The sequence below is a fragment of the Meles meles genome, chromosome 5 (assembly GCF_922984935.1).
Source record: "Meles meles chromosome 5, mMelMel3.1 paternal haplotype, whole genome shotgun sequence".
Classification (NCBI taxonomy): Eukaryota; Metazoa; Chordata; class Mammalia; order Carnivora; family Mustelidae; genus Meles; species Meles meles.
Genome location: NC_060070.1, coordinates 156,184,728 through 156,255,097, shown reverse-complemented (window position 1 = coordinate 156,255,097; position 70,370 = coordinate 156,184,728).

Below are 70,370 nucleotides of genomic sequence, written 5' to 3'. Positions count from 1 at the left end.
GCTTTCTCGCTCGGGGCATGACGCGGGCACCCGGAAAACGAGCCGTGACGATGGGCGGCGGCCGGCGGCCCCGGCGCCAGGGTGGTTTCCCCAAGCAGAGTGGATGGAGGTGCCGTGGCCGGGCGTCCGCCTCCGCCGTGGCGGGCGTCCGGGGCGCCCATGGAGGGGGCTGGCCTCCGTGGGGGAACGGATGGATCTCTCACTCCACGGGTGGGACGAAGCCGCGAAAGGTTCCGTTGTCGCCGGGACGCTCGGGGGACTCGTGGCGCGGGACGCAGGGTTCCCCGTGGGGAGGCCCCCAGGCTCAGGCCCCTGGCAACGGAAGGCTGAGCAAGCAGGCCTGGGCCCGGGCCCGGCTTTCGGGGCTGGCCCGGCCCCGGCTGCCGGCGCCGGGGAGAGGACCCCCAGAGGCTGAGGAGCGGGAGGCGTCGGCCTCCCCGGGGCCTGCCTCCCGGAGCTCCTCCTGGTGGTGCCGGAACGCGACGACACGCGATCCCGGACAGGGCCCCGGGGGGGCGGCCCGGCGGCCCTGTGGTGCCCGAAGCGTGTTCGCCGGGCGTTTTCCGGCCAATTCTCACGAGCGTTCTGCCCAAATCGGGATCGATTTGGGCAGAACGCTGGTGAGAATTGGCCAGCGTTGGGCAGCTCTGGTCAGCGCCCAGTTCCGCGTGGAGCAGGGCCCTTTCTCGCTCGGGGAATGTCACGGGCACGCGGAAAACGAGCCGTGACAATGGGGCGCGGCCGGCGGCCCCGGCGCAGGGGTGGTTTCCCCGAGCAGAGTGGATGGAGGGTCCGTGGCCGGGCGTCCGCCTCCGCCGTGGCGGGCGTCCGGGGCGCCCATGGAGGGGGCTGGCCTCCGTGGGGGAACGGATGGATCTCTCACTCCACGGGTGGGACGAAGCCGCGAAAGGTGCCGTTGTCGCCGGGACGCTCGGGGGACTCGTGGCGCGGGACGCAGGGTTCCCCGTGGGGAGGCCCCCAGGCTCAGGCCCCTGGCAACGGAAGGCTGAGCAAGCAGGCCCGGGCCCGGGCCCGGCTTTCGGGGCTGGCCCGGCCCTGGCTGCCAGCGCCGGGGAGGGGACCCCCGGAGGCTGAGGAGCGGGAGGCGTCGGCCTCCCCGGGGCCTGCCTCCCGGAGCTCCTCCTGGTGGTGCCGGAACGCGACGACACGCGATCCCGGACAGGGCCCCGGGGGGGCGGCCCGGCGGCCCTGTGGTGCTCGAAGCGTGTTCGCCGGGCGTTTTCCGGCCAATTCTCACGAGCTTTCTGCCCAAATCGGGATCGATTTGGGCAGAACGCTCGTGAGAATTGGCCGGCGTTGGGCAGCCCTGGTCAGCGCCCAGTTCCGCGTGGAGCAGGGCCCTTTCTCGCTCGGGGCATGTCGCGGGCACCCGGAAAACGAGCCGTGACGATGGGGCGCGGCCGGCGGCCCCGGCGCCGGGGTGGTTTCCCCGAGCAGAGTGGATGGAGGCGCCGTGGCCGGGCGTCCACCTCCGCCGTGGCGGGCGTCCGGGGCGCCCATGGAGGGGGCTGGCCTCCGTGGGGGAACGGATGGATCTCTCACTCCACGGCTGGGACGAAGCCGCGAAAGGTGCCATTGTCGCCGGGACGCTCGGGGGACTCGTGGCGCGGGACGCAGGGTTCCCCTTGGGGAGGCCCCCAGGCTCAGGCACCTGGCAACGGAAGGCTGAGCAAGCAGGACTGGGCCCGGGCCCGGCTTTCGGGGCTGGCCCGGCCCCGGCTGCCGGCGCCGGGGAGAGGACCCCCAGAGGCTGAGGAGCGGGAGGCGTCGGCCTCCCCGGGGCCTGCCTCCCGGAGCTCCTCCTGGTGGTGCCGGAACGCGACGACACGCGATCCCGGACAGGGCCCCGGGGGGGCGGCCCGGCGGCCCTGTGGTGCCCGAAGCGTGTTCGCCGGGCGTTTTCCGGCCAATTCTCACGAGCGTTCTGCCCAAATCGGGATCGATTTGGGCAGAACGCTCGTGAGAATTGGCCGGCGTTGGGCAGCCCTGGTCAGCGCCCAGTTCCGCGTGGAGCAGGGCCCTTTCTCGCTCGGGGCATGTCGCGGGCACCCGGAAAACGAGCCGTGACGATGGGGCGCGGCCGGCGGCCCCGGCGCCGGGGTGGTTTCCCCGAGCAGAGTGGATGGAGGCGCCGTGGCCGGGCGTCCGCCTCCGCCGTGGCGTGCGTCCGGGGCGCCCATGGAGGGGGCTGGCCTCCGTGGGGGAACGGATGGATCTCTCACTCCACGGCTGGGACGAAGCCGCGAAAGGTGCCGTTGTCGCCGGGACGCTCGGGGGACTCGTGGCGCGGGACGCAGGGTTCCCCGTGGGGAGGCCCCCAGGCTCAGGCCCCTGGCAACGGAAGGCTGAGCAAGCAGGCCTGGGCCCGGGCCCGGCTTTCGGGGCTGGCCCGGCCCCGGCTGCCGGCGCCGTGGAGAGGACCCCCGGAGGCTGAGGAGCGGGAGGCGTCGGCCTCCCCGGGGCCTGCCTCCCGGAGCTCCTCCTGGCGGTGCCGTAACGCGACGATACGCGATCCCGGACAGGGCCCCGGGGGGGCGGCCCGGCGGCCCTGTGGTGCCCGAAGCGTGTTCGCCGGGCGTTTTCCGGCCAATTCTCACGAGCGTTCTGCCCAAATCGGGATCGATTTGGGCAGAACGCTGGTGAGAATTGGCCAGCGTTGGGCAGATCTCGTCAGCGCCCAGTTCCGCGTGGAGCAGGGCCCTTTCTCGCTCGGGGAATGTCACGGGCACGCGGAAAACGAGCCGTGACGATGGGGCGCGGCCGGCGGCCCCGGCGCAGGGGTGGTTTCCCCTGGCAGAGTGGATGGAGGCGCCGTGGCCGGGCGTCCGCCTCCGCCGTGGCGGGCGTCCGGGGCGCCCATGGAGGGGGCTGGCCTCCGTGGGGGAACGGATGGATCTCTCACTCCACGGGTGGGACGAAGCCGCGAATGGTGCCGTTGTCGCTGGGACGCTCGGGGGACTCGTGGCGCGGGACGCAGAGTTCCCCGTGGGGAGGCCCCCAGGCTCAGGCCCTTGGCAACGGAAGGCTGAGCAAGCAGGCCTGGGCCCGGGCCCGGCTTTCGGGGCTGGCCCGGCCCTGGCTGCCGGCGCCGGGGAGGGGACCCCCGGAGGCTGAGGAGCGGGAGGCGTCGGCCTCCCCGGGGCCTGCCTCCCGGAGCTCCTCCTGGCGGTGCCGGAACGCGACGACACGCGATCCCGGACAGGGCCCCGGGGGGGCGGCCCGGCGGCCCTGTGGTGCCCGAAGCGTGTTCGCCGTGCGTTTTCCGGCCAATTCTCACGAGCGTTCTGCCCAAATCGGGATCGATTTGGGCAGAACGCTCGTGAGAATTGGCCGGCGTTGAGCAGCCCTGGTCAGCGCCCAGTTCCGCGTGGAGCAGGGCGCTTTCTCGCTCGGGGCATGTCACGGGCACCCGGAAAACGAGCCGTGACGATGGGGCGCGGCCGGCGGCCCCGGCGCCGGGGTGGTTTCCCCGAGCAGAGTGGATGGAGGCGCCGTGGCCGGGCGTCCGCCTCCGCCGTGGCGGGCGTCCGGGGCGCCCATGGAGGGGGCTGGCGTCCGTGGGGGAACGGATGGATCTCTCACTCCACGGCTGGGACGAAGCCGCGAAAGGTGCCGTTGTCGCCGGGACGCTCGGGGGACTCGTGGCGCGGGACGCAGGGTTCCCCGTGGGGAGGCCCCCAGGCTCAGGCCCCTGGCAACGGAAGGCTGAGCAAGCAGGCCTGGGCCCGGGCCCGGCTTTCGGGGCTGGCCCGTCCCCGGCTGCCGGCGCCGGGGAGAGGACCCCCAGAGGTTGAGGAGCGGGAGGCGTCGGCCTCCCCGGGGCCTGCCTCCCGGAGCTCCTCCTGGCGGTGCCGGAACGCGACGACACGCGATCCCGGATAGGGCCCCGGGGGGGCGGCCCGGCGGCCCTGTGGTGCCCGAAGCGTGTTCGCCGGGCGTTTTCCGGCCAATTCTCACGAGCGTTCTGCCCAAATCGGGATCGATTTGGGCAGAACGCTGGTGAGAATTGGCCAGCGTTGGGCAGCTCTGGTCAGCGCCCAGTTCCGCGTGGAGCAGGGCCCTTTCTCGCTCGGGGAATGTCACGGGCACGCGGAAAACGAGCCGTGACGATGGGGCGCGGCCGGCGGCCCCGGCGCAGGGGTGGTTTCCCCGAGCAGAGTGGATGGAGGGTCCGTGGCCGGGCGTCCGCCTCCGCCGTGGCGGGCGTCCGGGGCGCCCATGGAGGGGGCTGGCCTCCGTGGGGGAACGGATGGATCTCTCACTCCACGGGTGGGACGAAGCCGCGAAAGGTGCCGTTGTCGCTGGGACGCTCGGGGGACTCGTGGCGCGGGACGCAGGGTTCCCCGTGGGGAGGCCCCCAGGCTCAGGCCCCTGGCAACGGAAGGCTGAGCAAGCAGGCCTGGGCCCGGGCCCGGCTTTCGGGGCTGGCCCGGCCCTGGCTGCCGGCGCCGGGGAGGGGACCCCCGGAGGCTGAGGAGCGGGAGGCGTCGGCCTCCCCGGGGCCTGCCTCCCGGAGCTCCTCCTGGTGGTGCCGGAACGCGACGACACGCGATCCCGGACAGGGCCCCGGGGGGGCGGCCCGGCGGCCCTGTGGTGCTCGAAGCGTGTTCGCCGGGCGTTTTCCGGCCAATTCTCACGAGCGTTCTGCCCAAATCGGGATCGATTTGGGCAGAACGCTCGTGAGAATTGGCCGGCGTTGGGCAGCCCTGGTCAGCGCCCAGTTCCGCGTGGAGCAGGGCCCTTTCTCGCTCGGGGCATGTCGCGGGCACCCGGAAAACGAGCCGTGACGATGGGGCGCGGCCGGCGGCCCCGGCGCCGGGGTGGTTTCCCCGAGCAGAGTGGATGGAGGCGCCGTGGCCGGGCGTCCGCCTCCGCCGTGGAGGGCGTCCGGGGCGCCCATGGAGGGGGCTGGCCTCCGTGGGGGAACGGATGGATCTCTCACTCCACGGCTGGGACGAAGCCGCGAAAGGTGCCGTTGTCGCCGGGACGCTCGGGGGACTCGTGGCGCGGGACGCAGGGTTCCCCGTGGGGAGGCCCCCAGGCTCAGGCCCCTGGCAACGGAAGGCTGAGCAAGCAGGCCTGGGCCCCGGCCCGGCTTTCGGGGCTGGCCCGGCCCCGGCTGCCGGCGCTGTGGAGAGGACCCCCGGAGGCTGAGGAGCGGGAGGCGTCGGCCTCCCCGGGGCCTGCCTCCCGGAGCTCCTCCTGGCGGTGCCGGAACGCGACGACACGCGATCCCGGACAGGGCCCCGGGGGGGCGGCCCGGCGGCCCTGTGGTGCCCGAAGCGTGTTCGCCGGGCGTTTTCCGGCCAATTCTCACGAGCGTTCTGCCCAAATCGGGATCGATTTGGGCAGAACGCTGGTGAGAATTGGCCAGCGTTGGGCAGATCTCGTCAGCGCCCAGTTCCGCGTGGAGCAGGGCCCTTTCTCGCTCGGGGAATGTCACGGGCACGCGGAAAACGAGCCGTGACGATGGGGCGCGGCCGGCGGCCCCGGCGCAGGGGTGGTTTCCCCGAGCAGAGTGGATGGAGGCGCCGTGGCCGGGCGTCGGCCTCCGCCGTGGCGGGCGTCCGGGGCGCCCATGGAGGGGGCTGGCCTCCGTGGGGGAACGGATGGATCTCTCACTCCACGGGTGGGACGAAGCCGCGAATGGTGCCGTTGTCGCTGGGACGCTCGGGGGACTCGTGGCGCGGGACGCAGAGTTCCCCGTGGGGAGGCCCCCAGGCTCAGGCCCCTGGCAACGGAAGGCTGAGCAAGCAGGCCTGGGCCCGGGCCCGGCTTTCGGGGCTGGCCCGGCCATGGCTGCCGGCGCCGGGGAGGGGACCCCCGGAGGCTGAGGAGCGGGAGGCGTCGGCCTCCCCGGGGCCCGCCTCCCGGAGCTCCTCCTATCGGTGCCGGAACGCGCCGACACGCGATCCCGGACGGGGCCCTGTGGGGGCGGCCCTGCGGCCCTCTGGTGCCCGAAGCGTGTTCGTCGGGCGTTTTCCGGCCAATTCTCACGAGCGTTCTGCCCAATCGGGATCGATTTGGGCAGAACGCTCGTGAGAATTGGCTGGCGTTGAGCAGCCCTGGTCAGGGCCCAGTTCCGCGTGGAGCAGGGCGCTTTCTCGCTCGGGGCATGACGCGGGCACCCGGAAAACGAGCCGTGACGATGGGCGGCGGCCGGCGGCCCCGGCGCCAGGGTGGTTTCCCCAAGCAGAGTGGATGGAGGTGCCGTGGCCGGGCGTCCGCCTCCGCCGTGGCGGGCGTCCGGGGCGCCCATGGAGGGGGCTGGCCTCCGTGGGGGAACGGATGGATCTCTCACTCCACGGGTGGGACGAAGCCGCGAAAGGTTCCGTTGTCGCCGGGACGCTCGGGGGACTCGTGGCGCGGGACGCAGGGTTCCCCGTGGGGAGGCCCCCAGGCTCAGGCCCCTGGCAACGGAAGGCTGAGCAAGCAGGCCTGGGCCCGGGCCCGGCTTTCGGGGCTGGCCCGGCCCCGGCTGCCGGCGCCGGGGAGAGGACCCCCAGAGGCTGAGGAGCGGGAGGCGTCGGCCTCCCCGGGGCCTGCCTCCCGGAGCTCCTCCTGGTGGTGCCGGAACGCGACGACACGCGATCCCGGACAGGGCCCCGGGGGGGCGGCCCGGCGGCCCTGTGGTGCCCGAAGCGTGTTCGCCGGGCGTTTTCCGGCCAATTCTCACGAGCGTTCTGCCCAAATCGGGATCGATTTGGGCAGAACGCTGGTGAGAATTGGCCAGCGTTGGGCAGCTCTGGTCAGCGCCCAGTTCCGCGTGGAGCAGGGCCCTTTCTCGCTCGGGGAATGTCACGGGCACGCGGAAAACGAGCCGTGACAATGGGGCGCGGCCGGCGGCCCCGGCGCAGGGGTGGTTTCCCCGAGCAGAGTGGATGGAGGGTCCGTGGCCGGGCGTCCGCCTCCGCCGTGGCGGGCGTCCGGGGCGCCCATGGAGGGGGCTGGCCTCCGTGGGGGAACGGATGGATCTCTCACTCCACGGGTGGGACGAAGCCGCGAAAGGTGCCGTTGTCGCCGGGACGCTCGGGGGACTCGTGGCGCGGGACGCAGGGTTCCCCGTGGGGAGGCCCCCAGGCTCAGGCCCCTGGCAACGGAAGGCTGAGCAAGCAGGCCCGGGCCCGGGCCCGGCTTTCGGGGCTGGCCCGGCCCTGGCTGCCAGCGCCGGGGAGGGGACCCCCGGAGGCTGAGGAGCGGGAGGCGTCGGCCTCCCCGGGGCCTGCCTCCCGGAGCTCCTCCTGGTGGTGCCGGAACGCGACGACACGCGATCCCGGACAGGGCCCCGGGGGGGCGGCCCGGCGGCCCTGTGGTGCTCGAAGCGTGTTCGCCGGGCGTTTTCCGGCCAATTCTCACGAGCTTTCTGCCCAAATCGGGATCGATTTGGGCAGAACGCTCGTGAGAATTGGCCGGCGTTGGGCAGCCCTGGTCAGCGCCCAGTTCCGCGTGGAGCAGGGCCCTTTCTCGCTCGGGGCATGTCGCGGGCACCCGGAAAACGAGCCGTGACGATGGGGCGCGGCCGGCGGCCCCGGCGCCGGGGTGGTTTCCCCGAGCAGAGTGGATGGAGGCGCCGTGGCCGGGCGTCCACCTCCGCCGTGGCGGGCGTCCGGGGCGCCCATGGAGGGGGCTGGCCTCCGTGGGGGAACGGATGGATCTCTCACTCCACGGCTGGGACGAAGCCGCGAAAGGTGCCATTGTCGCCGGGACGCTCGGGGGACTCGTGGCGCGGGACGCAGGGTTCCCCTTGGGGAGGCCCCCAGGCTCAGGCACCTGGCAACGGAAGGCTGAGCAAGCAGGACTGGGCCCGGGCCCGGCTTTCGGGGCTGGCCCGGCCCCGGCTGCCGGCGCCGGGGAGAGGACCCCCAGAGGCTGAGGAGCGGGAGGCGTCGGCCTCCCCGGGGCCTGCCTCCCGGAGCTCCTCCTGGTGGTGCCGGAACGCGACGACACGCGATCCCGGACAGGGCCCCGGGGGGGCGGCCCGGCGGCCCTGTGGTGCCCGAAGCGTGTTCGCCGGGCGTTTTCCGGCCAATTCTCACGAGCGTTCTGCCCAAATCGGGATCGATTTGGGCAGAACGCTCGTGAGAATTGGCCGGCGTTGGGCAGCCCTGGTCAGCGCCCAGTTCCGCGTGGAGCAGGGCCCTTTCTCGCTCGGGGCATGTCGCGGGCACCCGGAAAACGAGCCGTGACGATGGGGCGCGGCCGGCGGCCCCGGCGCCGGGGTGGTTTCCCCGAGCAGAGTGGATGGAGGCGCCGTGGCCGGGCGTCCGCCTCCGCCGTGGCGTGCGTCCGGGGCGCCCATGGAGGGGGCTGGCCTCCGTGGGGGAACGGATGGATCTCTCACTCCACGGCTGGGACGAAGCCGCGAAAGGTGCCGTTGTCGCCGGGACGCTCGGGGGACTCGTGGCGCGGGACGCAGGGTTCCCCGTGGGGAGGCCCCCAGGCTCAGGCCCCTGGCAACGGAAGGCTGAGCAAGCAGGCCTGGGCCCGGGCCCGGCTTTCGGGGCTGGCCCGGCCCCGGCTGCCGGCGCCGTGGAGAGGACCCCCGGAGGCTGAGGAGCGGGAGGCGTCGGCCTCCCCGGGGCCTGCCTCCCGGAGCTCCTCCTGGCGGTGCCGTAACGCGACGATACGCGATCCCGGACAGGGCCCCGGGGGGGCGGCCCGGCGGCCCTGTGGTGCCCGAAGCGTGTTCGCCGGGCGTTTTCCGGCCAATTCTCACGAGCGTTCTGCCCAAATCGGGATCGATTTGGGCAGAACGCTGGTGAGAATTGGCCAGCGTTGGGCAGATCTCGTCAGCGCCCAGTTCCGCGTGGAGCAGGGCCCTTTCTCGCTCGGGGAATGTCACGGGCACGCGGAAAACGAGCCGTGACGATGGGGCGCGGCCGGCGGCCCCGGCGCAGGGGTGGTTTCCCCTGGCAGAGTGGATGGAGGCGCCGTGGCCGGGCGTCCGCCTCCGCCGTGGCGGGCGTCCGGGGCGCCCATGGAGGGGGCTGGCCTCCGTGGGGGAACGGATGGATCTCTCACTCCACGGGTGGGACGAAGCCGCGAATGGTGCCGTTGTCGCTGGGACGCTCGGGGGACTCGTGGCGCGGGACGCAGAGTTCCCCGTGGGGAGGCCCCCAGGCTCAGGCCCTTGGCAACGGAAGGCTGAGCAAGCAGGCCTGGGCCCGGGCCCGGCTTTCGGGGCTGGCCCGGCCCTGGCTGCCGGCGCCGGGGAGGGGACCCCCGGAGGCTGAGGAGCGGGAGGCGTCGGCCTCCCCGGGGCCTGCCTCCCGGAGCTCCTCCTGGCGGTGCCGGAACGCGACGACACGCGATCCCGGACAGGGCCCCGGGGGGGCGGCCCGGCGGCCCTGTGGTGCCCGAAGCGTGTTCGCCGTGCGTTTTCCGGCCAATTCTCACGAGCGTTCTGCCCAAATCGGGATCGATTTGGGCAGAACGCTCGTGAGAATTGGCCGGCGTTGAGCAGCCCTGGTCAGCGCCCAGTTCCGCGTGGAGCAGGGCGCTTTCTCGCTCGGGGCATGTCACGGGCACCCGGAAAACGAGCCGTGACGATGGGGCGCGGCCGGCGGCCCCGGCGCCGGGGTGGTTTCCCCGAGCAGAGTGGATGGAGGCGCCGTGGCCGGGCGTCCGCCTCCGCCGTGGCGGGCGTCCGGGGCGCCCATGGAGGGGGCTGGCGTCCGTGGGGGAACGGATGGATCTCTCACTCCACGGCTGGGACGAAGCCGCGAAAGGTGCCGTTGTCGCCGGGACGCTCGGGGGACTCGTGGCGCGGGACGCAGGGTTCCCCGTGGGGAGGCCCCCAGGCTCAGGCCCCTGGCAACGGAAGGCTGAGCAAGCAGGCCTGGGCCCGGGCCCGGCTTTCGGGGCTGGCCCGTCCCCGGCTGCCGGCGCCGGGGAGAGGACCCCCAGAGGTTGAGGAGCGGGAGGCGTCGGCCTCCCCGGGGCCTGCCTCCCGGAGCTCCTCCTGGCGGTGCCGGAACGCGACGACACGCGATCCCGGATAGGGCCCCGGGGGGGCGGCCCGGCGGCCCTGTGGTGCCCGAAGCGTGTTCGCCGGGCGTTTTCCGGCCAATTCTCACGAGCGTTCTGCCCAAATCGGGATCGATTTGGGCAGAACGCTGGTGAGAATTGGCCAGCGTTGGGCAGCTCTGGTCAGCGCCCAGTTCCGCGTGGAGCAGGGCCCTTTCTCGCTCGGGGAATGTCACGGGCACGCGGAAAACGAGCCGTGACGATGGGGCGCGGCCGGCGGCCCCGGCGCAGGGGTGGTTTCCCCGAGCAGAGTGGATGGAGGGTCCGTGGCCGGGCGTCCGCCTCCGCCGTGGCGGGCGTCCGGGGCGCCCATGGAGGGGGCTGGCCTCCGTGGGGGAACGGATGGATCTCTCACTCCACGGGTGGGACGAAGCCGCGAAAGGTGCCGTTGTCGCTGGGACGCTCGGGGGACTCGTGGCGCGGGACGCAGGGTTCCCCGTGGGGAGGCCCCCAGGCTCAGGCCCCTGGCAACGGAAGGCTGAGCAAGCAGGCCTGGGCCCGGGCCCGGCTTTCGGGGCTGGCCCGGCCCTGGCTGCCGGCGCCGGGGAGGGGACCCCCGGAGGCTGAGGAGCGGGAGGCGTCGGCCTCCCCGGGGCCTGCCTCCCGGAGCTCCTCCTGGTGGTGCCGGAACGCGACGACACGCGATCCCGGACAGGGCCCCGGGGGGGCGGCCCGGCGGCCCTGTGGTGCTCGAAGCGTGTTCGCCGGGCGTTTTCCGGCCAATTCTCACGAGCGTTCTGCCCAAATCGGGATCGATTTGGGCAGAACGCTCGTGAGAATTGGCCGGCGTTGGGCAGCCCTGGTCAGCGCCCAGTTCCGCGTGGAGCAGGGCCCTTTCTCGCTCGGGGCATGTCGCGGGCACCCGGAAAACGAGCCGTGACGATGGGGCGCGGCCGGCGGCCCCGGCGCCGGGGTGGTTTCCCCGAGCAGAGTGGATGGAGGCGCCGTGGCCGGGCGTCCGCCTCCGCCGTGGAGGGCGTCCGGGGCGCCCATGGAGGGGGCTGGCCTCCGTGGGGGAACGGATGGATCTCTCACTCCACGGCTGGGACGAAGCCGCGAAAGGTGCCGTTGTCGCCGGGACGCTCGGGGGACTCGTGGCGCGGGACGCAGGGTTCCCCGTGGGGAGGCCCCCAGGCTCAGGCCCCTGGCAACGGAAGGCTGAGCAAGCAGGCCTGGGCCCCGGCCCGGCTTTCGGGGCTGGCCCGGCCCCGGCTGCCGGCGCTGTGGAGAGGACCCCCGGAGGCTGAGGAGCGGGAGGCGTCGGCCTCCCCGGGGCCTGCCTCCCAGAGCTCCTCCTGGCGGTGCCGGAACGCGACGACACGCGATCCCGGACAGGGCCCCGGGGGGGCGGCCCGGCGGCCCTGTGGTGCCCGAAGCGTGTTCGCCGGGCGTTTTCCGGCCAATTCTCACGAGCGTTCTGCCCAAATCGGGATCGATTTGGGCAGAACGCTGGTGAGAATTGGCCAGCGTTGGGCAGATCTCGTCAGCGCCCAGTTCCGCGTGGAGCAGGGCCCTTTCTCGCTCGGGGAATGTCACGGGCACGCGGAAAACGAGCCGTGACGATGGGGCGCGGCCGGCGGCCCCGGCGCAGGGGTGGTTTCCCCGAGCAGAGTGGATGGAGGCGCCGTGGCCGGGCGTCGGCCTCCGCCGTGGCGGGCGTCCGGGGCGCCCATGGAGGGGGCTGGCCTCCGTGGGGGAACGGATGGATCTCTCACTCCACGGGTGGGACGAAGCCGCGAATGGTGCCGTTGTCGCTGGGACGCTCGGGGGACTCGTGGCGCGGGACGCAGAGTTCCCCGTGGGGAGGCCCCCAGGCTCAGGCCCCTGGCAACGGAAGGCTGAGCAAGCAGGCCTGGGCCCGGGCCCGGCTTTCGGGGCTGGCCCGGCCATGGCTGCCGGCGCCGGGGAGGGGACCCCCGGAGGCTGAGGAGCGGGAGGCGTCGGCCTCCCCGGGGCCTGCCTCCCGGAGCTCCTCCTGGCGGTGCCGGAACGCGACGACACGCGATCCCGGACAGGGCCCCGGGGGGGCGGCCCGGCGGCCCTGTGGTGCCCGAAGCGTGTTCGCCGTGCGTTTTCCGGCCAATTCTCACGAGCGTTCTGCCCAAATCGGGATCGATTTGGGCAGAACGCTCGTGAGAATTGGCCGGCGTTGAGCAGCCCTGGTCAGCGCCCAGTTCCGCGTGGAGCAGGGCCCTTTCTCGCTCGGGGCATGTCGCGGGCACCCGGAAAACGAGCCGTGACGATGGGGCGCGGCCGGCGGCCCCGGCGCCGGGGTGGTTTCCCCGAGCAGAGTGGATGGAGGCGCCGTGGCCGGGCGTCCGCCTCCGCCGTGGCGGGCGTCCGGGGCGCCCATGGAGGGGGCTGGCCTCCGTGGGGGAACGGATGGATCTCTCACTCCACGGGTGGGACGAAGCCGCGAAAGGTGCCGTTGTCGCCGGGACGCTCGGGGGACTCGTGGCGCGGGACGCAGGGTTCCCCGTGGGGAGGCCCTCAGGCTCAGGCCCCTGGCAACGGAAGGCTGAGCAAGCAGGCCTGGGCCCGGGCCCGGCTTTCGGGGCTGGCCCGGCCCCGGCTGCCGGCGCCGGGGAGGGGACGCCCCGAGGCTGAGGAGCGGGAGGCGTCGGCCTCCCCGGGGCCTGCCTCCCGGAGCTCCACCTGGCGGTGCCGGAACGCGACGACACGCGATCCCGGACAGGGCCCCGGGGGGGCGGCCCGGCGGCCCTGTGGTGCCCGAAGCGTGTTCGCCGGGCGTTCTCCGGCCAATTCTCACGAGCGTTCTGCCCAAATCGGGATCGATTTGGGCAGAACGCTCGTGAGAATTGGCCGGCGTTGGGCAGCCCTGGTCAGCGCCCATTTCCGCGTAGAGCAGGGCCCTTTCTCGCTCGGGGCATGTCGCGGGCACCCGGAAAACGAGCCGTGACGAGGGGGCACGGCCGGCGGCCCCGGCGCCGGGGTGCTTTCCCCGAGCAGAGTGGATGGAGGCGCCGTGGCCGGGCGTCCGCCTCCGCCGTGGCGGGCTTCCGGGGCGCCCATGGAGGGGGCTGGCCTCCGTGGGGGAACGGATGGATCTCTCACTCCACGGCTGGCACGAAGCCGCGAAAGGTGCCGTTGTCGCCGGGACGCTCGGGGGACTCGTGGCGCGGGACGCAGGCTTCCCCGTGGGGAGGCCCCCAGGCTCAGGCCCCTGGCAACGGAAGGCTGAGCAAGCAGGCCTGGGCCCGGGCCCGGCTTTCGGGGCTGGGGCAGCCCCGGCTGCCGGCACCGGGGAGGGGACCCCCGGAGGCTGAGGAGCGGGAGGCGTCGGCCTCCCCGGGGCCTGCCTCCCGGAGCTCCTCCTGGCGGTGCCGGAACGCGACGACACGCGATCCCGGACAGGGCCCCGGGGGGGCGGCCCGGCGGCCCTGTGGTGCCCGAAGCGTGTTCGCCGGGCGTTTTCCGGCCAATTCTCACGAGCGTTCTGCCCAAATCGGGATCGATTTGGGCAGAACGCTCGTGAGAATTGGCCGGCGTTGGGCAGCCCTGGTCAGCGCCCAGTTCCGCGTAGAGCAGGGCCCTTTCTCGCTCGGGGCATGTCGCGGGCACCCGGAAAACGAGCCGTGACGAGGGGGCGCGGCCGGCGGCTCCTTCGCCGGGGTGCTTTCCCCAAGCAGAGTGGATGGAGGCGCCGTGGCAGGGCGTCCGCCTCCGCCGTGGCGGGCGTCCGGGGCGCCCATGGAGGGGGCTGGCCTCCGTGGGGTAACGGATGGATCTCTCACTCCACGGGTGGGACGAAGCCGCGAAAGGTGCCGTGGTCGCCGGGACGCTCGGGGGACTCGTGGCGCGGGACGCAGGTTTCCCCGTGGGGAGGCCCTCAGGCTCAGGCCCCTGGCAACGGAAGGCTGAGCAAGCAGGCCTGGGCCCGGGCCCGGCTTTCGGGGCTGGCCCGGCCCCGGCTGCCGGCGCCGGGGAGGGGACGCCCCGAGGCTGAGGAGCAGTAGGCGTCGGCCTCCCCGCGGCCCGCCTCCCGGAGCTCCTCCTGGCGGTGCCCGAACGCGACGACACGCGATCCCGGACAGGGCCCCGGGGGGGCGGCCCTGCAGCCCTGTGGTGCCCGAAGTGTGTTCGCCGGGCGTTTTCCGGCCAATTCTCACGAGCGTTCTGCCCAAATTGATCCCGATTTGGGCAGAACGCTCGTGAGAATTGGCCGGCTTTCGGCAGCCATGGTGACCGCCCAGTTCCGTGTGGACCAGGGCCCTTTCTCTCTTGGGGCATGTCGCGGCCACCCGGAAAACGAGCCGTGGCGTTGGGGCGCGGTCGGCGGTCCCGGCGCCGGGGAGTTTTCCCCGAGCAGAGTTAATGGAGGGGCTGTGGCCGGGCGTCCGCCTTCGCCGTATTAGGCCCCCGGGGCGCCCTTGTAGGGGTCTGGCCTCTGTGGGGGAACGAATTGATCTCTCACTCCTCGGCTGGTATGCAGCCGCGAAAGGCACCATTGTCTCTGGGACTGTGGCGGACTTGTGGCCCGGGACTCAGGATTCCCGGGGTGAGGCCCTAGGTACAGGCCCCTGGCAATGGAAGTCTGAACAAGCAGGCCTGGGTCCGGGCCGGGATTTCATGGCAGGCCCGGCCCCAGCTACCACCGCCAAGGTGAGACCCCCAGAATCTTTGGAGAGGGAGGCGTCTGCCTCGCCATCAGGGAGATTCTAATTAAAACTACATTGAGATACCACCTGACACCAGTTAGAATGTCCAAAATTAGGAAGACAGGAAATAACGTTTTTTGGAGAGGATGTCGAGAAAGTGGAACCCTGTTACACTGTTGGTGAGACTGCCATTTAGTGCAGCCACTTTGGAGAACAGTGTGCAGATGACTCAAGAAATTAAAAATAGAGCTTCCCTATGACCCTGCAATTACACTGATGGGTTTTTACCCCAAAGATACAGATGGAGTGAAAAGAAGAGCCATCTGTACCCCAATGTTTATTGCAGCAATGGCCACGGTCGCCAAACTGTGGAAAGAACCAAGATGCCCTTCAACGGATGAATGGATAAGGAAGATGTGGTCCATATACACAATGGAGTATTATGCCTCCATCAGAAAGGATGAATACCCAACTTTTGTAGCAACATGGACGGGAGTGGAAGAGATTATGCTGAGTGAAATAAGTCAAGCAGAGAGAGTCAAATATCATATGGTCTCCCTTATTTGTGGTGCATAACAAAGAACACGGAGGACATGGGGAGATGGAGAGGAGAGGGATTTGAGGGAACCTGGAAGTGGAGATGAACCATGAGAGACTATGGACTCTGAAAAACAACCTGAGTGTTTTGGAAGGGCGGGGGTTGGGAGGTTGGGGAACCAGGTGGTGGGTAATAGGGAGGGCACGTACTGCATGGAGCACTGGGTGTGGTGCAAAAACAGTGAACACTGTTATGCTGAAAATAAACAAATAAAAAAAAAAGAATATTTTACTCTTAGACCCCGTCATCTATATCACTCATCCCTCCATCCACTTCCACTCTGGTAACCACAGAGTCGGTTTTTGTTTTGTATCTTCTTTCTCCTTTATTTATGTATGTTTGTTTCCTAAATTCCATGGAAGAGTGACATCCAAAGGCCTTTGTCTTTCTCTGACTGACTGATTTCACTTAGGATAGTATTCTCTAGCTCCATCCATGTGTCTGCAAATGGCAAGATTTCATTTTTTATGGCTGAGTAATTTCCCACTGTGTGTGTGTGCGTGTGTGTGTGTACATTTATCATCTCATTTATCATGTTTTCAAGAAATACTTGGATTCTTTCCATATTGTAATATTGTAATTAATGTTGCATGAAACATAGGGGCACATGTATCCTTTTGAGTTACTGTTCTCATATTCGTCGGGTAATCACCCGGTAGTGTGATTGCTGGATTATAAGGTAGTTCTAATATTTAACCTTTTGAGGAACAGTGATACTGTTTTCCACAGGGACTGCAGCAGCTAGCATTCCCACCACAGTGCAAGAGGGTTCCCTTTTACCCACATCCTCCCAACATTTGTTTTCTTGTGCTGGTGCTGTTAGCCATTCTGATAGTATGAGGTAATATCTCACGGACCTTTACATTTGGATTTTCCTGTTGATGGCTGATGTGAACATCTTCTCACGTGACTGTTGGCCATCTGTATGTCTTCTTTGGAGCAATGTCTGTTCATGTCTTCTGTCTAATTTTAATTGGATTTTTTGTTTTTTGGTTGTTGCGTTGTATCAGTTCTACATATTTTGGACACTACCCCTTTATTGCACATGATATTTGCAAACATCTTCTCCTCTTAAGTACGTTGTATTCTATTTATTACATTTTCATTGCTGTTCTGCTGTGCGGTAAGTTTTTATATTGATGGAGCTCTAGTAGTTTATTTTTGCTTTTGTTTCCTTTGCCTTAGGAGGCATGTCTATTAAATGTATGGTTCATGTCAGAGAAGTTACTGTCTGTGCCCTCTTGTAGGATTTTTATGATTTAAGGTCTCACATTGAGGTCTTGAAACTGTTTTGAGTTTATTTGTCCATATGGTGTAAGAAAGCAGTCTAATTTCATTGTTTTGTGCATAGCTGTTCAGTTTTCCCAACACCATTTGTTGTAGAAACTGTCCTTTTCCCTTTTAATAGTTTTGCCTGTTTTGCAGAAGATTAATTGGGCACGTGATTGTGGGCTGATGTCTGAGCTTCTATTCCGTTTCCTTGGTCACTGTGTGTATTTTTTTTTTTTTTGCCAGTCCCATACTGTGAGGATGAACGCAGCTTTGTAGTATAATTTGAAATATGGAATTGTGACGCCTCCAGCTTTGTTTTTCTTCATAACATTGTGCTGGTTGTTCAGTATCTTTGTGATTCCATACAAAGTGTTAGGGTAGTTTATTTGAGTTCTTTCATTTTTTATTTGAATTCAATGGGCCAACTTATCATACATCATTATTTTCAGATGTAGTGTTAAATAATATATCAGATGTGTATTGCATCACGTGCCCTCCTTAATGCCCATCACCCCAGTTACCCCCCCACCCCCCATCCAGCAACCCTCAGTTGGTTGCTATAGTTAAGAGTCTATGGAAGGCCCGGCAGTGCCAGTTCACGCCACTGGAGGGAGTGGTGAGCAGTGGTGTGAGATACCCTGGAAGGCATGGCGATGCTGCTTGCCACCACTGGAGGCAGCGGCGAGCTGCCATGGGAAACACACCTGAAGAGGAGTCAGTGCAGCTTGCTGGCTCTGAAGGCAGGGCGGAGGTGCCCGGTGAGAGACCCTGAAACGTGAGGCACTACAGCTTATTTTTACAGGACGGAGTGGTGAGCTGTATAGTCTCTGTTTCTCCAGGCTCAAGGGTGGTGGTAAGAATTGATGGAGCCTGTCCCCCACTCAGCATTGTGCCCTCTTTCCCCAGGTTTGCTGGTAATGTGCTGTCAGGATGGTTCAGGAGGGTCCTCCCAGTTGGGCTCTGGAGCCAGGGGAACCAAACCCGACTCATGGTGCATTTGGAACCGAGGAGCTGAGTGTTTGTTTGGAAAAGCATGTTTGTTTCTCCAAAAAGGACAAGGGCATTGACCAGCTTGAGAGGGAAGTGAATGACCAGTTAAGAAACAAGCCTGTGTCTCTCCTTCTCCCAGGAATCAGAGCAGGTGTGCAGGCTTTAGGTGGGAGACGCCTGCTTATCTGCACCTGACAACCCTTCTTCACTCTGGCTCCATGAGACCTGAAGTTTGGAAGTCAGCGTCTGAGTCAGTCATGCAGCTTGTCCCAGTACGTCAGTGTTCAGAGAAAACAGCAGGCCTGTGGGTCACAATGTCACATCCATGCCAGGATGGCAGGTAAAAATTCCCTTTCACCCCAAATTTCCTGGGCTTTTCTCTTGTCTCCAGTGGAGCTCACAAATGGCACACTGAACCAGCTGTAAGCAATCTCGTGTGGGTGCCAGAGCTCCTGAGTTTCTCTGCAGGGAGCACCTGGCAGGGATCTCATTTTCTCTGTTTATTTCTGGCTTACAAAGGTATTTGGAACATCTCTTTCCTAGGAAATCCCTTGGATTCGAAAGGGAAGGTGAGATTGACTTGGTGTGCCTTTTGAACATAGAAAGTATTCCTTCACCGAACAGTGTTTACTCCACTGGGCCTAGACTCTGGTGGAACGGCTGGCATCTAGAGTGAGGTGGCTGTTTGTGGTCAGATAGAGACTTGGATGATGGCTTCTTCTTTGTCCAAGGTGATGTATCCTAATGGATTCGTCTTTGAATCCAAAGAGTTCCAATGAGGGCAGAGGGAAAATTCAAAATGATTCCAAGGAGTCTTGGACAATTTAAAAGGGATGCTTGTCTTCCTAGGTTCACTCAAACGGCTATATATGGTTGGACATGCTGTATTTTCTCTGCAGTTTCATGGGTAGTGAAGTCAGAAGGAGAGTCTTTGGGAATTTCCCTGGATAAAGGCACTCTGTTGGCTACAAGGGACTTGGTGTCAGGAACCCTGGGCTGAATTTCTGTGGCTGCTTTCCTGATGCTCAGTGAGTCAGGTTTTCCCACAGGTTTTATATTTCCTCCTTAGGAAATTGCTGGCAGGGAATGTTCTGTTTAAAGTGGAACCCTCGGGGGCACCTGTGTGGCTCAGTGGGTTAAGCCACTGCCTTCGGCTCAGGTCATGGTCTCAGGGTCCTGAGATTGAGCCCCGCATTGGGCTCTCTGCTCAGCGGGGAGTCTGCTTCGTCCTCTCTCTCTGCCTGCCTCTCTGCCTACTTGTGTCCTCTGTCAAATAAATAAATAAAATCTAAAAAAAAAAAAACCCAAAACCGGAACCCTCCTACATTGTTGGTGGGCATGCGTGTTGTTGCAGCCACTCTTGGAAAGAATACAGTCTGTCCTCCAAAAGCTAAGAACTGAACAACAGTAGGATCCAGCAATTGCCCTCCTAGTTATTTCCCTAAAGGGCACAAAAATGCACATTCAGTGGGGTATAAGCACCGTGATATTTACAGCAGCATTTTCAACCATTGTAAAACAATGGAGGGAGACCAAATGTCCATTCACTGATGAGTGATATATATATATATCACTTGTATATATCATATGTGTGTGTGTGTGTGTGTGTGTGTATGTATATTCATTCTCCCACATCTTCTTAATGGAATAGGATCCAGGTTCAAAAAGGATGAAATCTTACCATCTGCAAGGATGTGGATGGATCTACAGTGGATTTAGCTAAGTAAAATCAGTAAGGAAAGACCAATAGCCTATATCTTGACCTCTATGGAATTTCAGAAAGAAAACAGATGAACATAGTGAGGAGAGAAAGGCCAATGAGGAAACAGACTCTAACCTAGAGCAAAATCGAGGGTTGCTAGGGGGCAGGGGTGTGGGGCGAAGGGTTGAGTGGGTGACAGCTATTAGGGAGAGTACTTGTTGTGATGAGCTCTGGGTGTTCTATGCAGGTGAGGAATCACAAAATCCTACCCCTGAAGGAGAGGAATGAACATTGCATGGAAACGAATTGGAATTGAAGTCAATGAAGAAAAGAAGACCATGTTCTACTTCATGAAGACTGAGGTAAAACTGGAATGACTTTTGCTCTCCTGTTCTGTAGCTGTTCATTATGAAACACTCTGTGGCAGGATACACTAGTTTCCTATTGCATAAGGAGCCCTCAGAAAGTTGCCATGAAAGATTTAGATCTCAGAGCATGTACATGTTCCATTGATATGTTACTTTCAGTTTGCCCAGGTGCAAAGGTAAGTGGAGAGAAATAGGGCTGAAGAGGAAAGGAGGTATTAAGCATTCAAGAGGTAGCCTTCCCCTTTCTCATGAATGCCTGGGCCAGTGTAAATTGGGACGAAGGAGGGGGGATCCCAGAGCTTTGCCGCAGACAGGGGAGTTCTAGGTCTGCCTAGAGCTGGTGGTGTCCATGAGCAGAGCTGCGCTAGTGGCGTGGCAGGCCCGAACTTCTGGTGTTGAGGTGAGTTCCCCAAGGAGCTGAGTTGAGAATGGGGGTCAGGTGGTGAATCAGGCTCTGGGTTTGTGGCCAGGGGCTGCAGAATGTGGGGGAGTCCTAATGGGGTCATGCAGGTTTCTCTGGCTCTGAGGGTTCTGCACAGCTCCAAAGGGACAAGTTTCCTGCTGGGTGGCATGGGGACTCCTACAGTGTGGCTCCAAGTTTACCAATCTAGAGGGCTTGGTGGATAGGCCCCTGGGGAAGGAAGCCTGAAAATGCAACATAGGGTTAAGGGTAATGGGCTGGGCAGGACAGGCCTGATCAGCCGACACAGAGGTGAGATACCCTCAGAACTGAGTTGAGGAAATGCATCCTGCAATGCAGAAGAGTCAGGGTTTCTGGCCAGAGGGATGGCTGATCGTGGGGGTGGCTTTATAGGGGCATGCTGGTTTCTCCCTCTCTGAGGAAACTTTGGAGCTCCAAATGTCATGGCTTCCCCCTGCATGGCATTCAGGTTTCTGCCTTGTTACAGGGGGGTCCTGAATCTGGGGAGTTTGGGGGCCAGGCCTCTTGGGATGGAAGCCCGAAATCAGAAACTAGAGCTACGGTAAGGGCGTAGGGGCATGGCATGCTCAATCTGCTACTGCTGAGGTCGGCTCCCTGGTGGGCTGACTTCAGGGTGGGTATCAGGTGGCATGTCAGACTCAGAGTTTGTGTCCAGGGATGCCACAGAAGCTGGGCTTGACCTCAGGGTTGCATGCAGGTTTCTCCTACCCTGAGGGTTCTGCAGAGCTCCAAATGGCAAGGTTTCCTCCTGTGTGGCAGACGCAGTCCTGGGGTGTCACTGAGGAATCCTTAATCTCTACTGGCATGAATCTCGGAGGTGCCCAATCTGGCGGGATTGGGGGACAGGCCTCTGTTCATGAAAGCCTGTACACCCCACCTAGGTTTATGGTTAGGGCCGAAGGGCATGGCAGGTCCAATGTGCCGGTGCTGATGCGGGCTCCCTAAGGGTCGAGTTGAGGGCATAGATCTGGCATCGCAGGAGAATCTGGTTTTATGGCCATGGGGGTGACTCATGGTGGGGTGGCATTACGGGGGTTTGCAGGTTTCTCCCCGTCTGAGTGTTCAGTGCAGCTCTAAACCACAAGTTTTCCTCATGAGTGCCAGGTGGAGTCCCGTGGTGGCGCTCAGTAGACCTTAATCTGGGGGGACATGGGAGGCAGGCCCCCTGGGATGGAAGCCTGAAAACCTAAAGAGGGGTTCTGGTAAGGGCCTAGGGGCATGGTGGCCCGATCTGCTTATGTTGAGGTGGGGCGCCCTAGGGTCTGAATTTATGGCATGCGTCCGGCAGCTCAGCAGAATCTGGTTTATGGCCGGGGGGACGGGTGCAGATGATGGGAGTGCCTTTAGAGGGGCAAGTTTCTCCCCCTCTGAGGGTTCAGCACAACTCCAAGGCACAGGTTCCTACTGTGTGGCAAGCGGAGTCCTGAGGTGTATGTCAAGATTCCTTAATCCAGGGGATTTTGTTGCCTGGACCCTCAGCATGGAAGACTGAACACCCAAACTTGTGTTAGGGTTAGGGCCTAGGGGCAATGGCAGGCCCGATCTGCCAGTGCTGAGGCGGGATCCCGTATGGGCTGAGTTGAGGGTATGCATTTGGTGGCGGGATGGAATCCAGCTCTATGGCCAGAGTGGCTGTTGATTATTGGGGTGGCTTTAGGGTGGCATGAAAGTTTCTCCCCATCTGAGGGTTCATTGCAGCTCCAAACCACAAGGTTTCCACTTGTGTGACAGGCTGTGTCCTGTGGTGTTGCTCAGAAGTCCTTAATCTGGGGGGCGTGGGGGCCAGGCCTCTTGGGATGGAAGCCTGAAAATCCAAACTAGGGTTAGGGTTAAGGCTTAGGGACATGGCAGGCCCGATCTGCTGCAATTGAGGTGGTCTCCTGGATAGGCCGAATGGAGGGTGGGAATCAGGCAGGACTTGAGGTCTGTGTTTGTGTTTGTGGGGGCAAAGAAGCTAGTGGTGTTCTTGGGGGGCATGCAGCTTTCTCCTGCTCTGAGGTTCCTGCACAGTTCCAAATGGCACCATTTTTCCCTAGGAGGCTGGAGGAGTGCTGGCGGGAGTCTCAGTCATCCCCAGTCTGATGGGCTTGGGGTACAGGCCTCTGGGCACGGAAGGCTGTATACCCCACCTAGGGTTAGGGTTAGGGTCTAGGGTCATGGCAGGCCCAATCTGCCGGCGCTGAGATGGGCTCCCCTCAGGGCTGAGTTGAGGGCATGTGTCCAGTAGCTTCATAGAAAACAGCTTTCTGGCCTGGGGTGCTGCAAATTGTGCGGATAGCTTTACGGGGGCTTGAAGGTTTCTCACCCTCTGAGTATTCAGCAGCTCCAAACTGCAAGGTTTCATCCTGCGTGGCTGTTGGAGTCCTGCAATGTCACTCAGGGGTCCTTAATCCAGGGGGCCTGGAGGCTAGGCATCTTGGGATGGAAGCCTGGAAACTCAAACTAAGGTTGAGGTCTTGGGGCACGACAGGCCCAATCTGCCAGTGCTGAGGCGGACTCCCCGGTGGCCTGAGTTGAGGGTCGGTGATAGGTGGCTAGTGTGAATCTGGGTTTGTGTTCAGGAGGGGCTCAGATGCTGGGGCTTGCCTTGGGGGGCATGAAGTTATCTTTTGCTCTGAGGTCTAAGTAGCTCCAAATGGCACTGTAACAGCATAGGCAGCCTCCAGACTGCCAGAGTGAGTTTCATGCATCCACAATCTGGCGGGTTTGGGGGCTAGGCCTCTGGGTACGGAAGACTGTACACCCAACCTAGGGTTAGGGTTAAGGCCTAGGGGCATGGCAGTTCTGATATGCTGCTGATATGCTGTGTTGAGGCGGGCTCCCTCAGGGCTGAGTGGATGACATGCATCTGGCGTTGTGGCAGAATCTGGCATTATGTCTGGGGCATTTCCAATGGCGGGTGTGTTTAGGTGCTCATGCACCTTTCTTTCTGGAGGGCAGGCAGAGTCCTGTGTTGTGACTTTGGAATCCCCAGTCTGGAGGGTTAGGGTTAGGGATAGAGGTTCGGAGAGTGTTAGGGTTAGTTGTTAGGGGTTAGGGTTAGGGTTAGGGTTAGGAGTTAGGGGATAGGGTTAGAGGTAAGGTTTAGGGTTAGGCTTAGGGTTAGGCCTATGTCTTAGGGACAAGGCATGTCAGATCTGCCCACACAGATATGGACTCACCCAAGGGCTGTGTTGAGGGCGGGACTCAGGAGTCTCCTCAGGCCCTGGATTTTTGGACTGGAGGGGCAAAGAAGGTGGGAATCGCCTCTGGGGAGCATGATCGTTTCTACTGCTCCGAGGTTGTTATGTTAGGTTTAGAGGTTAGGGTTAGGTTTTGTGGTTAGGGTTAGTGTTAAGATTAGTGTTAAGGTGGCGTGCCTGGGTGGCTCAGTTGGTTAAAGCCTCTGCCTTCCGCTCAGGTCATGATCTCAGGGTCCTGGGATCGAGCCCCACATCAGGCTCTCTTCTCCGCAGGGAGCGTGCTTTGTCCTCTCTGTGCCTTCTTCTGATCTGTCTCTGTCAAAGAAATGAATAAAATCTTAAAAAAAATAAAAAGATTAGGGTTAGGGTTATGTCTTAGGGACAAGGCATGTTGGATCTGGTAACACTTATATGGGCTCACCCAAGGGCTGAGTTGAAGGCGGGACTCAGGAGGCTCCTTAGGCCCTGGGTATTTTTCCTAGAAGGTAAAGATGGTGGGAATGGCCTCAGGGGAGCATGCTGGTTTCTAGGGCTCTGAGAGTGTTAGATAGCACTAAATGAAATGGTTTATTTCATTTATTCTCCTGGCTGAGAGGCTGAGTCCTGCCATCAGTCTGATGATCCTATCCACTGGGATGGAATTGGGTATCAGGCCTCTGGGGTCCAGAGCCTGACCACCTGAGCTAGGGTATTAGGGTTTGGTCCTGGGAGCATGGCAGGCCTGAGGTGCCAGTGCGGACTCAGGCTCTCCGGAGGGCTGAGTTGAGGGTATTGCTCTGGTGGCCCATCAGGCACTGGGCGGTGGTGTGTGGGTCCTCGGAAGGTGTGGGTGTCTTTAGGGGGCATGGAGGTTTCTCCGGCCAGGAGCGTACTGCACAGGGCCATGTGGGCCATTTTCCTTGTGGGTGGCAGCCGGAGTCCAGCATTGCAAATACAGGGTCCCCAGTCTGGACGGCTAGGGAGCCAGGCCTCTGTGGATCGAAGCATAAACACCCATCCTAGCATTATGGTTAAGTCTTTGGGGCATGGTAACCCCGATCTGCCGGTGCTGTGGTGACCCATCCTGATGCCTGAGTTGAGGCTATGTCTGCAGGACCTTGAGACTCTGGTTCCCGGTCCTTGGGAGGGTCCAGAAGTGCTTTGGCCTCAGGGAGACTTGCAGGCTTCTCCTGCTCTGTGGCTTCAGCCCATTTCTAAACGGCATGGTTCATGCTGGGATCATGTGCAATTATGGGGTGCAACTCAGGGGTCCCCTATCTGGGGTTTTGAGGACCAGTTGTGGGAGGATGATGCCTGAGCACGAACCTGGGCTAGGGTTAGTATTAGGATTAGGGTTAAGGTTATGTCTTAGGGACAAGGCATGTCGGATATGCAAGCACAGATATCAGCTCACCCAAGGGCTGAGTTGAGGGCGGGACTCAGGAGGCTCCTCGGGCACTGGGGTTTTGGGCTGTACGGGCAAAGATGTTGGAAATCGCCTCAGGGGAGCATGCCAGTTTCTACAATTCTCAGGGCATTAGATAGCACGAAATGAAAGGTCACCTTCTGGCTGAGAGGGTGAGTCCTGCTGTGAGGGTTAGGTTGTAGGGGCATTGCAGCCCCAATCTGCTGGCGCTGTGGTGACCCATCCAAATGCCTGAGTTCAGAGGGTGTGTCTGCAGGACCATGAGACTCCTGGTTCTTGGTCCTTGGGGGCGCTGGAAGTGGGGTGGCCTCAGGGAGACATTCAAATTTATCCCGCTCTGTGGGTTCAGCACAATTCTAAACAGCATGGTTTCCTCCTGGTGTCAGGTTCAATGATGGGGTATCGCTCACGGGTCCCCCATCTGGGGCCTTGGGGACCAGGAGTCAGAGTATGGACGCCTGAACACACAACCTGGGCTAGGTTTAGTATTATGGTTAGTGTTAGGCTTAGGGACAGGGCATGTCGGATCTGCTAGCACAGATACGGGCTCACCCAAGGGCTGAGTTGAGGGCAGGACTCAGGAGGCTCCTCAGGCCCTGGGTTCTTGGCCTGGAGGAGCAAAGCTGGTGGGAATGGCCTCAAGGGAGAATGGCTGGTTGCTACTGCTCTGAGGGTGTGAGAGAACACCAAATGAAAAGGTCTCCTCCTGGCTGAGAACTGAGTCCTGCCGACAGTCTGATGCTCAACCCATGGGAGGAATTGGGTGTCAGGCCTCTGGGTCCAATGCCTGAACACCCAACCTAGTGTTAGGGTTTCGTCCTGGGAGAATGGCAGGCCTGCCAGTGCGGCTCAGGTTCTCCGGAGGGCTGAGTTGAGGGCATTGCTCTGGTGGCCTGTCAGGCTCTGGGTTTGTGGTGTGGCATTTCTTGGAAGGCGTGGGTGGCTTTAGGGGGCATGGGGGATTCTGTGGCCAGGAGCATACTGCACAGGGCCATATGGTCCAGTTTCATCGTGGGTGGCAGCCAGAGTCCTGCATTGGGAATCCAGGGTCCCCAGTCTGGAGGGCTAGGGGTCCAGTCCTCAGGGGACAGAAGCCTGACACCCAACCTAGGGTTAGGGTAGGGTTGTAAGGGCATGGCAGCCCCGATCTGATGGCGCTGTGGTGATGCTTCCCAATGCCTGAGTTGAGTGCGCGAGTCTGTAGCACTGTGAGAGTCCTGGTTCCTGGTCCTTGGGTGTGCCCGAAGTGGCAGTGGCCTCTGGGAGGCATGCAGGTTTCTCCCGCTCTGCGGGCTCAACACATTTCTAAAGGGCAGGGTTTCCTCCTGGGATCAGGCGCAATTATGGGGTGCAGCTCAGGGGTCCCCCATCTGGCCGTTTGGGGGACCAGGCTATGGAGGAGGGATGCCTGAACACACAACCTGGGCTAGAGTTAGTATTAGGGTTAGGCTTAGCGTTAAGGTTATGTCTTAGGGAGAAGGCATGTGGGATCTGCCAGCACAGATATTGGCTCACTCAAGGGCTGAGTTGAGGGCAGGGCTCCGGAGGCTTCTCAGGCCCTGGGTTTTTGGCCTGGAGGTGCAAAGATGGCGGGAATGGCCTCAGGGCAGCTTGGCCGGTTCCTAGGGCTCTGAGGGTGTTGGAGAGCACCAAATGGAATCTCCTGCTGGTTGAGAAGCTGAGTCATGCCATCAGTTTGATGCTCCCACCCATGGGTGGAATTGGGTGTCAGGGTTCTAGAACCTGAACACCCAACCTAGGCTTAGGGTTTGGTCCTGGGAGAATGGCAGGCCTGATGTGCCAGCACGGACTCAGGCTCTCTGGAGGGCTGGGCTGAGGGCATTGTTCTGGCGGCCTGTAAGGCTAAGGAATTGTGGTGTGGGGGTGCTCAGAAGGTGTGGTTGGCTTTAGGGGTCATGGAGGTTTCTCCGGCAAGGAGCGTTCTGCAAAGGTCCATGTGGTCAAGTTTCATCATGGGTGGCAGCCAGAGTCCTACGTTGGGAATATGGGGTCCCCAGTCTGGAGGGCTAGGGAGCCAGTCCTCTGGGGACTGAAGCCTGAACACCCAACCGAGGGTTAGGTTTAGGTCACAGGGGCATGGCGGCCCGGATCTGCCGGCACAGTGATGACCAATCCCGATGCCTGAGTTGAGGACGTGAGTCTGCAGGACCGTGAGACTCCTCATTCCTGCTCCTCAGAGGCGCCGGTATTGGGGGTGGCGTCAGGGAGGCATTCTGGTTTCTTCTGCTCTGTAGGTTCGGCACATTCCTTTTTTTTTTCACTTTCAATATCTATCTATCTATCTATCTATCTATCTATATTATTTCTTTTCAGCGTAACAGTATTCCTTATTTTTGCACCACACCCAGTGCTCCATGCAACACGTGCCCTCCCTAATACCCACCACCTCGTTCTCCCAACCTCTCACTCCCCACCCATTCAAGACCCTCAGGTTCTTTTTCAGAGTCCATAGTCTCTCATGGTTCTCCTCCCCTTCCCATTTCCCACAACTTCCTTCTCCTCTCCATCTCCCCATGTCCTCCTTGTTCTTTGTTATGCTCCACAAATAAGTGAAACCATATGATAATTTGACACCAGTTAGAAAGGCCACAATTAGCAAGACAGGAAACAACGTGTGTTGGAGAGGATGTGGAGAAAGTGGAACCCTCTTACACTGTTGGTGGGAATGCAAGTTGGTGCAGCCACTTTGGAGAACAGTGTGGAGATTCCTCCAGAAATTAAAAATAGAGCTTCCCTATGACCCTGCAATTACACTGATGGGTATTTACCCCAAAGATACAGATGGAGTGAAAAGAAGAGCCATCTGTACCCCAATGTTTATTGCAGCAATGGCCACGGTCGCCAAACTGTGGAAAGAACCAAGATGCCCTTCAACGGATGAATGGATAAGGAAGATGTGGTACATATACACCATGGAGTATTATGGCTCCATCAGAAAGGATGAATACCCAACTTTTGTAGCAACATGGAAGGGACTCGAAGAGATTATGCTGAGTGAAATAAGTCAAGCAGAGAGAGTCAAATATCATATGGTCTCCCTTATTTGTGGAGCATAACAAAGAACACGGAGGACATGGGGAGATGGAGAGGAGAGGGAGTTGAGGGAACCTGGAAGGGGAGATGAACCATGAGAGACTATGGACTCTGAAAAACAACCTGAGTGTTTTGGAAGGGCGGGGGTTGGGAGGTTGGGGAACCAGGTGGTGGGTAATAGGGAGGGCACGTACTGCATGGAGCACTGGGTGTGGTGCAAAAACAGTGAACACTGTTATGCTGAAAATAAACAAATAAAAAAAAGAAAATTGTACTCTTAGTCCCCGTCATCTATATCACTCATCCCTCCATCCACTTCCACTCTGGTAACCACAGAGTCGGTTTTTGTTTTGTATCTTCTTTCTCCTTTATTTATGTATGTTTGTTTCCTAAATTCCATGGAAGAGTGACATCCAAAGGCCTTTGTCTTTCTCTGACTGACTGATTTCACTTAGGATAGTATTCTCTAGCTCCATCCATGTGTCTGCAAATGGCAAGATTTTTTATGGCTGAGTAATTTCGCACTGTGTGTGTGTGTGTGTGTGTGTGTGTGTGTATACATTTATCATCTCATTTATCAAGTTATCAAGAAATACTTGGATTGTTTCCATATTGTAATATTGTAATTAATGTTGCAAGAAACATAGGGGCACATGTATCCTTTTGAGTTACTGTTCTCATATCCGTCGGGTAATCACCCGGTAGTGTGATTGCTGGATTATAAGGTAGTTCTAATATTTAACGTTTTGAGGAACAGTGATACTGTTTTCCACAGGGACTGCAGCAGCTAGCATTCCCACCACAGTGCAAGAGGGTTCCCTTTTACCCACATCCTCCCAACATTTGTTTTCTTGTGCTGGTGCTGTTAGCCATTCTGATAGTATGAGGTAATATCTCATGGACCTTTTCATTTGGATTTTCCTGTTGATGGCTGATGTGAACATCTTCTCACGTGACTGTTGGCCATCTGTATGTCTTCTTTGGAGCAATGTCTGTTCATGTCTTCTGTCTATTTTTTAATTGGATTTTTTGTTTTTTGGTTGTTGCGTTGTATCAGTTCTACATATTTTGGACACTACCCCTTTATTGCACATGATATTTGCAAACATCTTCTCCTATTAAGTACGTTGTATTCTATTTATTACATTTTCATTGCTGTTCTGCTGTGCGGTAAGTTTTTATATTGATGGAGCTCTAGTAGTTTATTTTTGCTTTTGTTTCCTTTGCCTTAGGAGGCATGTCTATTAAATGTATGGTTCATGTCAGAGAAGTTACTGTCTGTGCCCTCTTGTAGGATTTTTATGATTTAAGGTCTCACATTGAGGTCTTGAAACTGTTTTGAGTTTATGTGTCCATATGGTGTAAGAAAGCAGTCTAATTTCATTGTTTTGTGCATAGCTGTTCAGTTTTCCCAACACCATTTGTTGTAGAAACTGTCCTTTTCCCTTTTAATAGTTTTGCCTGTTTTGCAGAAGATTAATTGGGCACGTGATTGTGGGCTGATGTCTGAGCTTCTATTCCGTTTCCTTGGTCACTGTGTGTATTTTTTTTTTTTTTGCCAGTCCCATACTGTGAGGATGAATGCAGCTTTGTAGTATAATTTGAAATATGGAATTGTGACGCCTCCAGCTTTGTTTTTCTTCATAACATTGTGCTGGTTGTTCAGTATCTTTTGTGATTCCATACAAAGTGTTAGGGTAGTTTATTTGAGTTCTTTCATTTTTTATTTGAATTCAATGAGCCAACTTATCATACATCATTATTTTCAGATGTAGTGTTAAATAATATATCAGATGTGTATTGCATCACGTGCCCTCCTTAATGCCCATCACCCCAGTTACCCCCCCACCCCCCATCCAGCAACCCTCAGTTGGTTGCTATAGTTAAGAGTCTATCATGGTTTTTTCCCCATCTCTGATGACTTCCCATTCTGTTTCCCCTTCCTTTGCCTACGGTTCTCTGCCCTGTTTCTGATATTTCACATAGGAGTGAAACCCTATGATAATTGTGTTTCTTTCATGGACATATTTTACTCAGCATAATATCTTCCAGACCCATCCAGGTTGATGTGATGGTAAGTATTCATCCTTTCTGATGGCTGAGGAATATTCCATTGAATATATGAACCACATCTTCTTTATCCATTCCTCTGTCCATAGATATCTGGGTTCTTTCCATAGTTTATCTAGAGTGGATATTGTTGCGATGAACACTGGGGTGCAGGTGCCAGTTCTTTCCCCTACATCTCTATTTTTGTGGTAAAAGCCCTGTAGTGCAATTGCTGTGTTTTAGGGTAACTTTACTTTTAACTTCTTGAGGAAACCCCGTACTGTTTTCCAGAGTGGATATAACAGTCTGCATTCCAACCAGGAGTGTAGGAGGGTTCTCCATTCTCTGCATCCTCACCAATATTTGTGGTTTCATGTCCTGTTAACTTTAGACATTCTGCCTGGTGTGATAGGACACCTCAATGTGGTTTAGATTTGCATTTCCCAGAAGCCATGTGATATAGAACATTTATGTATATATCTGTGGGTCACATGCGTGTCATCATTGGAGAAATATCTGTTCATATTTTCGCCCATGTCTAGACCTTCCGTTGGATTAAGGCCCAGAAGCCTAGAAGATACAATCAGCCAGAACTTTGGAGATTTTCACAAGGTCTGAGATACAATGGAGATTTAGGGTGTGTATCAAGCTCAGGGATTGTCTTCAGAGGGTGGATGGAAGTGTAGGTTCACTGACATTGTCTCAGGTTTGCATTCAGATGTCTCATGCTCTGAATCCAGTCTGGAGTAAAAAAAGGAGTTTCCTTTTGTGTGGCGGGCTGATCCTCTGGTTTTGCTAAAGTGTTCCCAATACCCGGGGCTTGGGATCCAGGCCTCTACAGATGGACCTCTCAGAACTCCAAATAGGGTTAGGGTTAGGACCTAGGAAAATGGAAGGTCTGAATTGCCAACCGTGTGGTGAGCGTCCTGGAGGGCTGAGTTGAGGACATGGGTCAGGGTGAGTGTCCGGCTCAGGGTTTCAATCCATGAGCCCTTGAATGTGGGAGTTCACTGGGATGGAAACAGATGGGCCTTCATATTTATACTGACCTATATACTTACTGGAGTCCATTATGGAAAGATTTCCATCTGGGTGTGAGGCTGAGTCCTGTGGTATTGCTCAGGCATCCCCAAATCCTAGGGCTTTGGAGCCCACCCTTATGGGACGGAGACATGAGAACCCAAGCTAGGGATAGAGTTAGGGCCAAAGGACATTGCAGGCCCAAACAGCTGACAGTGTGTGTGGTTCCTAGAGGCTGGAATGAAGGATGAGTGTTCTGGTTCTGGTCAGGCACAGGGTTTGTGACCTAGAGGCCACTGAAATTGGGGGTTTGCTGGTATGGGCTCAGATGGGCAGGCATTTTATCCTGCTTTGAATACTTTCTAGAGGTCTACATGGCACGCTTTCCTCCTGTGGTATGGCTAAGGTGACCCCAGTCCGTGGGGTAGGGAGCCAGACCCCTAGGAATTGAATGCTCAGAACACAAACTAAGCTTCAGTTAGGGGTTAGGAGCATGGCAGGCCCAATCTGATGGTGGTGTGGCAAGCTATCCAGAGGGCTGAGTACAGAGGGATGGATAGAGTAAGTGTCAGGTTCAGGTTTGTGTCCAGCTGCTGACTCTGGGTGAACTCAGTGGTGCGTGGCAGATTTCTCCTGCTCAGAATCCTTTGCAGAGTCCCAAATGGTATGGTTTCCTTCTGGGTGGCAGGCAGAGATCTCAAATCTTGCTCAGGGGTCCCCATCCGTGGGACTTGGGTGCCAGTCCTCTGGGGACAGAGCATGAAACCCCAACCTAGGGTTGGGGCTAGGTCCCAGCAACATGACAGGCCTGATTTGCTGGTGCTGTGCAGAGCTCTCACGGGGACTGAGTAGAGAACATGGGTCAGTCTGAGTCAGGCTCCGGGTTGGTGGCCATGGGGGGAAAGGCAGATTTCTCCTGCTCTCAGTCCTTGGCAGAGTTCCAATTCTACTGTTTCCTTCTGGGTTGAAGACAGAGTCCTCTGGCATTTCTCAGGGGTCCCACATATGTGGGGCTTTGGTACCTGTATTCTTGGGACACAAGACAGAAAATGTACCTAAGTTTTGGTTAGGGCTGAGGGTCATGTCAGTCTCAATAGGCCACCCTGAGAGGAGTGACCTGGGGAGCAGAGTTGAGGACGTGGGTCAGTGTGAGTGTTAAGATCCAGGTGTGAACGGGGGGGTGCTGAAAGTGGGATAGCCTCAGGGGGCCAAGAAATATTCTGGTATAGTTCAGGTGTAACCCATCAGCGGAGCTTTGGTGTCAATCATCAGAGGACAGAAGACTGAAAACACAACCTAGGGCTTGGAAAAGAGCACAGGGGCATGGCTGGCCGGATCTGCTGGTGCCGAGGCTAGATGTCTGGGGTACTGAGTTGAGGGCCATGGTCAGGTGGTGCATTACGATCTGGGTTTGTGCCTGGGGGGTGGCCGAAGGTGGAGGTGGCTTCAGGGAGCATGAAGATTTCTCCCATTCCGATGGTTCTGTGCAGCTCCAAACAGAACGGTTTCCTCCCGGGTGGCAGACAGAGCACTGGGTTGTGGCTCAGGGGTCCAAATATGGAGGAATTGGGGGACCAGCCTCTGGGGATGAAGACTGAAAATGCAACCTAGGCTTAAGGTTAGGGTCAGGGGCATGGCAGGCCCAATTTGCTGGCACTGAGAAGGGATCCCAGGGGGATGAATTGAGGGCAGAGGTCCGGTGGCATGAGAGGGTCCAGGTTTGTGGTCAGGGGACCGCTGAAGGAGGGGGTTGTGCTCAGGGAGGCATGCAGTTTCTCCCACTCTGAGTGTTCTACTCAGTTTCAAATGGCACGGTTTCCTCCTGGGTGGTAGGCAGGCTGAGTGCCAGCCTCCACATTTGTGGCCCAATAGTGCGCAGAGGGTGGGGGATAGCCTCGGGTGAACCGTGCAGGTTTCTCCCGCTCTGAGGATTCGACACAGCTCCAAACAGCATGGTTTCCTCCTGCATGGTGGACAGAGTCCTGAGGTGTCACTCAGGATTCTTTAATCTTGGGGTCTTGGGGTCAGGACTCTTGGGGATGATACCTGAAAACCAAAATTAGGGATAGGGTTAAGGCCTAGGGCCATGGTAGACCTGATATGCCAGTGCAGAGGCAGGTGCCCTGGTGCGCTGAGTTGAGCTCGGGTGTCAGACGGGGCCTTAGCCTCTAGGTGTGTGTCCAGACGTTCGCATAACCTGGGGGTGACTTCAGGGGTGCATGGAAGTTTCTCCAGCTCTGAGGGTTCAGCGCAGCTCCAAACAGCACAGCGGTGCCCTGCGTGGCAGGCAGATTCCCAGCATGAGTATCAGGCATCCTCAATCCTTGTGACGCAGTATGTGGTCTATTCTGGAGAAGGTTCCATGTGCACTTGAGAAGAATGTGTATTCTGTTGTTTTAGGGTGGAATGTTCTGTATATGTCTATGAGGTCCATCTGGTCCAATGTTTCATTCAATGCTCTTATTTCTTTTTTAATTTTCTGCTTCGATGATCTGTCTATTTTTGAGAGAGGCGTATGAAGATCTCCTACTATTATTGTATTCATATCAATATGACTCTTTATCTTGATTAATAGTTTTCTTATGGAATTGGGAGCTCCCATATTGGGGGCATAGATATTCACAATTGTTAGATCATCTTGGCGGATAGTCCCTTTAAGAATTATGGAGTGTCCTTCTGTATCTCTGACTACAGTCTTTAGTTTAAAATCTAATTTATCTGATATGAGAATCGCTACCCCGGCCTTCTTTTGAGGCCCATTGGCATGAAAGATGCTTCTCCATCCGTTCACTTTCAGTCTGGGTGTATCCTTAGGTTCAAAATGGGTCTCTTGTAGACAACATATGGATGGGTCCTGTCGTTTTATCCAATCTGCAACCCTGTGTCGTTTTATGGGCGCATTTAGGCCATTCACATTGAGAGTGATTATTGAGAGATAGGTTTTGATTCATGTCATGTTGCCTTTGAAGTCTTTCTGTCTGTAGATTGTTTCTATATTTCTGTTCAATGATATTCTTGGGATTTTTTCTCTTTTATAGGAACCCCCTTAATATTTCCTGCAGTGTCGGCTTGGTGGTTGCATAGTCTTTTAAGCCTTGCCGGTCTTGGAAACTCTTTATCTCTCCATCCATTTTAAATGTCAGTCTTGCCGGATAGAGTATTCTTGGTTGCATGTTCTTCTCATTTAGTACTCTGAATATATTTTGCCAGCCCTTCCTGGCTTGCCAGGTCTCTGTGAAAAGGTCTGACGTTATTCTAATGGGCTTGGATGCCCACTCTCACCACTCTTGTTCAACATAGTATTAGAAGTGCTAGCAACGGCAATCAGACAACAAAGAGAAATAAAAGGTATCCAAATTGGCAAGGAAGAAGTCAAACTCTCTCTCTTCGCAGATGACATGATTTTTTATATGGAAAACCCCAAGGACTCCACCCCCAAACTACTAGACTCATACAGCAATTCAGTAACGTGGCAGGATACAAAGTCAATGTACAGAAATCAGTGGCTTTCTTATACACTAACAATGAAAATACAGAAAGGGAAATTAGAGAATCGATTCCAATTACTATAGCACCAAGAACCATAAGATACCTGGGAATAAACCTAACCAAAGAGGTAAAGGACCTGTACTCGAGGAACTACAGAACACTCATGAAAGAAATTGAAGAAGACCCAAAAAGATGGAAGACAATTCCATGCTCTTGGATTGGAAGAATAAACATTGTTAAAATGTTTATACTGCCTAGAGCAATCTATGCTTTTAATGCCATTCCGATCAAAATTCCACCGGTAGTTTTCAAAGAGCTGGAGCAAATAATCCTAAAATTTGTATGGAATCAGAAGAGACCCCGAATTGCTAAGGCAATGTTGAAAAACAAAAACAAAACTGGCAGCATCACGTTACCCGATTTCAAGCTTTACTACAAAGCTGCGATCACCAAGACAGCGTGGCCCTGGCATAAAAACAGACACATAGACCAGTGGAACAGAGTGGAGAGCCCAGATATGGACCCTCAACTCCACGGTGAAATAATCTTCGACAAAACAGGAAAAAATATTCAATGGAAAAAAAGACAGTCTCTTCAATCAATGGTGCTGGGAAAACTGGACAGCTATATGTAGAATAATGAAACTCAACCATTCTCTTACACTCGAAATGGATAAAAGACCTCATCATGAGACAGGAATCCATCAGAATCCTAGAGGAGAACATAGGCAGTAACCTCTTCGAGATCAGCCACAGCAACTTCTTTCAAGATATGTCTCCAAAGGAAAGGAAACAAAAGCGAAAATAAACTTTTGGCACTTCATCAAGATCAAAAGCTTCTGCACAGCAAAGGAAACAGTCCACTAAACAAAAAGGCAACCCACGGAATGGGAGAAGATATTTGCAAATGACAGTACAGACAAAAGGTTGATATCCAGGATCTATAAAGAACTTCTCAAACTCAACACACACAAAACAGATAATCATATCCAAAAATGGGCAGAAGATATGAACAGACACTTCTCCAACGAAGACATACAAATGGCTATCAGACACATGAAAAAATGTTCATCATCACTAGCCATCAGGGAGATTCAAATTAAAACCACATTGAGATACCACCTGACACCAGTTAGAATGGCCAAAATGAGCAAGACAGGAAACAACGATTGTTGGAGAGGATGTGGAGAAAGGGGAACCCTCTTACACTGTTGGTGGGAATGCAAGTTGGTGCAGCCACTTTGGAGAACAGTGTGGAGATTCCTCAAGAAATTAAAAATAGAGCTTCCCTATGACCCTGCAATTGCACTGCTGGGTATTTACCCCAAAGATACAGATGGAGTGAAAAGAAGGGCCATTTGTACCCCAATGTTTATTGTAGCAATGGCTATGCTCACCAAACTGTGGAAAGAACCAAGATGCCCTTCAACGGATGAATGGATAAGGAAGATGTGGTACATATACGCAATGGAGTATTATGCCTCCATCAGAAAGGATGAATACCCAACTTTTGTAGCAACATGGACGGGACTGGAAGAAATTATGCTGAGCGAAATAAGTCAAGCAGAGAGAGAGTCATGTATCATATGGTCTCACTTATTTGTGGAGCATAGCAAATAACACGGAGGACATAGGGAGATGGAGAGGAGAGGGAGTTGAGAGAAACTGGAAGGGGAGATGAACCATGAGAGACTATGGACTCTGAAAAACAACCGGAGGGTTTTGGAGGGGCAGGGTGGGGTGGGAGTTTGAGGAATCAGGTGGTGGTTAATAGGGAGGGCACGTACTGCATGGAGCACTGGGTGTGATGCCAAAACAATGAACACTGTTATGCTGTAAATAAACAAATAAAAAAAAAAATGAGTCTATGGAAGGCCCGGCAGTGCCAGTTCACTCCACTGGAGGGAGTGGTGAGCCGTGGTGTGAGATACCCTGGAAGGCATGGCGATGCTGCTTGCCACCACTGGAGGCAGCGGCGAGCTGCCATGGGAAACACACCTGAAGAGGAGTCAGTGCAGCTTGCTGGCTCTGAAGGCAGGGCGGAGGTGCCCGGTGAGAGACCCTGAAACGTGAGGCACTACAGCTTGTTTTTACAGGACGGAGTGGTGAGCTGTATAGTCTCTGTTTCTCCAGGCTCAAGGGTGGTGGTAAGAATTGATGGAGCCTGTCCCCCACTCAGCATTGTGCCCTCTTTCCCCAGGTTTGCTGGTAATGTGCTGTCAGGATGGTTCAGGAGGGTCCTCCCAGTTGGGCTCTGGAGCCAGGGGAACCAAACCCGACTCATGGTGCATTTGGAACCGAGGAGCTGAGTGTTTGTTTGGAAAAGTATGTTTGTTTCTCCAAAAAGGACAAGGGCATTGACCAGCTTGAGAGGGAAGTGAATGACCAGTTAAGAAACAAGCCTGTGTCTCTCCTTCTCCCAGGAATCAGAGCAGGTGTGCAGGCTTTAGGTGGGAGACGCCTGCTTATCTGCACCTGACAACCCTTCTTCACTCTGGCTCCATGAGACCTGAAGTTTGGAAGTCAGCGTCTGAGTCAGTCATGCAGCTTGTCCCAGGACGTCAGTGTTCAGAGAAAACAGCAGGCCTGTGGGTCACAATGTCACATCCATGCCAGGATGGCAGGTAAAAATTCCCTTTCACCCCAAATTTCCTGGGCTTTTCTCTTGTCTCCAGTGGAGCTCACACATGGCACACTGAACCAGCTGTAAGCAATCTCGTGCGGGTGCCAGAGCTCCTGAGTTTCTCTGCAGGGAGCACCTGGCAGGGATCTCATTTTCTCTGTTTATTTCTGGCTTACAAAGGTATTTGGAACATCTCTTTCCTAGGAAATCCCTTGGATTCGAAAGGGAATGTGAGATTGACTTGGTGTGCCTTTTGAACATAGAAAGTATTCCTTCATCGAACAGTGTTTACTCCACTGGGCCTAGGCTCTGGTGGAACGGCTGGCATCTAGAGTGAGGTGGCTGTTTGTGGTCAGATAGAGACTTGGATGATGGCTTCTTCTTTGTCCAAGGTGATGTATCCTAATGGATTCGTCTTTGAATCCAAAGAGTTCCAATGAGGGCAGAGGGAAAATTCAAAATGATTCCAAGGAGTCTTGGACAATTTATTTTTTTTTTTTTTTTTTTTTTTTTTTTTTAAAGATTTTATTTATTTATTTGACAGACAGAGAGATCACAAGTAGGCAGAGAAGCAGGCAGGGAGAGAGGAGGAAGCAGGCTCCCCGCGGAGCAGAGAGCCCGATGCGGGGCTCGATCCCAGGACCCTGAGATCATGACCTGAGCCGAAGGCAGCGGCTTAACCCACTGAGCCACCCAGGTGCCCCAGGAGTCTTGGACAATTTAAAAGGGATGCTTGTCTTCCTAGGTTCACTCAAACGGCTATATATGGTTATACATGGTGTATTTTCTCTACAGTTTCATGGGTAGTGAAGTCAGAAGGAGAGTCTTTGGGAATTTCCCTGGATAAAGGCACTCTGTTGGCTTCAAGGGACTTGGTGTCAGGAACCCTGGGCTGAATTTCTGTGGCTGCTTTCCTGATGCTCAGTGAGTCAGTTTTTCCCACAGGTTTTATATTTCCTCCTTAGGAAATTGCTGGCAGGGAATGTTCTGTTTAAAGTGGAACCCTCGGGGGCACCTGTGTGGCTCAGTGGGTTAAGCCACTGCCTTCGGTTCAGGTCATGGTCTCAGGGTCCTGAGATTGAGCCCCGCATTGGGCTCTCTGCTCAGCGGGGAGTCTGCTTCGTCCTCTCTCTCTGCCTGCCTCTCTGCCTACTTGTGACCTCTGTCAAATAAATAAATAAAATCTAAAAAAAAAAAAAAACAACCCAAAACCGGGACCCTCCTACATTGTTGGTGGGCCTGCGTGTTGTTGCAGCCACTCTTGGAAAGAATACAGTCTGTCCTCCAAAAGCTAAGAACTGAACAACAGTAGGATCCAGCAATTGCCCTCCTAGTTATTTCCCTAAAGGGCACAAAAATGCACATTCAGTGGGGTATAAGCACCGTGATATTTACAGCAGCATTTTCAACCATTGTAAAACAATGGAGGGAGACCAAATGTCCATTCACTGATGAGTGATATATATATATATCACTCGTATATATCATATGTGTGTGTGTGTGTGTATGTGTATTCATTCTCCCACATCTTCTTAATGGAATAGGATCCAGGTTCAAAAAGGATGAAATCTTACCATCTGCAAGGATGTGGATGGATCTACAATGGATTTAGCTAAGTAAAATCAGTAAGAAAAGACCAATAGCCTATATCTTGACCTCTATGGAATTTCAGAAAGAAAACAGATGAACATAGTGAGGAGAGAAAGGCCAATGAGGAAACAGACTCTAACCTAGAGCAAAATCGAGTGTTGCTAGGGGGCAGGGGTGTGGGGCGAAGGGTTAAGTGGGTGACAGCTATTAGGGAGAGTACTCGTTGTGATGAGCTCTGGGTGTTCTATGCAGGTGAGGAATCACAAAATCCTACCCCTGAAGGAGAGGAATGAACATTGCATGGAAACGAATTGGAATTGAAGTCAATGAAGAAAAGAAGACCATGTTCTACTTCATGAAGACTGAGGTAAAACTGGAATGACTTTTGCTCTCCTGTTCTGTAGCTGTTCATTATGAAACACTCTCTGGCAGGATACACCAGTTTCCTATTGCATAAGGAGCCCTCAGAAAGTTGCCATGAAAGATTTAGATCTCAGAGCATGTACATGTTCCATTGATATGTTACTTTCAGTTTGCCCAGGTGCAAAGGTAAGTGGAGAGAAATAGGGCTGAAGAGGAAAGGAGGTATTAAGCATTCAAGAGGTAGCCTTCCCCTTTCTCATGAATGCCTGGGCCAGTGTAAATTGGGAAGAAGGAGGGGGGATCCCAGAGCTGTGCCGCAGACAGGGGAGTTCTAGGTCTGCCTAGAGCTGGTGGTGTCCATGAGCAGAGCTGAGCTAGTGGCGTGGCAGGCCCGAACTGCTGGTGTTGAGGTGAGTTCCCCAAGGAGCTGAGTTGAGAATGGGGGTCAGGTGGTGAATCAGGCTCTGGGTTTGTGGCCAGGGGGCTGCAGAATGTGGGGGAGTCCTAATGGGGTCATGCAGGTTTCTCTGGCTCTGAGGGTTCTGCACAGCTCCAAAGGGACAAGTTTCCTGCTGGGTGGCAGGGGGACTCCTACAGTGTGGCTCCAAGTTTACCAATCTAGAGGGCTTGGTGGATAGGCCCCTGGGGAAGGAAGCCTGAAAATGCAACATAGGGTTAAGGGTAATGGGCTGGGCAGGACAGGCCTGATCAGCCGACACAGAGGTGAGATACCCTCAGAATTGAGTTGAGGAAATGCATCCTGCAATGCAGAAGAGTCAGGGTTTCTGGCCAGAGGGACGGCTGATCGTGGGGGTGGCTTTAGAGGGGCATGCTGGTTTCTCCCTCTCTGAGGAAACTTTGGAGCTCCAAATGTCATGGCTTCCCCCTGCATGGCATTCAGGTTTCTGCCTTGTTACAGGGGGGTCCTGAATCTGGGGAGTTTGGGGGCCAGGCCTCTTGGGATGGAAGCCCGAAATCAGAAACTAGAGCTACGGTAAGGGCGTAGGGGCATGGCATGCTCAATCTGCTACTGCTGAGGTGGGCTCCCTGGTGGGCTGACTTCAGGGTGGGTATCAGGTGGCATGTCAGACTCAGAGTTTGTGTCCAGGGATGCCACAGAAGCTGGGCGTGACCTCAGGGTTGCATGCAGGTTTCTCCTACCCTGAGGGTTCTGCAGAGCTCCAAATGGCATGGTTTCCTCCTGTGTGGCAGACGCAGTCCTGGGGTGTCACTGAGGAATCCTTAATCTCTACTGGCATGAATCTCGGAGGTGCCCAATCTGGCAGGCTTGGGGGACAGGCCTCTGTTCATGAAAGCCTGTACACCCCACCTCGGTTTATGGTTAGGGCCGAAGGGCATGGCAGGTCCGATGTGCCGGTGCTGATGCGGGCTCCCCTAAGGGTCGAGTTGAGGGCATAGATCTGGCATCGCAGGAGAATCTGGTTTTATGGCCATGGGGGTGACTCATGGTGGGGTGGCATTACGGGGGTTTGCAGGTTTCTCCCCGTCTGAGTGTTCAGTGCAGCTCTAAACCACAAGTTTTCCTCATGAGTGCCAGGTGGAGCCCCGTGGTGGCGCTCAGTAGACCTTAATCTGGGGGGACATGGGAGGCAGGCCCCCTGGGATGGAAGCCTGAAAACCTAAAGAGGGGTTCTGGTAAGGGCCTAGGGGCATGGTGGCCCGATTTGCTTATGTTGAGGTGGGGCGCCCTAGGGTCTGAATTTATGGCATGCGTCCGGCAGCTCAGCAGAATCTGGTTTATGGCCGGGGGGACGGGTGCAGATGATGGGAGTGCCTTTAGAGGGGCAAGTTTCTCCCCCTCTGAGGGTTCAGCACAACTCCAAGGCACAGGTTCCTACTGTGTGGCAAGCGGAGTCCTGAGGTGTATGTCAAGATTCCTTAATCCAGGGGATTTTGTTGCCTGGACCCTCAGAATGGAAGACTGAACACCCAAACTTGTGTTAGGGTTAGGGCCTAGGGGCAATGGCAGGCCCGATCTGCCAGTGCTGAGGCGGGATCCCCTATGGGCTGAGTTGAGGGTATGCATTTGGTGGCGGGATGGAATCCAGCTCTATGGCCAGAGTGGCTGTTGATTATTGGGGTGGCTTTAGGGTGGCATGAAAGTTTCTCCCCATCTGAGGGTTCATTGCAGCTCCAAACCACAAGGTTTCCACTTGTGTGACAGGCTGTGTCCTGTGGTGTTGCTCAGAAGTCCTTAATCTGGGGGGCGTGGGGGCCAGGCCTCTTGGGATGGAAGCCTGAAAATCCAAACTAGGGTTAGGGTTAAGGCTTAGGGACATGGCAGGCCCGATCTGCTGCAATTGAGGTGGTCTCCTGGATAGGCCGAATGGAGGGTGGGAATCAGGCAGGACTTGAGGTCTGTGTTTGTGTTTGTGGGGGCAAAGAAGCTAGTGGTGTTCTTGGGGGGCATGCAGCTTTCTCCTGCTCTGAGGTTCCTGCACAGTTCCAAATGGCACCATTTTGCCCTAGGAGGCTGGAGGAGTGCTGGCGGGAGTCTCAGTCATCCCCAGTCTGATGGGCTTGGGGTACAGGCCTCTGGGCACAGAAGGCTGTATACCCCACCTAGGGTTAGGGTTAGGGTCTAGGGTCATGGCAGGCCCAATCTGCCGGCGCTGAGATGGGCTCCCCTCAGGGCTGAGTTGAGGGCATATGTCCGGTAGCTTCATAGAAAACAGCTTTCTGGCCTGGGGTGCCGCAAATTGTGCGGATAGCTTTACGGGGGCTTGAAGGTTTCTCACCCTCTGAGTATTCAGCAGCTCCAAACTGCAAGGTTTCATCCTGCATGGCTGTTGGAGTCCTGCAATGTCACTCAGGGGTCCTTATTCCAGGGGGCCTCAGGCTAGGCATCTTGGGATGGAAGCCTGGAAACTCAAACTAAGGTTGAGGTCTTGGGGCGCGACAGGCCCAATCTGCCAGTGCTGAGGCGGACTCCCCGGTGGCCTGAGTTGAGGGTCGGTGATAGGTGGCTAGTGTGAATCTGGGTTTGTGTTCAGGAGGGGCTCGGATGCTGGGGCTTGCCTTGGGGGGCATGAAGTTATCTTTTGCTCTGAAGTCTAAGTAGCTCCAAATGGCACTGTAACAGCATAGGCAGCCTCCAGACTGCTAGAGTGAGTCTCATGCATCCACAATCTGGCGGGTTTGGGGGCTAGGCCTCTGGGTACGGAAGACTGTACACCCAACCTAGGGTTAGGGTTAAGGCCTAGGGGCATGGCAGTTCTGATATGCTGCTGATATGCTGTGTTGAGGCGGGCTCCCTCAGGGCTGAGTGGATGACATGCATCTGGCGTTGTGGCAGAATCTGGCATTATGTCTGGGGCATTTCCAATGGCGGGTGTGTTTAGGTGCTCATGCACCTTTCTTTCTGGAGGGCAGGCAGAGTCCTGTGTTTTGACTTTGGAATCCCCAGTCTGGAGGGTTAGGGTTAGGGATAGAGGTTCGGAGAGTGTTAGGGTTAGTTGTTAGGGGTTAGGGTTAGGGTTAGGGTTAGGTGTTAGGGGATAGGGTTAGAGGTAAGGTTTAGGGTTAGGCTTAGGGTTAGGCGTATGTCTTAGGGACAAGGCATGTCGGATCTGCCAACACAGATATGGACTCACCCAAGGGCTGTGTTGAGGGCGGGACTCAGGAGTCTCCTCAGGCCCTGGATTTTTGGACTGGAGGGGCAAAGAAGGTGGGAATCGCCTCTGGGGAGCATGATGGTTTCTACTGCTCCGAGGTTGTTATGTTAGGTTTAGAGGTTAGGGTTAGGTTTTGTGGTTAGGGTTAGTGTTAAGATTAGTGTTAAGGTGGGGCGCCTGGGTGGCTCAGTTGGTTAAAGCCTCTGCCTTCCACTCAGGTCATGATCTCAGGGTCCTGGGATCGAGCCCCACATCAGGCTCTCTGCTCAGCGGGGAGCGTGCTTCGTCCTCTCTGTGCCTTCTTCTGATCTTTCTCTGTCAAAGAAATGAATAAAATCTTAAAAAAAAATAAAAAGTTTAGGGTTAGGGTTATGTATTAGGGACAAGGCATGTTGGATCTGGTAACACTTATATGGGCTCACCCAAGGGCTGAGTTGAAGGCGGGACTCAGGAGGATCCTTAGGCCCTGGGTTTTTATCCTAGAAGGTAAAGATGGTGGGAATGGCCTCAGGGGAGCATGCTGGTTTCTAGGTCTCTGAGAGTGTTAGATAGCACTAAATGAAATGGTTTATTTCATTTATTGTCCTGGCTGAGAGGCTGAGTCCTGCCATCAGTCTGATGATCCTTTCCACTGGGATGGAATTGGGTATCAGGCCTCTGGGGTCCAGAGCCTGACCACCTGAGCTAGGGTATTAGGGTTTGGTCCTGGGAGCATGGCAGGCCTGGGGTGCCAGTGCAGACTCAGGCTCTCCGGAGGGCTGAGTTGAGGGTATTGCTCTGGTGGCCCATCAGGCACTGGGCGGTGGTGTGTGGGTCCTCGGAAGGTGTGGGTGTCTTTAGGGGGCATGGAGGTTTCTCCAGCCAGGAGCGTACTGCACAGGGCCATGTGGGCCATTTTCCTTGTGGGTGGCAGCCGGAGTCCAGCATTGCAAATACAGGGTCCCCAGTCTGGACGGCTAGGGAGCCAGGCCTCTGTGGATCGAAGCATAAACACCCATCCTAGCATTATGGTTAAGTCTTTGGGGCATGGTAACCCCGATCTGCCGGTGCTGTGGTGACCCATCCTGATGCCTGAGTTGAGGCTATGTCTGCAGGACCTTGAGACTCTGGTTCCCGGTCCTTGGGAGGGTCCAGAAGTGCTTTGGCCTCAGGGAGACTTGCAGGCTTCTCCTGCTCTGTGGCTTCAGCCCATTTCTAAACGGCACGGTTCATGCTGGGATCATGTGCAATTATGGGGTGCAACTCAGGGGTCCCCTATCTGGGGTTTTGAGGACCAGTTGTGGGAGGATGATGCCTGAGCACGAACCTGGGCTAGGGTTAGTATTAGGATTAGGGTTAAGGTTATGTCTTAGGGACAAGGCATGTCGGATATGCAAGCACAGATATCAGCTCACCCAAGGGCTGAGTTGAGGGCGGGACTCAGGAGACTCCTCGGGCACTGGGGTTTTGGGCTGTACGGGCAAAGATGTTGGAAATCGCCTCAGGGGAGCATGCCAGTTTCTACAATTCTCAGGGCATTAGATAGCATGAAATGAAAGGTCACCTTCTGGCTGAGAGGGTGAGTCCTGCTGAGAGGGTTAGGTTGTAGGGGCACTGCAGCCCCAATCTGCTGGCGCTGTGGTGACCCATCCCAATGCCTGAGTTCAGAGCGTGTGTCTGCAGGACCATGAGACTCCTGGTTCTTGGTCCTTGGGGGCGCTGCAAGTGGGGTGGCCTCAGGGAGACATTCAAATTTATCCCGCTCTGTGGGTTCAGCACAATTCTAAACAGCATGGTTTCCTCCTGGTGTCAGGTTCAATGATGGGGTATTGCTCACAGGTCCCCCATCTGGGGCCTTGGGGACCAGGAGTCAGAGTATGGTCGCCTGAACACACAACCTGGGCTAGGTTTAGTATTATGGTTAGTGTTAGGCTTAGGGACAGGGCATGTCGGATCTGCTAGCACAGATACGTGCTCACCCAAGGGCTGAGTTGAGGGCAGGACTCAGGAGGCTCCTCAGGCCCTGGGTTCTTGGCCTGGAGGAGCAAAGCTGGTGGGAATGGCCTCAAGGGAGAATGGCTGGTTGCTACTGCTCTGAGGGTGTGAGAGAACACCAAATGAAAAGGTCTCCTCCTGGCTGAGAACTGAGTCCTGCCGACAGTCTGATGCTCAACCCATGGGAGGAATTGGGTGTCAGGCCTCTGGGTCCAATGCCTGAACACCCAACCTAGTGTTAGGGTTTCGTCCTGGGAGAATGGCAGGCCTGATGTGCCAGCACGGACTCAGGCTCTCTGGAGGGCTGGGCTGAGGGCATTGTTCTGGCGGCCTGTAAGGCTAAGGAATTGTGGTGTGGGGGTGCTCAGAAGATGTGGTTGGCTTTAGGGGTCATGGAGGTTTCTCCGGCAAGGAGCGTTCTGCAAAGGTCCATGTGGTCAAGTTTCATCATGGGTGGCAGCCAGAGTCCTACGTTGGGAATATAGGGTCCCCAGTCTGGAGGGCTAGGGAGCCAGTCCTCTGGGGACTGAAGCCTGAACACCCAACCGAGGGTTAGGTTTAGGTCACAGGGGCATGGTGGCCCGGATCTGCCGGCACAGTGATGACCAATCCCGATGCCTGAGTTGAGGACGTGAGTCTTCAGGACCGTGAGACTCCTCATTCCTGCTCCTCAGGGGCGCCGGTATTGGGGGTGGCGTCAGGGAGGCATTCTGGTTTCTTCTGCTCTGTAGGTTCAGCACATTTCTTTTTTTTTCACTTTCAATATCTATCTATCTATCTATATTATTTCTTTTCAGCGTAACAGTATTCCTTATTTTTGCACCACACCCAGTGCTCCATGCAACACGTGCCCTCCCTAATACCCACCACCTTGTTCTCCCAACCTCCCACTCCCCACCCATTCAAGACCCTCAGGTTCTTTTTCAGAGTCCGTAGTCTCTCATGGTTCACCTCCCCTTCCAATTTCCCACAACTTCCTTCTCCTCTCCATCTCCCCATGTCCTCCTTGTTCTTTGTTATGCTCCACAAATAAGTGAAACCATATGATAATTGACTCTCTCTGCTTGACTTATTTCACTCAGCATAATCTCTTCCACTCCCGTCCATATTGCTACAAAAGTTGGGTATTCATCCTTTCTGATGGAGGCATAATACTCCATCTTGTATATGGACCACATCTTCCTTATCCATTCGTCCATTGAAGGGCATCTTGGTTCTTTCCACAGTTTGGCGACCGAGGCCTTTGCTGCTATAAACATTGGGGTACAGAAGGCCCTTCTTTTCACTCCATCTGTATCTTTGGGGTAAATACCCAGCAATGCAATTGCAGGGTCATAGGGAAGCTCTCTTTTTAATTTCTGGAGGAATCTCCACACTGTTCACCAAAGTGGCTGCACCAACTTGCATTCCCACCAACAGTGTAAGAGGGTTCCCCTTTCTCCACATCCTCTCCAACACACGTTGTTTCCTGTCTTGCTAATTGTGGCCTTTCTAACTGGTGTCAGGTGGTATCTCAATGACGTTTTAATTTGAATCTCCCTGATGGCTAGTGATGATGAACATTTTGTCATGTGTCTGATAGCCATTTGTATGTCTTCATTGGAGGAGTGTCTGTTCATATCTTCTGCCCATTTTTGGATATGATTATCTGTTTTGTGTGTGTTGAGTTTGAGAAGTTCTTTCTAGATCCTGGATATCAATCTTTTGTCTGTACTGTCATTTGCAAATATCTTCTCCCATTCCGTGGGTTGCCTTTTTGTTTAGTGGACTGTTTCCTTTGCTGTGCAGAAGCTTTTGATCTTGATGAAGTCCCAAAAGTTCATTTTCGCTTTTGTTTCCTTGGCCTTTGGAGACATATCTTGAAAGAAGTTGCTGTGGCTGATCTCGAAGAGGTTACTGCCTATGTTCTCCTCTAGGATTCTGATGGAATCCTGTCTCATGATGAGGTCTTTTATCCATTTCGAGTGTAAGAGAATGGTTGAGTTTCATTATTCTACATATAGCTGTCCTGTTTTCCCAGCACCGTTTATTGAAGAGACTGTCTTTTTTCCATTGAATATTTTTTCCTGTTTTGTCGAAGATTATTTGACCATAGGGTTGAGGGTCCATATCTGGGCTCTCCACTCTGTTCCACTGGTCTATGCGTCTGTTTTTATGCCAGGACCACGCTGTCTTGGTGATCACAGCTTTGTAGTAAAGCTTGAAATCAGGTAATGTGATGCTGCCAGGTTTTTTTGTTTGTTTGTTTGTTTGCTTGTTTTTCAACATTTCCTTAGCAATTCGGGGTCTCTTCTGATTCCATAAAATTTTTGGATTATTTGCTCCAGCTCTTTGAAAAATACGGTAGGAATATTGATCAGAATGACATTAAAAGTATAGATTGCCCTAAACAGTATAGACATTTTAACAATGTTATTCTCTGATCCAAGAGCATGGAATTGTCTTCCATCTTTTTGTGTCTTCTTCAATTTCTTTCATGAGTGTTCTGTAGTTCTGCGAGTACAGATGCTTTACTTCTTTGGTTAGGTTTATTCCCAGGTATCTGATGGTTCTTTGTGCTATAGTAAATGGAATCGATTTTCTAATTTCCCTTTCTGTATTTTCATTGTTAGTGTATAAGAAAGCCACTGATTTCTGTACATTGACTTTGTATCCTGCCACGTTACTGAATTGCTGTATGAGTTCTAGCAGTTTGGTGGTGGAATATTTCGGGTTTTCCAAATAAAGAATCATGTCATCTGTGAAGAGAGAGAGTTTGACTTCTTCCTTGCCAATTTAGATACCTTTTATTTCTCTTTGTTGTCTGATTGCCGTTGCTAGGACTTCTAATACTATGTTGAACCAGAGTGGTGACAATGGGCATCCTTGTTGTGTTCCTGATCTCAACAGGAAAGCTACAAGCTTTTTCCCATTGAGGACGATTTTTGCTGTGGGTCTTTCATAGAGAGATTTTATGAAGTTCAGGAATGTTCCCTCCATCCCTATACTTTGAAGTGTTTTCATCAGGAATGGATGCTGGATTTTGTCAAATGCTTTTTCTGCATCAATTGAGAGGACCATGTGGTTCTTCTCTCTTCTCTTATTGATTTGTTCTATCACATCAATTGGTTTGCGAATGTTGAACCATCCTTGCAACCCAGGGATGAATCCCACCTGGTCATGGTGGATAATCTTTCTAATGTACTTTTGGATTTTGTTTGCTAGGATCTTGTTGAGAATCTTTGCATCCATATTCATCAGTGATATTGGCCTGAAATTCTCCTTTTTGGTAGGGTCTTTGCCTGGTTTGGGGATCAGGGTAATCCCGGCTTCATAAAATGAGTCTTTCTTCCTGCTTCAATTTTTTGAAACAGTTTCAGGAGAATAGGTGTTATTTCTTCTTTGAAAGTTTGATAGAATTCCCCAGGGAATTCGTCAGATCCTGGGCTCTTGTTTTTTGGGAGGTTTTTGATGACAACTTCGATCTTGTTACTAGATATCCATCTATTCAGGTTGTCAAGTTCTTCCTGGTTCAATTTTGGGAGTTTATAGTTTTCCAAGAATGCACCCATTTCATCTAGTTTGCTTAGCTTATTGGCATATAACTGTTGATAATAACTTCTGATGATTGTTTCTACTTCCCGGTGTTAGTTGTGATCTCTCCCTTTTCATTCATAATTTTATTAATATGGGCTTTCTCTCGTTTCTTTTGGATTGGTGTGGCCAATTGTTTATTGATCTTATTGATTCAAAAAACCAGCTTCTAGTTTCATTGATATGTTCTACTGTGTCTTTGGTTTCTACCTCATTGATCTCTGCTCTAATCTTGATTATTTCCCTTCTTATGTGTGGAGTTGGTTTTATTTGTTGTTGCTTCTCCAGCTCTTTAAGGTGTAGAGATAGCTGGTGTACTCTGGATTTTTCAGTTTTTTTTAAATAAACTTATTTTTTTTTTCAGCGTAACTATTCATTGTTTTTGCACAACACCCAGTGCTGCATGCAATATGTGCCCTCCCTATTACTCACTACCTGGTTCCCCAAACCTCCCACCCCCACCCCTTCAAAACCCTCAGGTTGTTTTTCAGAGTCCATAGTCTCTTATGGTTCGCCTCCCCTTCCAATTTTTTTTTATAAACATATAATATATTTTTATCCCCAGGGGTACAGGTCTGTGAATCGCCAGGTTTACATACTTCACAGCACTCACGTAGCCCTCCCCAATGTCCATAACCCCCTCCCCTTCTCCCAACCCCACCTCCCCCCAGAAAACCCCAGTTTGTTTTGTGAGATTAAGAGTCATTTATGGTTTGTCTCCCTCCCAATCTCATCTTGTTTCATTTATTCTTCTCCTATCCGCCTAACCCCCCATGTTGCATCTCCATATCCTCATATCAGGGAGATCATATGATAGTTGTATTTCTCCGATTGACTTATTTCACTAAGCATGATACCCTCTACTTCCATCCACGTCGTTGCAAATGGCAAGATTTCATTTCTTTGGATGGCTGCATAGTATTCCATTGTGTATATATACCATATCTTCTTTATCCATTCTTCTGTTGATGGACATCTAGGTTTTTTCCATAGTTTGGCTATTGTAGACGTTGCTGCTATAAAAATTCGGGTACACGTGCCCCTTCGGATCACTGCATTTGTATCTTTAGGGTAAATACCCAGTAGTGTAATTGCTGGGTCATAGGGTAGTTCTATTTTCAACATTTTGAGGAACCTCCATGCTGTTTTCCAGAGTGGTTGCACCAGCTTGCATTCCCACCAACAGTGAAGGAGGGTTCCCCTTTCTCCGCGTCCTCGCCAGCATCTGTCATTTCCTGACTTGTTAATTTTAGCCATTCTGACTGGTGTGAGGTGATATCTCATTGTGGTTTTGCTTTGTATTTCCCTGATGCCGAGTGACGTGGAGCACTTTTTCATGTGTCTGTTGGCCATCTGGATGTCTTCTTTGCAGAAATGTCTGTTCATGTCCTCTGTGCATTTCTTGATTCGATTGTTTGTTCTTTGGGTGTTGAGTTTGCTAAGTTCCTTACAGATTTTTGGATACTAGCCCTTGATCTGATATGTCATTTGCAAATATCTTCTCCCATTCTGTCAGTTGTCTTTTGGTTTTGTTAACTGTTTCCTTTGCTGTGCAAAAGCTTTAGATCTTGACGAAATCCCAATAGTTCATCTTTGCCCTTTGCTTCCCTTGCCTTTGCCGATGTTCCTAGGAATATGTTGCTGCGGCTGAGGTCAAAGAGGTTGCTGCCTGCATTCTCCTCAAGGATTTTGATGGATTCCTTTCTCACATTGAGGTCCTTCATCCATTTGGTGTCTATTTTCGTGTGTGGTGTAAGAAAGGGGTCCAATTTCATTTTTCTGCATGTGGCTGTCCAATTTCCCCAGCACCATTTATTGAAGAGGCTGTCTTTTTTCCATTGGACGTTCTTTCCTGCTTTGTCGAAGATGAGTTGACCATAGAGTTGAGGGTCTATTTCTGGGCTCTCTATTCTGTTCCATTGATGTATGTGTCTGTTTTTGTGCCAGTACCATGCTGTCTTGATGATGACAGCTTTGTAATAGAGCTTGACGTCCGGAATTGTGATGCCACCAACTTTGGCTTTGTTTTTCAATATTCCTTTGGCTATTCGAGGTCTTTTCTGGTTCCATATAAATTTTAGGATTATTTGCTCCATTTCTTTGAAAAAAATGGATGGAATTTTGATAGGGATTGCATTAAATGTGTAGATTGCTTTAGGTAGCATAGACATTTTCACAATATTTATTCTTCCAATCCAGGAGCATGGAACTTTTTCCCATTTCTTTGTGTCTTCCTCAATTTCTTTCATGAGTACTTTAGAGTTTTCTGCATATAGATTCTTAGCCTCTTTGGTTAGGTTTATTCCTATGTATCTTATAGTTTTGGGTGCAATTGTAAATGGGATTGACTCCTTTAATTTCTCTTTTTCTGTCTTGTTGTTGGTGTACAGAAATGTAACTGATTTTTGTGCATTGATTTTATATCCTGAAACATTACTGAATTCCTGTACAAGTCCTAGCAGTTTTGGAGTGGAGTCTTTTGGGTTTTCCACATATAGTATCATATCATCTGCGAAGAGTGATAGTTTGACTTCTTCTTTGCCGATTTGGATGCCTTTAGTTTCTTTTTGTTGTCTGATTGCTGAGGCTAGGACTTCTAGTAGTATGTTGAATAGCAGTGGTGATAGTGGACATCCCTGCCATGTTCCTGACCTTAGCGGAAAAGCTTTTAGTTTTTCTCCATTGAGAATGATAATTGCGGTGGGTTTTTCATAGATGGCTTTGATAATATTAAGGTATGTGCCCTCTATTCATACACTTTGAAGAGTTTTGATCAGGAAGGGATGCTGTACTTTGTCAAATGCTTTTTCAGCATCTATGGAGAGTATCATATGGTTCTTGTTCTTTCTTTTATTAATGTGTTCTATCACATTGATTGATTTGTGGATGTTGAACCAACCTTGCAGCCCTGGAATAAATCCCACTTGGTCGTGGTGAATAATCCTTTTAATGTACTGTTGAATCCTATTGGCTAGTATTTTGGTGAGAATTTTTGCATCTGTGTTCATCAAGGATATTGGTCTGTAGTTCTCTTTTTTGGTGGGATCCTTGTCTGGTTTTGGGATCAAGGTGATTCTGGCCTCATAAAATGAGTTTGGAAGTTTTCCTTCCATTTCTATTTTTTGGAACCGTTTCAGGAGAATAGGAATTAGTTCTTCTTTAAATGTTTGGTAGAATGCCCCTGGGAAGCCGTCTGGCCCTGGGCTTTTGTTTGTTTGGAGATTTTGGATGACTGTTTCAATCTCCTTACTGGTTATGGGCCTGTTCAGGTTTTCTATTTCTTCCTGGTTCAGTTGTGGTAGTTTATATGTCTCTAGGAATGCATCCATTTCTTCCAGATTGTCTAATTTGTTGGCATAGAGTTGTTCATAGTATGTTCTTATAATTGTCTGTATTTCTTTGGTGGTAGTTGTGATCTCTCCTCTTTCATTCATGATTTTATTTATTTGGGTTCTTTCTCTTTTCTTTTTGATGAGTCTGGCCAGGGGTTTATCAATCTTATTGATTCTTTCAAAGAACCAGCTCCTAGTTTCATTGATTTGTTCTATTTTTTTTTTTTTTTTGGTTTCTATTTCATTGATTTCTTCTCTGATCTTTATGATTTCTCTTCTCCTTCTGGGTTTAGGGTTTCTTTCTTGTTCTTTCTCCAGCTCCTTTAGGTGTAGGGTTAGGTTGTGTACTTGAGACCTTTCTTGTTTCTTGAGAAAGGCTTGTACCGCTATATATTTTCCTCTCAGGACTGCCTTTGCTGTGTCCCACAAATTTTGAATCGTTGTGTTTTCATTATCATTTGTTTCCATGAATTTTTTCAATTCTTCTTTAATTTCCTGGTTGACCCATTCATTCTTTAGAAGGATGCTGTTTAGTCTCCATGTATTTGGGTTCTTTCCAGCTTTCCTCTTGTGATTGAGTTCTACCTTCAGAGCATTGTGGTCTGAAAATATGCAGGGAATGATCCTAATCTTTTGATACCGGTTGAGACCTGATTTGTGACCCAGGATGTGATCTATTCTGGAGAATGTTCCATGTGCACTAGAGAAGAATGTGTATTCTGTTGCTTTGAGATGAAATGTTCTGAATATATCTGTGATATCCATCTGGTGAAGTGTGTCATTTAAGGCCTTGATTTCCTTGTTGATCTTTTGCTTGGGTGATATGTCCATTTCAGTGAGGGGAGTGTTAAAGTCCCCTACTATTATTGTATTATTATTGATGTGTTTCTTTGATTTTGTTATTAATTGGTTGATAGAGTTGGCTGCTCCCACGTTAAGGGCATAGATATTTAAAATTGTTAGATCTTCTTGTTGGACAGACTCTTTGAGTAGGATATAGTGTCCTTCCTCATCTCTTATTATAGTCTTTGGCTTAAAATCTAATTGATCTGATATAAGGATTGCCACCCCAGCTTTCTTCTGATGCCCAGTAGCATGGTAAATTGTTTTCCACCCCCTCACTTTAAATCTGGAGGTGTCTTCGAGCCTAAAATGATTTTCTTGTAGGCAACATACTGATTGGTTTTGTTTTTTTAATCCATTCTGAAACCCTGTGTCTTTTAATTGGGGCATTTAGCCCATTAACATTCAGGGTAACTATTGAGAGATATGAATTTATTGCCATTATTAGTCTGTAAGGTGACTGTGACTGTATATTGTCTCTGTACCTTTCTGATCTACTACTTTTAGACTCTCTCTTTGCTAAGAGGACCCCTTTCAATATTTCCTGTAGAGCTGGTTTGGTGTTTGCAAATTCTTTTGGTTTTTGTTTGTCCTGGAAGCTTTTGATCTCTCCTTCTATTTTCAATGATAGCCTAGCTGGATAGAGTATTCTTGGCTGCATGTTTTTCTCGTTGAGTGCTCTGAATATATCATGCCAGCTCTTCCTGGCCTGCCAGGTCTCTGTGGATAAGTCTGCTGCCAATCTAATATTTTTACCATGGTATGTTACAGACTTCTTTTCTCGGGCTGCTTTCAGGACTTTCTCTTTGTCACTAAGACTTGTCAATTTTACTATTAGGTAACGGGGTGTGGACCTATTCTTGTTGACTTTGAGGGGGGTTCTCTGCATCTCCTGGATTTTGATGCTTGCTCCCTTTGCCATATTAGGGAAATTCTGTCCAATAATTCTCTCCAATAGAACTTCTGCTCCCCTCTCTGTTTCTTCTTCTGGAATCCCAATTATTCTAATGTTGTTTCATCTTATGGTGTCACTTATCTCTCGAATTCTCCCCTCATGGTCCAGTAGCTGTTTGTCCCTCTTTTGTTCGGCTTCTTTATTCTCTGTCATTTGGTCTTCTATAGGATAGAGTATTCTTTTTTTTTTTTTTTTTTAATTTATTTGACAGAGAGAGATCACAAGCAGACAGAGAGGCAGGCAGAGAGAGAGAGAGAGGGAAGCAGGCTCCCCGCCGAGCAGAGAGCCCGACGCGGGACTCGATCCCAGGACCCCGAGATCATGACCCGAGCCGAAGGCAACGGCTCAACCCACTGAGCCACCCAGGCGCCCAGGATAGAGTATTCTTGGCTGCATGTTTTTCTCATTTAGTGCTCTGAATATATCATGCCAGCACTTTCTGGCCTGCCAGGTCTCTGTGGATAAGTTTGCTGCCAATCTAATAATTTTACCATGGTATGTTACAGACTTCTTTTCCAGGGCTGCTTTCAGGATTTTCTCTTTGTCACTAAGACTTGTCAATTTTACTATTAGGTAACGGGGTGTGGACCTATTCTTGTTGACTTTGAGGGGGATTCTCTGCATCTCCTGGATTTTGATGCTTGCTCCCTTTGCCATATTAGGGAAATTCTCTCCAATAATTCTCTCCAATAGACCTTCTGCTCCCCTCTCTGTTTCTTCTTCTTCTGGAATCCCAATTATTCTAATGTTGTTTCATCTTATGGTGTCACTTATCTCTCGAATTCTCCCCTCGTGGTCCAGTAGCTGTTTGTCCCTCTTTTGCTCAGCTTCTTTATTCTCTGTCATTTGGTCTTCTATATCACTATTCTTTCTTCTGCCTCATTGATCCTAGCAGTGAGAGCCTCCATTTTTTATTGCACCTCATTAATAGCTTTTTTGATTTCAACTTGGTTAGATTTTAGTTCTTTCATTTCTCCAGAAAGGGCTTTTATATCTCCAGAGAGGGTTTCTCTAATATCTTCCATGCCTTTTTCGAGCCCGGCTAGAATGTTCAGAATCATCATTCTGAACTCTTGATCTGACATATTACCAATGTCTGTGTTGATTAGGTCCCTAGCCTTCGGTACTGCCTCTTGTTCTTTTGTTTGTGGTGGTTTTTTCCGCCTTGTCATTTTGTCCAGATAAGAGGATATGAAGGAGCAAATAAACTACTAAAAGGGTGGCAAAGACCCCAGAAAAATGCGCTGTAACCAAGTCAGAAGAGACCCCAAATTGTGGGGGGGGGGGAGAAAGGGGATAAAAAGAGGTTCAGAAAGAAAAAGAAAAAAATTTAAAAGATAAAACAAATAAAGAAAAAATATAAAAAAGAAAGAAAAAATATATATATTTCGATAAACTAGTCAAAAACGTTAAAAAAGAAAAGGGTAAAAGTTTTAAAAAATTTAGCAGAGGAAGAAAAAAGAAAGAAAAAAAATTGAAAAAAGAAAAAAAATTGAATTAACCGCAAGACTAAAGAATCATGGGGAGAAAACCACGAGTTCCGTGCTTTGCTTTCTCCTCCTCTGGAATTCTGCGGCTGTCTTAGGAATTGAACCTGCTTACCATGATAGATGAACTTCGTCCTGGCTGGATATTTTGTTGATCTTCTGGGGGATGGGCCTGTTGTAGTGACTCTCAAGTGTCTTTGACCGAGGCGTAATTGCACCGCCTACGGGGCGCCGGATTAAGTAATCAGCTCGGGTTCGCTTTGGGAGCTTCTGTTCCCTGAATGCTTTCCATAGAGTTCCGGAGGATGGGAATGAAAATGGCGGCCTCCTAGTCTCCGGCCCGGAGGAGCCGAGAGCCCGGGGCCCCACTCCTCAGTGTGCTCCCAGAGGACAGCACCCAATCACTCCCGTATCCCCAGCCTCTAGCCGCGCTCCGAGCTCACCCAGCCCGCGACCATTTCAAGGTAACCCCGAGCTGAGAGTTCAGTCCTGGGCTCTGCTCTGTAGCTGGCTTCTCCATTCTAATACCTGCGAGCTCAGTGACACTCCGACACCCCCGATTCTTCTGTGACCCTGCGGGACCTGGGGCCATGCAGACCCCGCGTGGGCTTCACCCCAGCTTAGCCTCTGGATCAATGTCCCTCAGTGGAACAGACTTTGAAAAGTCCTGATTTAGACCTCCGTTGCTCTGCCGCTTGCCGGGAGCCGGCCCCTCCCCCGCGGTCTATCTTCCCGTCGTTTTAGATTCACTTCTCTGCCAGTTCTACCTTTCAGAAAGTGGTTGATTTTTTGTTTCTAGAATTGCTGTTCTTCTTCTCTTCGATCTCCTGTTGGATTTGTAGGTGTTTGTTTAGATAAGATATAGAGCTGATCTCCTGCTACCTGATGTAGTCTCAGCCTGCTACTTCTCCGCCATCTTGACTCCACCTCCTGGATTTTTCCATTTTTTTGAGGGAGGCTTGTATGGCTCTGTATTTCCCCCTTAGGACTGCCTTTGCTCTATCCCATAGGTTTTAGACTGAAGTGTCTTCGTTCTCGTTGGTTTCCATGAATTGTTTAAGTTCTTCTTTGATCTCCTGGTTGATCCAAGCATTCTTAAGCAAGGTGGTCTTTAGCTTCCAGGTGTTTGAGTTCCTTCTGAACTTTTCCTTGTGATTGAGCTCCAGTTTCAAAGCATTGTGATCTGAGAATATGCAGGGAATAATCTTAGTCTTTTGGTATCAGTTGAGTCCTGATTTGTGACCGAGTATGTGGTCTATTCTGGAGAAGGTTCCATGTGCACTTGAGAAGAATGAGTCTTCTGTTGTTTTAGAGTGGAATGTTCTGTATATACCTATGAGGTCCATCTGGTCCAATGTGTCATTCAATTGATTTTCTGCTTTGATGATCTGTCTATTACTGAGAGAGGTGTGTTAAGATCTCCTAGTATTAATGTATTCATATCAATATGACTCTTTATCTTGATTAATAGTTTTCTTATGGAATTGGGTGCTCCCATATTGGGGGCGTAGATATTTACAATTGTTAGATCAACTTGGGGATAGTCCCTTTAAGAATTATGTAGTGTCCTTCTGCATCTCTGACTACAGTCTTTAGTTTAAAATCTAATTTATCTGATATGAGAATCGCTACCCCGGCCTTCTTTTGAATCCCATTGGCATGAAAGATGCTTCTCCATCCCTTCACTTTCAGTCTGGGTGTATCTTTAGGTCAAAATGGGTCTCTTGTAGACAACATATGGATGGCTCCTGTCGTTTTATCCAATCTGCAATCTCGTGTCATTTTATGGGTGCTTTTAGGCCATTCACATTGAGAGTGATTATTGATAGATACGTTTTTACTGACATCGTGTTACCGTTGAAGTCTTTCTTTCTGTAGATTGTCTCTATATTTCTGTTCAATGACATTTTTAGTATTTGTTTTCTTTTATAGACACCCCCCCCCCTTAATATTTCTTGCAGTGTAGGCTTGGTGTTTACATAATCTTTTAAGCCTTGCCGGTCTTGGAAACTCTTTATTTCTCCATCCATTTTGAATGTCAGTCTTGCTGGATAAAGTATTCTTGGCTGCATGTTCTTCTCATTTGGTACCCTGAATATACCTTGCCAACCCTTTCTGGCTTTCTGGGTCTCTGTGGACAGGTCTGACGTTATTCTGATGGACTTTCCTCTGTAGGTAAGGAGACTCTTTCTCCTAGTGGCTTTCAAGAGATTGTATCTACAATTATGATTTCTCAGTTTTGCTATCAGGTGCCTTGTTGTTTTTTTAGAATCTATAATCTTGGGGGTAGACTGTTCTGTCTCTAGTATATGAACGCTGGTTCCATTCGCACGTTTGGGAAAATTTCCATGTAGAACTTGTTCCACTATATCTTCTAGACTTCTTTCTTTCTCCTCCCCTTCCGGGATTCCAATAAGTCTGACGCTGGAATGTTTCATGGCATCATTTATTTCCCTGATTCTGTTTTCATGGCTTTCATACTGTTTGTTCCAGGCTTCCTCCTGATCCTTTCTCTCTATCTGTTTGTCCTCCAGATCACTAATTCTATCTTCTGTCTCAGTTGCCCTAGCTTTTAGAGAATTTAGATTCGATTGGAACTCATTGAGAGCTTTGTGAACATCATCCCTGGTGGCTTTCAGTTCTTTCCTAACATTGTGTACATCATCCCTGGTGGCTTTCAGTTCTGCCCTAATCAAATCCGTTTGGTCATCCATGGCTTTCTCCAACCTAGCTATTGCCTGGATAATTGTTAGCCTGAATTCCTTTTCCGACATCTTGTCTATGTTGATAGCCATTAGCTCTGTTGTAGAAGACCCATCCTCTGTGTTTTTCTTCTGTTGGGCATTCCTCCTCCTAGTCATTTTGGTGAGAGATGACTGAACAGATGTAGCTGGATGTATCGATTGTGGTGCAGTCAAGGTGTACCCTGGAACGCTTCTTCTTCTTCTTTTTTTTTTAAAGATTTTATTTATTTATTTGACAGAGAGAGATCACAAGTAGACAGAGAGGCAGGCAGATAGAGAGAGAGAGGGAAGCAGGCTCGCTGCTGAGCAGAGAGCCCGATGTGGGACTCGATCCCAGGACCCTGAGATCATGACCTGAGCCGAAGGCAGCAGCTTAACACACTGAGCCACCCAGGCGCCCCCCCTGGAACGCTTCTGAGCAATCAGGATTCCCCACGCAAATGAGAGAAAAAAGAAAAGAAAAAGAGAAAGAGAGAGAGAGAGAGAGAGAGTGAGAGAGAGAGAGAGAATTGAGAAAAAGGGAAGATAAAAGAGAAGGCTCAGCCAAAATGGGCCCCAAGGTAAGATTTATGAAGTATACAAACAAAAACAGACAAACGAAAAGACTGATAAAGTATATGACAAGAGAGAAGTATATATATTTATATATAAATCAAAAAAAGGAAGAACCTCATCAAAAAGAACCCCAAGTATAAGATTTATATACTATCAGAACAAACACAAATACACAGAAACAGTGGCAGAAGAAAAAGTTTGGAGAGTGGTTATAAATTCTCAGTGTGAGCGAGAAAGTTTATTTTGATTCTTCCTGGATGTATCTTGATATCTTTGTTAAAGTACTCAACTTTCCTATGATAAAGGGGGATTACAAATTGGTTTACCTATAGGGGTAGCATTCATTGGGCAAAGGGGTTTACCTTGAATTTAACCCCATATGAATATTAGAAAATAAAAATTAAAATAGAATAAACTAGAGTAAACTAAACTAGAATTTAAAAAAAAATAGAAAAGCAAAAGCAAAACACTGGTGTGTGTATCAAAAATTTCAGGTCAGAAGGTTATTTTGGAATTTGATGTACTGGACATCTCACTGTGATGGAAAAAGAGTTAAAAATTATCTATATATATAAAAAACGAACCAGAATAGTGGGAACGAGTTAAAAATAAAAGTTGTATCTATGAAGTAGTGGTGGTTGTTCTCTTGTCGTCTTTTTTTTCCTTTCCAGGTTGGTTCTCTGGGGGGAGGGACCTGCCACGTGGGTTTTCAGAAAATGATGTTCTCTGAGTTAAGTCCTCCTGCCCCCCTCAAGGGGGTGGGCTCTGAGGGAACCGGTTTTTCAGTCTTTTGTTCTCTGGAGGTTTTTATGTTTGTTTGTTCATTTTGTTGTTGTTTTTTTTTTTTCTCTCGCCTTGACAGCTTAAACTCCCTCTCAGAGAGAAGCCTCAGAATGCTCCCCTGGGGGTGTTGCAGAGGTGCTGGCAGAGTAGGTTCTGAATCGCGGTCCCTAGCGATGCAGGATCTCCTCTTGTACCCAAAACCACGGAGGTGGCGGCTGTCTGGACAGTTCCAGATCACCAGAGAGGTTCCAAGCAGTGATCGCACACTGAGATTTTCCCGCTGGCCTGGGCTTGGAGTGCCTGGTCTTTCCAGGTGGAGAGTGCAGAGTGGCAGGCACCTCTCCCAGGGGAGGGTGTGAGGCGCACACGTCTCAGGCTCTGAAAGTGAGGCACGGCATTCTGCCATCTGGCGAGGCTCCCAGCCCCTCACGGGAGCTAGACCCCACAAGTTCTCAAGCGCGGGCGGCTCAGGGACCAAGACCTGGTTTCTCTGCCGCACTCTCTCTGGCTCAGTGCCAGAGGAGGCTGTCCTGGTCTGGGGACTTAAGCCCCTGTCCCTAACCACCCCAATTCATACAATTTCCCCCCCCCCACGATCTTTTGCTTTTTTTGAGTGCTTTCAACCAGACTCCAAGTTAATGCTGGTCCCCAGTTGCAGGGCACTCTCGTATTGGGGTATTACTTTCTAATCGGTTCACCTCTGGTGTCCCCCTTCCCCTTTTGTTTATCTTCCGATATCAGCCCAACATTCCCACTCCACTTTACCTGCCCACTGGCGTCTTCTGCCCCCGTAGAGATCCAGACGTGTATAATTCTGATCTCAGACTGATTTCATGGGTGATCGGAGTTCTTTGGTAGGTAATCAGCTCACTTCAGTGTACAGACTGAGACGGCGCCTCCTACTTCCTGCCATCTGGTCCCTCTCCATTCAGCACATTTCTAAATGGCAGGATTTCCTCCTGGGTTCAGGCACAATTATGGGGTGCAGCTCAAGGGTCCTCCATCTGACGGTTTTGGTCACCAGACATCGGAAGATGGATGCCTGAACACACAACCTGGGCTAGGGTTGGTATTAGGTTAGGGTTAGCCTTAGCTTAATATTGTATCTTAGGGACAAGGCATGTCCAATCAGTCAGCACAGGTCTCTGCTCACCCAAGGGATGAGTTGAGGGCGGGGCTCTGGAGGCTAGTTATGCCCAGGGTTTTTGGCCTGGAGGGCAAAGATTGTGTTAATGGCCTCAGGGGAGCATGGCCAGTTCCTAGGGCTCTGAGGGTGTGAGAGAACACCAAAGAAACAGTCTCTTCCTGTCTGAAAGGCTGAGTCCTATAGTCAGTCTGATGCTCCCGCCCATGGGAGGAATTGGGTGTCAGGCCTCTGGGGTCCACTGCCAGAACACAAAACCTAGGGTTAGGGTTTGGTCCTGGGAGAATGGCAGGCCTATGTGACAATGCGAACTTAGGCTCTCCGGAGGACTGAGTTAAGGGCATTGCTCCTGCGGCCCATCAGGCTCCGGAATTTGGGTGTGGCGGTCCTCGGAAGGTGTGGGTGACTTTAGGGAGCATGGAGGTTTCTTCCCCTAGGAGGGTTCTTCACAGGGCCACGTGGTCCAGTTTCCTTGTGGGTGGCATCCAGAGTCCTGCGTTGGGAATACAGGGATCCCAGTCTGGAGGGCTAGGGAGCCAGGCCTCTGGGGATGGAATCCTGACACCCAACTTAGGGTTAGGGTTAGGTGGTAGGCGCATGGCAGCCCCGATATGCTGGCGCTGTGGTGACACATCCTGATGCCTGAGTTGAGGGCGCATGTCTGCAGGATCGTGAGACTCCTGGTTCTTGGTCCTTGGGGGTGCTGGAAGTGGGGTGGCCTCAGGGAGGCATGCAGGTTTCTCCCGCTCTGCTGGTTCAACACATTTCCAAACAGCAGGGTTTCCTCCTGTGATCAGGTGCAATTATGGGGTCCAACTCAGGGGTCTCCATCTGTAGGTTTGGGGGACCAGGCTATGGAGGAGGGATGCCTGAACACACAACCTTGGCTAGGGTTAGTATTAGTGTTACAGTCAGACTGTAACTAACTAACAGCGTTAGTGTTATGTTTTAGGGAGAAGGCATGTCGGATCTGCCAGGACACCTATTGGTTCCTCCAAGGGCTGAGTTGAGGGCGGGAATCCAGAGGCACCTCTGGCCTGAGTTTTTGGCCTGGAGGGGCAAAGATGGCGGGAATGGCCACACGAGAGCATGGCCATTTCCTATGGCTCTGAGGATGTTAGAGTACACCAAATGAAACTATCTCCTCATTGAGAGGCTGAGTCCTGCCATCAGTTTGATGCTCCCATTCATGGGAGGAATTGGGTGTCAGGCCTGTGGGTCCAGAGCCTAAAGGCCCAACCTAGGGTTAGGGATTTTCCTGGGATGATGGCAGGCCTGATGTGCAAGTGTGGACTCAGACTGAGTCTGAGTGGCTGAGTTGAAGGCATCACTCTGTGGGGGAACGAATATATCTCTCGCTCAAAGGCTGGTGCACAGATGCAAAAGGCACCATTGGCGCCGGGATGGTCGGGGGACTCATGGCGCGGGATTCAGGGTTCCCCAGTTGGAGGCCCCAAGGGACAGAACCCTGGAAACGGAAGGCTGAGCAAACAGGCGAGGGTCCGTGCCTGGTTTTCGGGCCCATCTGCCAGCTCCAGGGAGAGAAACCCCGGAGGCTGAGGAGCAGGAGGCATCGGCATCGCCAGTGCGTGACTCACGGAGGTCTTTCTGGTGGTGTTCGGAACTAAACACTCCCGATCCCGGGCGAGGCCCAGGGGGCTACCTGTGGACTTGGACACCCGAAGCGAACCCGTCTGGCATTTTCCGGCCAATTCTCATGAGCATTCTGCCCAAATCCGAATATATTTGGGCTGATCTGCAGATGCTGAGGCTAGCTCCCCAGGATCTGAAGGTAGGGCAAGTTTCAGGCACTCACTCAGTCTTGAGTTTGTGTCCATGATGGCCAGGGATTGTGGGGGCAGTCTCAAGGGGCCATGGAGGTCTCTATCTCTCGGGAGTTTTTGCACAGCTCCAAATAGCAATGTTTTCTTCTGTGGGACAGGAGGAGTCTTGTTCTATGGCTCCAGGGTCCCCAGTATGGAGGGATTCAAGGCCAGGCCTATGGGTATGGATGCTTGAAAACCCAGTATAGGGTTAGTCTTAGGGCCAGTGGGATTGGCACGCCCGATCTGCTGTCTCTCAGGAGAGCTACCCGGGAGCTGAGTTGAAAAAAGGGCTCAGGATGAGTGTCTGATGGACATTAGTGTCCAGGGTGGAACTCTGAAACTGGGGGTGGCATTGGGGGATATGCCGGTTTCTGCTATTCCAGGGGATCTGCGCGCTCCATAGGGCACAGTTTCCTTCTGAAGGGGTGGCAGAGACCTGTGGTGTGGCTACAGAGTCGCCAGTTTGGAGGGCTTTTGGGCCAGGATTCTGTGCATTGAAGTCTGAAAACCCAAGTTAGGACTGTCGTTAGGGCATAGGGCATGGCATTCCCACTCTGGTGGCTCTTAGGATAGGTACCCAGCGGGCTGAGTTTAGAGTTGAGCTCAAGCTGAGGGTCAGAATGCATATTAGAGTCCAGGACAAGCCTCTGAATTTGGGTTGGCTCGGGAGGCCGCAGGTTTCTCCTAATCTGCGGGATTTGTGCCACTCCATAGGGCATGGTTTCCTTGGGAAGGCAGGCAGAGTCCTTTGGTGTGGCTCTGGAGTCCCCAATCCAGAGGGGTTGTGGGCCAGGAATCTGGGGAAGGAAATCTGATAACCCAAGCTAGGGTGAGGGTTAGGGCCTAGGGCTTGGCATACCTGATCTGCAGATGCGGAGGGAAGCTCCCCAGGATCTGAAGGTAGGGCAAGTTTCAGGCACTCACTCAGTCTTCAGTTTGTGTCCACGATGGCCAGGGATTGTGGGGGCAGTCTCAAGGGGCCATGGAGGTCTCTATCTCTCGGGAGTTTTTGCACAGCTCCAAATAGCAATGTTTTCTTCTGCGGGACAGGAGGAGTCTTTTTTTATGGCTCAGGGGTCCCCAGTATGGAGGGATTCAAGGCCAGGCCTATGGGTATGGATTCTTGAAAACCCAATATAGGGTTAGTCTCAGGGCCTACGGTATTGGCAAGCCCGATCTGCCGTCTCTCGGGAGAGCTACTCGGGAGCTGAGTTGAAAAAAGTGCTCAGGATGAGTGTCTGATGGACATTAGTGTCCAGGGTGGAACTCTGAAACTGGGGCTGGCATTGGGTTTATGCCGGTTTCTGCTATTCCAGGGGTTTTGTGCGCTCCATAGAGCACAGTTTCCTTCTGAAGGGGTGGCAGAGACCTGTGATGTGGATCCAGATTCGCCAGTTTGGAGGGCTTTAGGGCCAGGATTCTGTGCATTGAAGTCTGAAAACACAAGTTAGGCCAGAGTTAGGGCATAGGGCATGGCAGTCCCACTCTGGTGGCTCTGGGGTGAGGTACCCAGCGGACTGAGTTTAGAGCTGAGCTCAGGCCGAGGGTCAGAATGCATATTATTATCCAGGACAAGCCTCTGAATTTGGGTTGGGCTCGGGAGGGCGCAGTTTTCTCCTAAGCTGCGGGATTTATGTAACTCCATAGGGCATGGAAGGCCTTAGGAAGGCAGGCAGAGTCCTGTGGTGTGGTTCTGGAGTCCCCAGTCCAGAGGGCTTGTGGGTCAGGACTCTGGGAATGGAAGTCTGAAAACCCAAGCTAGGGTTAGGGTTAGGGCCTAGGGCATGGCTGGCCTGACCTGTAGACACCGAGGCAAGCTCCCAGGGTTATGAAATTAGGGAAGTTTCAGTCTGTGCCTCAGGCTGGAGTTTGTGTTCATGGGGGCCGCTGAATGTGGATGTGGCGTCAGGGGGAGATCGACATTTCTCCATCTCTGAAGCTTTTATGCAGTTCCAAATAGCAAGGTTTCATTCCGGGGGATGGGAAGAGGCCTGTTTTATGGCTCAGGGATTCCCCATATGTAGGGATTCGAGAGTAGGCCTTTGGGTATGGATGTCTGAAAACCCATTTAGGGTTCGGAATATGGCCAAGGGGTATGGCAGGCCTGATCTGATGGCTTTGGGGCGAGCTACCCATGGGGCTGAGTTGAAAACAGGGCTCAGGCTGAGGTCACGATGCAGGTTTGTGTGCAGGACAGCCTCTCAAAGTCATGGTGGACGCATGGACCATTCAGGATTCTCCTACACTGAAGGTTTTACACAGCCTCAAATGGCAAGGTTTCCTTCTGGGGATATTGGAGTAGTTCTGTTTTGTGGCTCAGGGGTCCGCCCTTATTGAGGGATATGAGGCCATGCCTCGGGATGGATGTCTAAAAACCCAAGGTTTAGAATTGGGACCTAGATTGCAGGCCGTATCTGGTGGCTGTGGGGCAAGGTACCAGGGTTTGCTGAGTGGAGGGCAGGTCTCAGACTGAGTGTCTAATGGGCATTAGTATCCAGGGTGGAACTCTGAACCTGGGTTGACATTGGGAAACATGCAGGTTTCTGCTATTCCAGAGGTTTTTTGTTCTTCATAGGGCACGGTTTCCTTCTGAAGGGGTGGCAGAGTCCTATGGTGTGGCTCTAGAGTCCCCAGTCTGGAGGGCTTTTGGGCCAGGATTCTGTGCATTGAAGTCTGAAAACCCTAGTTGGGCCTATGGTTAGGGCACAGGGCATGGCAGTCCGACTCTGGTGGCTCCGGAGTGAGGTACTCAGTGGGCTGAGTTTAGAGCTGAGCTCAAGCTGAGGGTCAGAATGCAAATTAGTGTCCAGGGCCATCCTCCGAAATTGGGTTGGCCTCGGGAGACCGCAGGTTTCTCCTCATCTGCGGGTTTTGTGCAGCTCCGTAGGGAATGTTTCCTCGGGAACGCAGGGAGAGTCCTGTGGTGTGGTTCTGGAGTCCCCAGTCTGGAGCGCTACTGTGCCAGGAATCTGGGGAAGTCTGAAAACCCAAGCTAGGGTGAGGGTTTGGGCCTATGGCTTGGCATACCTGATCTGCAGATGCGGAGGCAAGCTCCCCAGGATCTGAAGGTAGGGCAAGCTGCAGGCACTCACTCAGTCTTGAGTTTGTGTCCATGATGGCCAGTGATTGTGGGGGCAGTCTCAAGGGGCCATGGAGGTCTCTACCTCTCTGGAGGTTTTTGTTTGTTTGTTTGGTTGTTTATTTACAGCATAGCATTGTTCATAGTTTTGGCCTCACACCGAGTGCTCCATGCAGTACGTGCCCTCCCTGTTTCCCACCACCTGGTTCCTCAACCTCCCACCTCCTCCGGCCCCTTCAAAACACTCTGGTTGTTTTTCAGAGTCCATAGTCTCTCATGGTTCATCTCCCCTTCCAGTTTCCCTCAACTCCCTCTCTTCTCCATCTCCCCATGTCCTCCTTGTTCTTTGTTATGCTCCACAAATAAGTGAGACCTTATGATATTTGACTCTCTCTGCTTGACTTATTTCGCTCAGCATAATCTCTTCCAGTCCCGTCCATGTTTTTACAAAAGTTGGGTATTCTTCCTTTCTGATGGAGGCATAATACTCCATTGCGTATATGTACCACATCTTCCTTATCCATTCATCCGTTGAAGGGCATCTTGGTTCTTTCCACAGTTTGGCGACCGTAGCCATTGCTGCAATAAACATTGGGTACAGATGGCCCTTGTTTTCACTCCATCTGTATCTTTGGGGTAAATACCCAGCAATGCAATTGCAGGGTCATAGGGAAGCTCTATTCTTAATTTCTGGAGGAATCTCCACACTGTTCTCCAAAGTGGCTGCACCAACTTGCATTCCCACCAACAGTGTAAGAGGGTTGACCTTTCTCCACATCCTCTCCAACACACGTTGTTTCCTGTCTTGCTAATTTTGGCCATTCTAACTGGTGTCAGGTGGTATCTCAATGTGGTTTTAATTTGAATCTCCCTGATGGCTAGTGATGATGAACATTTTTTCATGTGTCTGATAGCCATTTGTATGTCTTCGTTGGAGAAGTGTCTGTTCATATCTTCTGCCCATTTTTCGCTATGATTATCTGCTTTGTGTGTGTTGAGTTTGAGAAGTTCTTTCTAGATCCTGGATATCAACCTTTTGTCTGAACTGTCATTTACAAATATCTTCTCCCATTCCGTGGGTTGCCTTTTGATTGGTGGACTGTTCCCTTTGCTGTGCAGAAGCTTTTGATCTTGATGAAGTGCCAAAAGTTCATTTTCGCTTTTGTTTCCTTGGCCTTTGGAGACATATCTTGAAAGAAGTTGCTGTGGCTGCTATCGAAGAGGTTACTGCCTATGTACTCCTCTAGGATTCTGAGAGAATCCTGTCTCACGTTGAGCTCCTTTATCGAGTTCGAGTTTATCATTGTGTATGGTGTAAGAGAATGGTCGAGTTTCATTCTTCTACATATCGCTGTCCAGTTTTCCCAGCACCATTGATTGAGGAGAATGTCTTTTGTTACATTGAATATTTTTTCCTGATTTCTCGATGATTATATCACAATAGAGTTGAGGGTCCATATCTAATCGGGATCGATTTGGGCAGAGCGCTCATGAAAATTGGCTGGCGTTGGACAACCATGGGGACCGCCTTGTTCCGCATGGCCCAGGACCCTTTCTCGCTCGGGGTATGTCGCAGCCACCCAGAAACGCGCCGAGACGACGGGGCCCGGCCGGGGGCCTCAGCGCCGGGGAGCTTGCTCCGAGCAGAGTTGATGGAGGGGCTGTGGTCGGGCGTCCGCCTCCGCCGTGGAGGGAGGCCGGGGCGCCCGGGATGGGCTTGGCCTCTCTGGGGGAACAAATGGATCTGTCGCTCCACAGCTGTGTCGCAGCCACGAAAGGGGCCGTTGGCGCCGGGACGGTCGGGGGACTCGTGGCGCTGGACTCAGGGTTCCCTATGGGGAGGACAGCAGGCTCAGGCCCCTGGCAACGGAAGGCTGAGCAAGCAGGCCTGGACCGGGCCCGGCTTTCCGGGCTGACCCAGCCCCAGCTGCCAGCGCAGGGAGGGAACCCCCGGAGGCTGAGGAGCGGGAGGCGTCGGCCTCCCCGGGGCACGCCTCCCGGAGCTCCTCCTGGCGGTGCCGGAACGCGACGACACGCGATCCCGGACAGGGCCCGGGGGGGGGGGGGGGGGCCGCCCTGCGGCCCTGTGGTGCCGGAAGTGTGTTCGCCGGGCCTTTTCCGGCCAATTCTCACGAGCGTTCTGCCCAAATCGGGATCGATTTGGGCAGAACGCTCGTGAGAATTGGCCGGCGTTGGGCAGCCCTGGTCAGCGCCCAGTTCCGCGTGGAGCAGGACCCTTTCTCGCTCGGGGCATGTTGCGGCCACCCGGAAAACGAGCCGCGACGATGGGGCACGGCCGGCAGCCGCGGCGCCGGGGAGTTTTCCCCGAGCAGAGTGGATGGAGGCGCCGTGGCCGGGCGTCCGCCTCCGCCGTGGCGGGCGGCCGGGGCGCCCCTGGAGGGGGCTGGCCTCTGTGGGGAAACGGATTGATGTCTCACTCCACGGCTGGGACGAGGACGCGAAAGGTGCCGTTGTCGCCGGGACGGTCGGGGGACTCGTGGCGTGGGACTCAGGGTTCCCCATGGGGAGACCCCCAAACTCAGGCCCCTGGCAACGGAAGGCTGAGCAAGCAGGCCCGGGCCCGGGCCCGGCTTTCGGGGCTGGCCCGGCCCCAGCTGCCGGCGCCAGGGAGGGGACCCCCGGAGGCTGAGGAGCGGGAGGCGTCGGCCTCCCCGCGGCACGCCTCCCGGAGCTCCTCCTGGCGGTGCCGGAACGCGACGACACGCGATCCCGCACAGGGCCCCGGGGGAGCCGCCCTGCGGCCCTGTGGTGCCCGAAGTGTGTTCGCCGGGCGTTTTCCGGCCAATTCTCACGATCGTTCTGCCCAAATCGGGATCGATTTGGGCAGAACGCTCGTGAGAATTGGCCGGCGTTGGGCAGCCCTGGTCAGCGCCCAGTTCCGCGTGGAGCAGGGCCCTTTCTCGCTCGGGGCATGTCGCGGCCACCCGGAAAACGAGCCGCGACGATGGGGCGCGGCCGGCAGCCGCGGCGCCGGGGAGTTTTCCCCGAGCAGAGTGGATGGAGGCGCCGTGGCCGGGCGTCCGCCTCCGCCGTGGCGGGCGGCCGGGGCACCCTTGAGGGGGCTGGCCTCTGTGGGGAAACGGACTGGTCTCTCACTCCGCGGCTAAGACGAAGCCGCGAAAGGTGCCTTTGTCGCCGGGACGGTCGGGGGACTCGTGGCGCGGGACTCAGGGTTCCCCATGGGGAGGCCCCCAGCCTCAGGCCCCTGGCAACGGAAGGCTGAGCAAGCAGGCCCGGGCCCGGGCCCAGCTTTCGGGGCTGGCCCGGCCCCAGCTGCCGGCGCCAGGGAGGGGACCCCCGGAGGCTGAGGAGCGGGAGGCGTCGGCCTCCCCGCGGCACGCCTCCCGGAGCTACTCCTGGCGGTGCCGGAACGCGACGACACGCGATCCCGGACAGGGCCCCGGGGGGGGCCGCCCTGCGGCCCTGTGGTGCCCGAAGTGTGTTCGCCGGGCGTTTTCCGGCCAATTCTCACGACCGTTCTGCCCAAATCGGGATTGATTTGGGCAGAACGCTCGTGAGAATTGGCCGGCGTTGGGCAGCCCTGGTCAGCGCCCAGTTCCGCGTGGAGCAGGGCCCTTTCTCGCTCGGGGCATGTCGCAGCCAACCGGAAAACGAGCCGCGACGATGGGGCGCGGCCGGCAGCCGCGGCACCGGGGAGTTTTCCCCGAGCAGAGTGGATGGAGGCGCCGTGGCCGGGCGTCCGCCTCCGCCGTGGCAGGCGGCCGGGGCGCCCCTGCAGGGGGCTGTCCTCTGTGGGGAAACGGACTGGTCTCTCACTCCGCGGCTAGGACGAAGCCGCGAAAGGTGCCGTTGTCGCCGGGACGGTCGGGGGACTCGTGGCGCGGGACTCAGGGTGCCCCATGGGGAGACCCCCAAGCTCAGGCCCCTGGCAACGGAAGGCTGAGCAAGCAGGCCCGGGCCCGGGCCCGGCTTTCGGGGCTGGCCCGGCCCCAGCTGCCGGCGCCAGGGAGGGGACCCCCGGAGGCTGAGGAGCGGGAGGCGTCGGCCTCCCCGCGGCACGCCTCCCGGAGCTCCTCCTGGCGGTGCCGGAACGCGACGACACGCGATCCCGGACAGGGCCCCGGGGGGGGCCGCACTGCGGCCCTGTGTTGCCCGAAGTGTGTTCAACGGGCGTTTTCCGGCCAATTCTCACGAGCGTTCTGCCCAAATCGGGATCGATTTGGGCAGATCGCTCCTGAGAATTGGCCGGCATTGGGCAGCCCTGGTCAGCGCCCAGTTCCGCGTGGAGCAGGTCCCTTTCTCGCTCGGGGCATGTCGCGGCCACCCGGAAAACGAGCCGCGACGATGGGGCGCGGCCGGCAGCCGCGGCGCCGTGGAGTTTTCCCCTAGCAGAGTGGATGGAGGCGCCGTGGCCGGGCGTCCGCCTCCGCCGTGGCGGGCGGCCGGGGCGCCCCTGGAGGGGGCTGGCCTCTGTGGGGAAACGGACTGGTCTCTCACTCCGCGGCTAGGACGAAGCCGCGAAAGGTGCCGTTGTCGCCGGGACGGTCGGGGGACTCGTGGCGCGGGCCTCAGGGTTCCCCATGGGGAGACCCCCAAGCTCAGGCCCCTGGCAACGGAAGGCTGAGCAAGCAGGCCCGGGCCCGGGCCTGGCTTTCGGGGCTGGCCCGGCCCCAGCTGCCGGCGCCAGGGAGGGGCCCCCCGGAGGCTGAGGATCGGGAGGCTTCGGCCTCCCTGCGGCACGCCTCCCGGAGCTCCTCCTGGCGGTGCCGGAACGCGACGACACGCGATCCCGGACAGGGCCCCGGGGGAGCCGCCCTGCGTCCCTGTGGTGCCCGAAGTGTGTTCGCCGGGCGTTTTCCGGCCAATTCTCACGACCGTTCTCCAAATCGGGATCGATTTGGGCAGAACGCTCGTGAGAATTGGCCGGCGTTGGGCAGCCCTGGTCAGCGCCCAGTTCCGCGTGGAGCAGGGCCCTTTCTCGCTCGGGGCATGTCGCGGCCACACGGAAAATGAGCCGCGACGATGGGGCGCGGCCGGCAGCCGCGGCGCCGGGGAGTTTTCCCCGAGCAGAGTGGATGGAGGCGCCGTGGCCGGGCGTCCGCCTCCGCCGTGGCGGGCGGCCGGGGCGCCCCTGGAGGGGGCTGGCCTCTGTGGGGAAACGGACTGGTCTCTCACTACGCGGCTAGGACGAAGCCACGAAAGGTGCCATTGTCGCCGGGATGGTCGGGGGACTCGTGGCGCGGGACTCAGGGTTCCCCATGGGGAGGCCCCCAGGCTCAGGCCCCTGGCAACGGAAGGCTGAGCAAGCAGGCCCGGGCCGGGCCCGGATTTCGGGGCTGGCCCGGCCCCAGCTGCCGGCGCCAGGGTGGGGACCCCCGGAGGCTGAGGAGCGGGAGGCGTCGGCCTCCCCGCGGCACGCCTCCCGGAGCTCCTCCTGGCGGTGCCGGAACGCGACGACACGCGATCCCGGACAGGGCCCCGGGGGGGGCCGCACTGCGGCCCTGTGGTGCCCGAAGTGTGTTCGCCGGGCGTTTTCCGGCCAATTCTCACGAGCGTTCTGCCCAAATCGGGATCGATTTGGGCAGAACGCTCGTGAGAATTGGCCGGCGTTGGGCAGCCCTGGTCAGCGCCCAGTTCCGCGTGGAG